At 45.0% G+C, this 66858-nt stretch overlaps 4 protein-coding genes and 2 long non-coding RNA genes across 10 annotated transcripts in view; 2 read left to right on the top strand and 4 right to left on the bottom strand.

Moving 5' to 3' along the window:
- Positions 1–11289, bottom strand: part of LOC117753971 — a 22345-nt gene extending 11056 nt beyond the window's left edge. Inside the window, exons 1-2 of the long non-coding RNA XR_004612335.1 lie at positions 11266–11289; positions 8538–8544 (exon numbers count right to left, since the gene is read on the bottom strand). This is a non-coding gene — a long non-coding RNA (uncharacterized LOC117753971). The remainder of the gene's footprint in view (positions 1–8537; positions 8545–11265) is intronic.
- A 6545-nt stretch (positions 11290–17834) lies between these two features.
- On the bottom strand, positions 17835–19390 carry LOC117754129 (protein phosphatase 1 regulatory subunit 3G-like). Of its 3 annotated transcripts, none has more exons than XM_034572841.1 (2): positions 19230–19390; positions 17835–19196 (listed from the first exon to the last, which is right to left on the bottom strand). In XM_034572841.1, exons 1-2 carry the CDS (start codon positions 19306–19308, stop codon positions 18430–18432), a joined length of 846 nt encoding a protein of 281 aa, XP_034428732.1. In that variant the 5' UTR covers positions 19309–19390; the 3' UTR covers positions 17835–18429. The 3 variants fall into 3 exon arrangements, with proteins under 3 accessions (XP_034428732.1, XP_034428733.1, XP_034428734.1); XM_034572842.1 differs by having other exon boundaries at positions 17835–19173; positions 19219–19389; XM_034572843.1 differs by having other exon boundaries at positions 17835–19173; positions 19240–19387.
- A 1417-nt stretch (positions 19391–20807) lies between these two features.
- LOC117753589 (cytochrome b5) lies at positions 20808–27666 on the bottom strand. 2 transcript variants are annotated; one of them, XR_004612260.1, is made up of 6 exons: positions 27409–27666; positions 23059–23187; positions 22890–22919; positions 22753–22787; positions 21180–21505; positions 20808–21146 (listed from the first exon to the last, which is right to left on the bottom strand). XR_004612260.1 is itself a non-coding variant. In XM_034571771.1 (5 exons), exons 1-5 carry the CDS (start codon positions 27544–27546, stop codon positions 21427–21429), a joined length of 411 nt encoding a protein of 136 aa, XP_034427662.1. In that variant the 5' UTR covers positions 27547–27666; the 3' UTR covers positions 20808–21426. The 2 variants fall into 2 exon arrangements, 1 of the variants encoding a protein (XP_034427662.1); XM_034571771.1 differs by having other exon boundaries at positions 20808–21505.
- A 1840-nt stretch (positions 27667–29506) lies between these two features.
- On the top strand, positions 29507–41907 carry LOC117754272. Its single transcript, XM_034573100.1, has 15 exons — positions 29507–29719; positions 30126–30247; positions 31432–31510; positions 32059–32115; positions 32236–32347; positions 33138–33179; positions 33749–33825; positions 34014–34126; positions 34502–34598; positions 34944–35029; positions 35270–35456; positions 37469–37834; positions 38264–38989; positions 39938–40021; positions 41748–41907. Exons 2-15 carry the CDS (start codon positions 30129–30131, stop codon positions 41868–41870), a joined length of 2268 nt encoding a protein of 755 aa, XP_034428991.1. The 5' UTR covers positions 29507–29719; positions 30126–30128; the 3' UTR covers positions 41871–41907.
- Positions 32744–33102, top strand: LOC117753603. Its single transcript, XR_004612276.1, has 3 exons — positions 32744–32864; positions 32900–32980; positions 33018–33102. It is a non-coding gene; the product is annotated as an uncharacterized LOC117753603 (long non-coding RNA).
- Positions 41908–55427: 13520 nt separating the features above from the next.
- Positions 55428–66858, bottom strand: part of dipk1c (divergent protein kinase domain 1C) — a 21137-nt gene continuing 9706 nt past the window's right edge. For both annotated transcript variants that reach the window (XM_034571743.1, XM_034571742.1), the window contains 7 exons: positions 60268–60471; positions 60132–60185; positions 59869–60047; positions 58960–59263; positions 58040–58204; positions 56581–56655; positions 55428–56498 (listed from right to left, as the gene is read on the bottom strand). In XM_034571743.1, coding sequence (XP_034427634.1) covers positions 56286–56498; positions 56581–56655; positions 58040–58204; positions 58960–59263; positions 59869–60047; positions 60132–60185; positions 60268–60435 — 1158 coding nt within the window. In that variant the 5' untranslated portion in view covers positions 60436–60471 and the 3' untranslated portion in view covers positions 55428–56285. The remainder of the gene's footprint in view (positions 56499–56580; positions 56656–58039; positions 58205–58959; positions 59264–59868; positions 60048–60131; positions 60186–60267; positions 60472–66858) is intronic.

Genomic DNA, 66858 nt, shown 5'->3' with positions numbered 1-66858 from the left:
TAGGTCATCGCTCCGCACAGGAAACGACAACAAGACACAAACAAACTGATTCAGGGTTTTCTTTTGTCTTCGTGTGAGTCTAATTCTGTCTCCGTCCTCTTTATGTCTCTTTCTTGTTCTCCACTTAAAATAACTCTGTGTGTGTGTGTGTGTGTGTGTGGTGTGTGTGTGTGTGTGTGTGTGTGTGTGTGTGTGTGTGTGTGTGTGTGTGTGTGTGTGTGTGTGTGTGTGTGTGTGTGTGTGTGTGTGTGTGTGTGTGTGTGTGTGTGTGTGAGAGAGCTGTCATCTCATCAGGACATGACAAAAGCTTCTGATGAATAAGTAAATGTGGAAATCTCCTCTCTCTCTTCCTTCTCCTCCTTCTCTCGTCTCCTTCTTCTCTTCTTCCAAAGATCATACGAGAGAATTCCCTCTGAAGTGTCAGCGACGCACTCGCGCACAATGGAAGAAAATAAATAATAAATCAATTTAGAAGAAGCAGGAGAACCTCTCCTTTTTTTATAGTATACATTTAAATGAGCTGAAGAAGCACAGCTTTGTTTGCCAGAATAAATAATGAACAGTGGGATTATAATCTGCTGACTGACATGTTCCTCTTCAGACAGGTTGATAATGAAATCGACTGCAGGGTGTTGATTTCCTTTCAGATGATTTAACTTGGTTTATCTTGGTGAACTCCTGTGTCCACAGTACTGACACCAAACAAGTTGAGAGCACGACCCCTTTATCAGTTCATGAGTCTTTCACAGACATAGTTTCTGTTTGTCAATATTAATGGTTATTCTAATGAATAAATGGGCTTTAATTTGTATTTAGATCTCACTCTTAGTCTTGTTCTTTCCTCAGCTCCATCCATCCAATCCTCACCAGTGTCCCTGGCGCTCCTCGTGACGACCATCGTATTTAACACAGCATGTAAATCTGATGCATCACAGTTTTACTGCTTCCGTCTTCAATCTTAAACGAGCTCAGAAGACGGTCAGAGAAGACGAATGTCTTGGCCGTGATGCGGCTTGACTTCCCAAGGTCGGCGTTGTAGTTCGCTCACATCGGAGGAGCTGCCAGCTGTAACGAGGCCCAAGTCCATCAAGAGGAAGAGCTGAACCATTAAACCAATCATCTTTTTCACTTCAGCTGCTCCTGCCAGAAAATATTTGAGCGCTTCCAATTTGTCTGTTCTTGATCTGCTCCCTCATCTGTAGTTCATTATTCAGATTGTGTCAATCGAGGCTGCAACACACACAACAGAAACGCTGTGTGTGTGTCTGAGGTTACTGAGGTGCGGTTTGGCAGATTTCTAACGCCCACGTTTAGATTTCACACCAGCTGCTCGGTGCTGGTGCAGAACAAGAGAATAACTCTCATATATCTGCACAAAAATACAAGTGTGTCCACGAGGGAATAACTCCGGCTCTTTTCTACATTTAAGCCAAAGTTAAACATGCTTCAAACTTATTTCTTTTATTACAAGTAGGACTTTAATTGACCTTCTACACAATTTACCTAGAAGGAATTTTAGCTGTTTTCTGACCCAGTGAAGTCCAGACATGTTCCTGAATCATGTCCCCTGTGTTGTGTCTGACAGAAGAGTCCAAAGGGACTTTTATCCAGATTGAATTCACTTTTTTATGACACACTTGTTAGATTTTGGGCGTCTGGATCTGAAATAATCACAGATCCACACTCGGCTCTTTAACGTCTCTGAATCGAGTTTGATTCATTAGTGACTTGTTTCAGATTCTCTCACTTGTTGCTGTTTGTTTCACAGATCTACCTCGAGGCTTATTTCTCTCTGCTCTCACTTGTCTTGTCCTGTGTTGATGAGGATTGTGTTGGTTTTTTTTGTGTAAACTTGTGTTTGGTCGTTTGTTTGCTTTGTTTTCTCCACTGCACATATTTGTCTTTGTCATCTCCTGTCTGATTTTTCTTTAGTATAAATGGACTGAATGAAACCAAAGTGTTTGTGTGTTTGTGTGTTACAGGACCTATGCACTGCGGCGGGTGCGTGATGCCTTCAGGGCCAACAGGAAAGTAGAGGATCCAAAAGCTGTGGCTCGACTGATGGAGGAGGGACAGCGGACAGCGGCACTGATACAGAGACAGGTCTCACACACACACACACACACACACACACACCACACACACACACACACACACACACACACACACACACACACACACACACACACACACACATTCTCTGTAGACTCGGGTTAACCAGGTTGACTAGAATGCAGACTGACCACCTGTTGTGTACACACACACACACACACACACACCTCTGGTCTAATCACCTCACTGTCGGTCACTTTGTTCCTATAATGCGTCAGCAGCCTCTCAGCCAATCCCACCAGAGGATTGTCAGTCTGCCTCTTGCTTACTGCCTTTCATCTCGAACACACACTGATTATGTACACACAGCTAAACGTGTGTGTGTGCATGTGTGTAATAACAGTGAGGATTTATGAGTCACGTAGGTTTGTTAATGCAACACACACACTCGTATATTTTTCCATGTTAGCAGAACACTGTCAGTCGACTGTTGAGTTTAGTGGAGTCAATTTAATGATGAAATTTACATACTGACACTGTAATGAAAAATAACAGATGGAAGAGTCGTCGTGTTTATGCAGCACTTTTCTGGAAGAAAAGAAAAAATAAACCCAGATCAAAACGAAGGAGAAGATGAAATACAACCGAACAATAATCAGATAAAGTAACTGAATTAATGTTTCTGTCATCAAAGGGACGATATGATGATATTTTAAAGATTAAGAACAGACTGTTGAGAATGTGTTGAAGACGTTACTGACCAGCTAGCTGTGTCCAGTCTTGTAATACCACTTCAAGCCTCAAGAGGCAACAGTGACTCAGAGTCCAGTCTGAAGTTTGATTTGTGAAGAAGTAACAGTTTAGTTTATAAACCTGTGTTGCGTCTTATGATGCTGCTGCCTCCCTCGCCTTCCTCATCCTCGCTCTCCTCTTCCTCATCCCCACGTTGTTCAGCCCTCGTCTGTCTGAATCAGCCTCGGGGTCATTTCCTCCCGTGGTGCGGTTGTTTTGAACTCTGGTTGTTCCCGGGTGCAGAACAGAAAAGACAGAATTCTGCAGTGGTTTGTTGGTGTTGTGAACGTGGCCCGACCTCGATCTGACCCATGGGGAGCGGCGAGGTCGGCGCAGTTTAAGAAGGAAACAGTCGACACGACATCAGTGTGGTTCAGATGAGCTGCGGAGGCTCTGTTCACGACTCCGCATCTCGCCCACACTCACGGATTCATGCATCAGAGAATCAACATGGACCGTGTTACATAGCAGCTGCAGTACTACAGGAGGCGCACACACACACACACACACACACACACACACACACACACACACACACACAGCCCTATAACATAATGTGACCACCACAGAATACTGCGACTAAAAGAGCGATGAAGAACCTTTGCACTCAAAGCTGAAAAGAGTCTAGAGCTTTGTCCCAGTTCTGAAAAAGCCAAACCGAAGTGCGACTGTCCGGTGGAGGGAGGATTTCCATGATTTGCGTCTCTAGCTTGTTTCGCACTCACTGCTGTTGCCTAGCAACAGGGCTGTGGTTGGACAGGCCGAGAAAGTTTGAGTCCTTGTCCACACTGCTGCAGATATATTTTTAAGTAAATCTTTGTTGGTTGGCCTGAGAAAGATTCACCCATTGGAGACGTCTTTGCTGGGATGAAAGGACACATCTTTCCTTCACATTTGAAGGGGCCTTGGTAATGAGACGGTCCGGTCGCACTCAGGCTGCAAATGTGGCCCCTGAAAGATGAAACCTCTGATTGAGACACAGCTCGTGTGTGTGTGTGTGTGTGTGTGTGTGTGTGTGCGTGTGCGCCGCACGCTGAGTGTGCTCGTGTCTCTGCATCATTGACTGTGTGAGCTGAAAAAGTTTAGTTTATTCTTAATTGTGTCTCTATGCCTGCATGTAACTTTGAGTGTGTGTATGTGTGTCTTTGTAAGTTAGTTAGGGAGTAAACATGATGGATTGCAACTGCAGAGCTGCCTCCATTGGTGCAGGAGAAAGTGTGTGTGTGTGTGTGTGAATGTGAGAAATGTGAATGAAAGAAGGGAAGTAGAGCACAGAGGAGGACGAGACAGAGTTGTAGTGAAAGGTGGACGCAGACTTAGTAGACATGATGGACAGATGCTCTCTGTACAAACAAACACTCAGGAACAGAAATACTTTATTTGTAGGACGTGTTAATGTTGTGGCTTCATTTTATCATTGTGTGTGAGCGAGTGTGAGCGTGAGCACCAGCCTCTGAAGAGCCATTTCTCAGCCATTACTGCTGCTTAATGTCACCGCAATGTCACACAGCCTTCGGCCATCTTGGCTCAATTGAGATTAAATGCCACATCGGGCGCTGAGTTATACCTGTCATGTCAGGGGGGAAACTGGCCCAGCGATGGCTCTCGGGGTTTGAACAGAGTTCCAATCAGTGCGAGTGAGCACACGGACGATCTCCACGTTGAGGTGAAACAACTCCAAGGTCTGTGGGATTCACCTGTTCACCCCATGTGCAGGTACTCATAGACTGAAAACCAAGATGGACGACACGTCTCCACTTCCTCCCACTATCCAGAAGCGAAGCCTCAATATCTTGTGCTGATAACATCATCTGGATCCACAGTCTGCTGAGGTGATGGGGTGTGGAGCCACCATGTCCCACCGGCCACCAGGGGGAGATCAACACACTGCTTCCCTTTTTGGAGCCGTGATGTCGTCCATCTTTATTTACAATCTGTGCAAATAACTGTGTTGGCCACAGACACCGGGGTATAAATAACATCTGCTGTTTGGTTAAGGCTGTAACTTTGCCTCTTAATCATTCTGCAGCTCTATCCAGAAGAAACATGAATAAATGTTTCTACTTTATTCTCCCGACAGGTTGGATGTTTAACTTGTTTTCGCCTTGTAAAGATTTTTTTTTGTTTCCATCTATCGGTAGATTTATGGATTCTGCAAACTCATACTTAGTTTGCAATTAGTTGGTATTGGGTTATATGAGTTATGACGCCATAAATCTACAATAACTAATTCCCTTTTCCTCTGTTCCCCTCGGTGAGTCCGGCTTCCGACAACAAACCCACTGTGGGACAGTATGAACATATCATTTGCAGTTCTCGTGTGACTGTTGAGTTTCAGAGAGAGTTATTAGGTTTTCTGAACTATCAGGGTAAATGATGACCGGTTGCTGTTTTCTACTCAACTATTACTGAGACCTCAAAATGGTCTCTCCATTTCATTCCACATGAAATAACTGCAACTACGACCAGACAACAACCCAACGAAGAGCTCGCCGGCAGAGGATCGACCCCTTTTCTTTTCTGACTGAGGTTCAGCTCTGCTCCTGCTCCCTTTGGGGAAACCAGCGATTTAAGGAAAGCCTGAAGCCGACAGGAGCTGAACTGAGAAATGGGATGACACCATGCGTGAAAGCCTGCGTCACCTGCTCCTCTCCTCGCTGTTATCATTCCCTTTTTTTTTCTCCTGCTCTTCCTCCATCTTTCAAACTGCGGAAAACCCCCCAGCCCTCCTCCCTCCGTCTCTCAGAAATCCCATGCCCTCATTCCAGCTTCTACACCTGACTGCCTCACAAGTGCTGGTAGCTTTACCAAGCTGTAGACAGTCACACACAGCTACTGTATGTGACTCCATACTGTAAAACAGGCTATTAAAGAGGGGAGAGAGCTGCTCAGGTGGATGAAAGCGTGAAAGGTTCCTGTCCTCCTCCTTCTCTGACTCATAAAATATTCTACTGAGGCAGCAGAAGGAGCACGGGTCCAAGTGAAAGTCAGCTGAAACAAAGACAGTGCTGGGTTGGTAAAAGGTGATCCAAGCACCCGGTGAACCTCAAAGTGAAACAGGTGTTTCAAGCGTTTGTTTGAATGCCTGAAAAAGATTTCAGACGTGTTAACCTTTAGACGAGACCAGGATCATCGCTGTAGTCTGAGTGTTCTAGCACCTTGTGTTGTAGGTCTGTTGGTTTGGCTCCGTGCTCAGAAATGGGGGTTTGCTTTGCTCAGACATGAGTTAATTTCTTCAACCTGAACAAGTGTTGAAAGGAATCATAAAAGTAAAACCCCAAATATCTCTTCTGCAGCAGGAGTCCAAGAGAAGTGTACTGTGTAACATCAGATCTCTTTCTCCTCTCATCTCTCCTGGTCTCCCTTGGCCTTCCCATCATCACCATCCCCACAAACATCTGAGTACTGAAGTCTGAAGTATTGATTTCTGACTACTGAAGCCCTCAAAGATTCAACCCACCATCCCCTGCCTCCCTCAGAAGCTGCAGAGCTGCTCAGTCCGACTTTGAAAATAGCCGGCGTTAGACAACACCATTATTACAGTAACATGTCGTGGAGCCCTTTGCTCCAGTAGGTTTTTCGCTTTTTTTTTTTTAGTTTGATATAATCTCACTATGTTACATTACAACCATGAATCATTTACAGCTTTAGAAACCACACTCCGTCTCTTCTGCTTGGAGGAGAGCACAGCGTGAGGTGGGCTGTGTGGTGTCAGCAGTGATACAGGCGTTGTACCAGTCTGTTGTGGTGAAGAGGGAACTGAGCCGCGAGGAGGAGCTTTAAATTTACCAGGCGATCAACCCTCACCTGTGGTCATGAACTCTGGGTAGAAACAGACGGAGATGGCTAATATATATTGGGATCCTCTTGGAAGTCTTTCATTGGAGGTTTACCAGGCACAGAGTAGATCCAGGACCAATCCCATCTGGCCTGGAAATACCAACCTTTATTTTGTCAAATCATAAGGAAACATTATTAGAGACAATTTGCTCTCAGTCTAATTAAGAAACTCGATTTAAAGTAATTCAACAGCGTATCCCATTAGTGCTGACCGTTGGCAGGCCCTTCAGTCCTTCTGGGTGCTGTACGTGACTGCTCACTGGATGAATCACTGTGTCGGGGGGGGGGATAGATTTCACATAAACACTGATTGCTCTTTGAGAGGAAAAGAGATGTAAAGTCTCAAAAACATCTCTGTGGAGTGTGTCATTCTGTTGCTACAGGATTTCAGCAAATGTTTGCACTTTGACAGTAATTCAGAATAATTGTTTATTATGTGTCCTGCTGATGTAACCGTGGGAGCGGTGGAAACCATGTTTTCACCAGATTGCTCTGCTGATACGAGTGTTTGGTTTTACCTTTAACACCTAAACTCTGCAGCGGCCATGGGTCACAAGCTACAGTATACAGTGAGCGTCATTTGTCGGTTTTTCTTCTATTCTTAGAAATCTAGGTCTGATGCAATAATGATTCTCAGTCCACACACACACACACACACACACACACACACACACACACACAGCTACTGCATGATGAAATTCATTGACTGGAGAAGGCAATGTGACGCAAGGACAAAAGTTAGAAACTGGGGAGGAGGAGGAGGAGGAGGGCATGAGTGAGAGGGGAGGAGGAGGAGGAGGGCATGAGTGAGAGGGGATGAGGAGGAGGAGGAGGAGGAGGAGGGCATGAGTGAGAGGGGATGAGGAGGTGAAAGGAAAAGATCCAAATGAGTGTTTTCTGATCTGAAGAGGTTTCACAGACGCTCGTCATCTCAGAGTCTGTAGCTGCGAAGTTTAGGTCAACTTGTCCAAATCCCACAAGAGGAAGGACGGCAGAGACGATCTGCTGCAGCTCTCAGGAGTTCAGCAGTTTAACTGAATCGCTGCTTGAGTTTTACTCCTACGTTCTTTGGTTACATCTAATGACGATGTTGGTGTTTGTTTGATTGCGTTGTGGTGCCGTGGTACCAGTCTCTCCTCATAAAGTTCTGCCACTGTAGAAATCTCTTCGGATATACTGCAGCCATCCACCAGGGCCCGATAGAGACGATTTGGTTTTAGCATTTGACTCACGTACGGGAAAAATCATGGAAATTGTCTTTGGCCACAGGAGAGAAGACGTGAGCCACAGTCTCCAGTGTCAGACACTTTGTTTGTGCATCCATCACCTCCGCCCTAAGGCTGCGTTCAGACCTACAGCAGCTCTGCCCCAGGAGATGACAGGAGCATCGTTCTGTAAATAAACTATAAGTTGAGCCTGCCCAGTGACGTCCCACTGCTTCAGCCTGCAGTCATTATTCAGTGTCATTTTTAGTCGTTATTATTGACTGTTGGTAAAAACGAGCAGTGAATGGATTCAGACTGAGGAGAGAAGCGTCTGCAGCCTCAGCAGTGGAGCTGGTCCTCAGCCACATGTGGATCAGTGTCTTCCATTAGTCTGAAGTGCAGGACTGTCGTTTCATAACTGACTGAAGGACTCTCCGCTCTTTATGAGTCACTCGCTCGGTTTCTTTCACTCTGTTTCTCTTCTTGTTCTCCTCTTCAGCAGATTGCCAGCCAGTCAATCGATTCACTTCGCTCAAAACCACTGCTTCTCATTTTCCTCAGCTCGGCCGTATTGATGTGTGTGTGCGAGGACGAGTGTCCTCGTCTCTGTCCTTCCTCTCCTTCTGTGCGGCGCTGTGATACTGAGACGAGGAGGCTGAACCTGCAGCTCAAACCTCAAACAAACGTTATTGGAAAAGGTCCGGGTGTCCGCTGGTACCCGAGCAGCCCGCGGCGGCTTGAGCTGCAGTATTCAGGATCTAACTGGACAACAGTGATGGTTTTGTCTTAATGAGGAGTGGACTGAGATCTGAGGCTTTTGTTCTGAGCTCAGAGACAAGAAATCGGGTTCGACCTAAATCTATCGAATCTGAATCCAGTATCAAATCCTTTATGGTGTCTCATTAAGTTTAGTCATTTCCAAGTAACTGAAGATACAAGTAACAACAAGTCCAGGTTTAGGTTCAGATCTTTGATCAGCTGTTGCAGATCACTCACCTTCACTCACCAACAATCTTTGACACATTAACCCTCTGAACATTCTTATGAACTCTGGCTCAATTTTCAATATAAATAATCCTTTAAAACGTTGAAACAAATATTAAAGTATTTTACAAACTGGGAACCAGAACAGAAACTGGTGTCAGGCCTGATCTCCATCTGTGAGACTTCGCTCATGTGGACAGACTTGATGTTTCCTGTCGTCTGTATCCTCCTGATGTAAGAGAGGAAAATCAGGAATTAAATGGTGTCTGTGGGGCAAGAAGGAGAAATTGCAGAAAGAGGAAACGGAACAATGGAAGCGTAACAGCTCTTGCAATTTAAAACCAGCTGTCCTCTGTGTTTCCTCCTCTTTTCCCCTCCTTCCTTTCATCCTCTCTGCCTCCTCTCGCCGTCTCTTGGTGCGACGGACTGAAACGGGAGATCACAGCAGAGTCTGGCTGCCAGGGAGGGAACTCCCCACACACACACACACACACACACACACACACACACACACACACACACACACACACACACACACACACACACTCACTCACTCACTGCAGGATTTCTCTGATATGTGAGAACAGTCTTCCTTCGCTCCCTAATTAGTCTTCGCTCCGAGTGAAAAGATTTAACGTTAAGAAACGGAAGCTGCTCGTCTGTTTTACTGTTTTCTGTTTATTTGCATGTGGGCGTCACCATGACTCCACCATCGCTTACTCGCATTTTAATTACTCTTTGACTGCACCGTGATTGGGCGGTGCCAGGTCTTGAGTGCCGCCATCTAATTGGCCGCGAGCCTGTGAAGCAGGTGGGGCCTTTTTTCTTTTTGAGCCATTGTAGCCAATTAACAAGACGAGAGGCGGTCAAACGAGCTCGTTAAAGCAGATGGGTGGGGCCTAAGTGAAGGGGATTTCCAAGGTCACACACACACACTCGGTAACAGTAAGAGGGATGTGTAAATGAAGACGTCCCATTGGTCCCTTTTTTAAGACGTCTGGCGCTCATACACACTCACGCAAAAGGGAGAGCAGAGGGAGGCTCCTCTTGCAGTGCTGTAGAGTGTGTGTGTGTGTGTGTGTGTGTGTGTGTGTGTGCGTGTGCGTGCAGCAGTAAAACGCCTGTAGTATCAGATTCAGATTGAAGTGAACCCTCCTGTCGGTGCTGATCTTGTCTCGTGGTTTTCAGAAGGATCAGTTGTCAGTGGCGGTTGAGTGGAACCAGTACAAACCCACTCCAGACATCTGGGTGGAGGCTGGTGGTGTCTCTGCAGCAGGATGTTCACTGACTGCTCAGACTGAATCAGGTCTCCTCTCGTGGTTTTTATATCTCTGCGTCATTTTCCAGAAAACATTAAATGGTGTCATGAAAATGGTTTATTAGATAAATAAATTATACTTTATTCCACTGTGATAAAAGAACTTTGTCAAATTACCTTTGTAATGTATTTATTTTCTCATGGACACAGACTTCAAGCAGTGTTAAGTTTAAGTATAACGCGTCACCAGGGAGTTTTCTCTATGTGGCTGTTTGGTGCGACACAGATTTGGAATTTAAATTGACTCTGAGCTGAGAGATGTGAACAGATGAGGAGGATGGATCAATATTCTCTACTGTTCTCATATTAATAGACTTGTACATTGCTTTGGCAGCAATGACTTTTGACAGCGATGCCAATAAAGATTCTTAAATCTCCGAACTAGAACAATAAGGAGAGAGGGAGAGAAAATAAGAGCAGTGAAGTGAAGTATCAGCAGCTGGAGAAAAATTTAAAATGCAGAATTGATCAGTTAGAGGTTAAAAACTTTGGTCAATGTAAGAAATAAAATCACGTCTCAACTTAATTGTTTCGTGTCACCTAAAGGGAAGATGTCAGGACATTTTCCAGAGTTAGTGTCTGAAAAGGCTGAATTGTCACGGAAATCCGTTCAGTACTTTCTGTGTAATCCTGCTGACAACAGACAAGATTCCTGAATCACTGACAACGTACATGTTGTTGTTCATGAGTCTCTATGAGAAGAAATGAAGAGAAGAAGGAGGTGGAAGATGTGATGACTGCAGTGATGCACAGAAAGACAGTGTTGAAAACGTCCCGTAGTGTTCCTGAACACAACACGCATGAATAATTAATTAGGAGTCGAAGCCAGAGGAGACTCTGGCACTTTGGAAAACACACACAGGACGTTTCACAGGGACGTACAAATACTCCAGCAAGAGACACACACACACACACACACACACACACACACACACACACACACACACACACACACACACACACACACACACACACACACACACACACACAGGAACAAGCTGGAGGACGAGGTAGAAAAGATTGAAAGAGAGTTTGACAGCGGAGGCCGCCACCGAGGCTCCTTCACACACAAACACTCAGCAGGAAAGCAGAGGACAAATTAAGGGAGGCAGGGAGGGACAAACGAGGGACATACGGGAGGTTAAGGGGAAGAATGAGAACGGAGAGATGTAATTGCTGGATTAGCATGAATCAAAGCAGCGGGATGCTTGAGATGCAGAGACACCGACCTTCATAACGCCACCCCAACCCTGCTGAAGTGTCCTTGAGCAAGACGCAGAATCCCTGTGGTGATCAGGGACATATCAGCAGATCAGCTGTTCGTGTGTACGAATTTGAAGAAGCCATGACGGCAACATGAAAACATTAGAGAGAGAAAAACCCTTCAGTCCACAATGACGCAGACGTTCTCTTCCTGATTGGTTCTAATCAGTCACGTGACTCGACGACCAGCGGTGGACGTAGATCTGACTCCAAACGTCGGCTTCCTTTTGTCTGAATGTGTCAAGGCCCTAAACTGTAACTGTCAGAAAGTGGAGCTTCGTCTGACGTCTGTGGAGAAACACGAGGTTTAAAAAGAGAAGAGCTGAACTGAGTAAAACCGTCTGTTTCTTGTTTGGAGCTTCAGGCAACAGAGTTTGTGATAAAACACCTGAAAGGTCCCAGCGAGAGACGAGAGAGACGAGAGTGTGAAGTTTATATTTCTACAGAAGCTTCACCTCCATTCAACAGACCACAGTTGATTCAGTCTGTCTGGTTTGTCTCTCGCTCTGCGGTCTTCCTGTCGTCCTCTGCAGCCTCATCACTGCAGTGACACTTTGCCTCTTCGCCGCCGCTCAACTTTGCATCAACTTTTCACACATTAATGAACTCCAGTTGTTTTTTTTCTTCTCACTTTTCATCTTCACTTTTATTTTTGGTCGATGCTGTTGGCACAGAGACATTTACCTCGTGTGTGTATAAATCAGATTAAATGCTTTTATTTCTTCATCTCTTCTGACATTTGAAAGTCTCAGTGAACAAACTGTCTCAGTCTCTCAGGATGTAAACGCTTCTTACCTAATGTCAGCGGTGACATTTCACACACCTTCATTTCATAGGTTTCCACCTCAGCGCTCGTCCTGTCCTCCGTTTAATCTCTTAGATGTATCGTCCTTTGCCAAATGTCTCGAAGGATCATGATTTATAGGAACAACCTGGAGGACGAGTGTAGAAACTAAATACTACACAACATGACAGACGACGCTGATTAAAACATCAGATCAAGCTGTTCTGGGAGATTGTGGCTGAACGACACCAGAGTCGAACGTCGTTTATGTGAATGAAACGTTATGAGGATTCTTCATCTTGTTTTCCGTCTCGCTGCTAAACACTCAGCGCTGGAGTCAGTCGTCAGACAGTTGAATGTGTTTCCTCTGCCGACCGCTCGCCTCTCATCTCCTGACAAATGGAAAGTCTGTAATGGTGCGGAGCGCTCCTTATGCTCAGTTTATGATCTACCTGAGCACCTCTCATCCTCCTGCTTCCCTGGCTCTTCATCCCGGCCTCCTCCTCCTCGCTCATGCACTCAAAGGCCTCCGTGAGTTTCAGCTTGACAACAGCCGGAGGTCCGAGCCCCGCCGTTCTCACGGGAGAAACCTCCTTTTCTTTGTCTGTGCCGCTCTGCCGGCCTCCTCCAGGTCTCCCTGCGTCGCTTCATCTCTTTCCTCCCACTTTCAACGGCTCTTTAGCTTCGATTGTTACTGTCTCCTGCTGCTCAGCACGGCGTCTCTTTTTAACTGCACGCTGCTGTGGAGGGTTTTCACCAGAATTAGCAGCTACTTTCGCTGGTTTATCGTCCGCCCACAGTGGAAGAAGTTGGTACAACATCCAAAATACGTGTGTTGATGCAGACACTACCGGCCCACTTGGTGTTAAAATACCAACCTGTGTTTTTACAGGAGAAATAGACATTAGATACTTCAGCTTTCTGCAAGATACAGTATAATTACACACTTTTACTAAAGCAAAGGGATCAGCAAACAATTATCAAGAAACGATTTCAGGTAGAAATGAGACTGTTGTTGGAATGAAAAGCCTGATTGGTGCAAATTTCATCCAGTTTGCTGGATCCTCTTCCTGTAGTTTGACCTTAAAGCTGTATGAACTTATATAAATGAGTTTTATACCTGGAAAATTACCAGAAAACTCTCTTTTCTGTTAAATCTTGATCTGAAAAGTGACGTCATCAGATCAATGAGCTGTAGTAGTGTCAAGTACAAGTATTTCCACATGTATCTGAGTACATGTACTTAGTTACTTTCCAGCACTGCTGTGATGAAGGTAGAGAGATAGAGGTAGAGAGAGAGAGAACGAGGTATACTATATGAGAAAGAGAGACTTTTAAGGGAGGTAAAGTGGTAGAGAGAGGGAGACTGAGAGAGAACGAGGGAGACTGACTGCATGAGAGAGAGAGAGAGTGAGGTAAAGTGGGCCGGACAATAAGAGAGAGAGAGATGGACTGTATGAAAGAGAGTGGTAGAGGGAGGTAGACTGTATATGAGAGAGAGAGAGAGAGAGAGAGGCCATCCCTTTGTTATCAGCCACCGCCGCAGCAATTTACATGAGGACCAAGCCTCCTCACAGCTGATTGGTCCAGAGCCACCCGCCTCCCTCCAACGCCACACTCCAACCAATCAGGACGTCACACACACACAGAGGTGAGAGAGGGTCTTCTCTGATGGAGGGATGAGGGAGGGAGGGAGGGAGGGAGAGGTGGAGGAGTACCAGTTGTTTGTGAGCAGATTGTGCCCCCTGGTGGTGAAGCAGTGACATGACCCTATCTAAAAACATAACAGCACCAGTTTACTGCAGGAGCCTGAGTCAGCTGATCAGCTGAATAACAGACACACTAACAACACACAGTCACTGTGTGTGTGTGTGTGTGTGTGTGTGTGTGTGTGTCCCGAACACACAGCTTGAACATACAGTACAGCTACATCTCACTTGTAATTGGTTCTTTCATTTGACAGAGCAAATATTGACTTAACACAGTGACACGGGTCTCTGGACATATAACACACACACCATCCTGTAGCGCCACCCTCAGGACGACTGTGTGTGTCTCTGCAGGTCTCTGTGGGGAAGATGTACGAGTCCCAGAAGATGGTGTTGGAGTAAATGGATGGAGAAGAGGAGGAGGACTGTGACAGCAGAGACGGGAGCCAATCACTGCTCGGACGTCACCAACCTACTTCCTCCATCTTTAATTTGACACATCGGCGACTGGTGGAGGTGTGAAATGCATTGTGGGAGATGTAGGACTGAAGAACATAGTTAAATTTTCCGGGCTGCACTGATCACAGGATCTTTACATCAGTGTGACGGCGTTTTATCTGTAGATGTGTGATCTTATTGTTTCAGTCATACGTGATCGTTAATGTTTCCTCATCACGTGGATTCAAGTGAATCCAGTTTGAACGTAAACATCTTTTCTACGAGACAGAACCTTGTTTTCTGAATCAGCGTTTAAATCTCATTAATTACAAGCTGAGACAACTTGTGGTCAAACAGCTTCACTGAGTTGAAGCAGAAGTCTGAACCTTTAAATACGTGAAAACAAGAACAGAAATAACATGAAGATTGAATTTGATCTCGATCATTGATCAGTGCAGCCATCCTGTGTTTTTGTTTAATTTTTTTAGTGTTATTTTTGTACTATAACGCACAATTAGTCGATCCAATTTGAGATTATCTTCTTGTTGTATAAGAGCTAACAACTGAGGAGGACGGAGAGACGACTCAAACCAAACTTACATATAAATAAACTTCTAAATGTATTTAAATGTTTTAACTCCTGTTTGTTTTCCTGTGTTCAGAAGTCTACTTTGTGAGGTGACCCCCAACCTGAATAAATCAGAGCATCAGAGACGCGATGGCCTGAGCTCTCGTCTGTATATCGTTATATGTGTTATATTTATTATATATTATAATATATTATTATATTATACATGTCGAACACTAAACACGTGGTGGCTGTGGCTCAGGGCACAGTGATCAGTATTTAGAAGGTTGTTGGTTCGATCCCCAGCTTCTCCAGTCTGAAGTGTCCGTGTGTGAGATTATGATCAGTGCCGACAGTGTGAACATGTAGAAGCATTGTGTGACTCGTACTTTAAATCACTTTGTCTTTGCATCAACGTCCCCACACACCTGTCCCTGCCTACTTCCTGCCCCTGCGTTTACGACCAGGAAACCCTATAGTACGGTTTATTAGACCAACAACTCACGTTAGAGTTGCACTGAATTTGAGTTTCCAGGGTTTGTGTCCCATCGTCCACCAAGTTCCAATCTGTTGAAAAACAAACTCACACACCAACGGACAGAGGTGAAAATATAACCTCCTTGTCTGTGTGTGTGTGTGTCTGTGTGTCTGTGTGTGTGTCAGTCATTGTGTTGAGCAGATGAGGTGAGCTCGGGTGCGTTTGGTTTCGGAGGTGAAGGTGACTGACCAACAAGGTTCCAGCAGCTGCTATAAATAGACTCATCTGTTTGCATAAAGACGACACCGTGGCCCACTTACACACAAAGACACACACACACACACACACACACTGGACAATCATGTTGCTCAATCAGTGATCAGTGTTTCATCAGACTGACACACACTCACAGGACGTGTTTGGTTCAAGTCCGAGGACTCGACCCACGACTGACACACTTCGAACTACTGAAACTGACTTTTTCACTTTTCAATTTGTGTGTGCGTTCGTTTGTTCGTGTGTGTGTGTGTGTGTGTGTGTGTGTGTGTGTGTGTGTGTGTGTGTGTGTGTGTGTGTGTGTGTGTGTGTGTGTGTGTGTGTGTGTGTGTGTGTGTGTGTGTGTGTGTGTGTGTGTGTGTGTGTGTGTGAGAGAGTGTGAGAGAGTGTGAGAGAGAGTTTTCACCAAACTTGTGGATATTTCTCTGGGAATGTAACTTTGGAAGCTGATTGGTCGATTGTCTCCACCAACCAGCACAGTTTCAGTCTACATCTTTTCCAGGCTCATATGAAGTCAGTTTGACCTTTGACCTCTTATCAGTTTATCTTTTACAGAAATTCTTCACAATGTTCCTGAGATATCGAGGTCATAAGAATGAGACTTTTTACACTATTAGCCTCAGTGGCGTCCATGTTGCTGTTGCCTAGCAGCGATGTGCTCACAGCCGAACGCAAAGTTCACCGTGAACTCTCCATGTCGCAGCGTCTGAGTTCTAAATCCTGACTCTGCAGCTAAAGGCCGATTTTTCACTGAACTGTGGTGGCAGCAGCAGCGACTCCTGAATAAACACAACACTTCATGTGGCGTTCTGGTGTCTGTCCGAGAATGTGAGGTCATGATTGTTGAACTATTACAGGAGAAGCTCCAGTGCAGCGCTCTGAGATTTATTTGAAATATTGAACCTGGTCCGTGTTGACAGACCAAACAGACGAGCTGAGGTTTGTCAACAGGACTATTTCCAGAGGCGTCGGACTCCTGCACTTTGGCCTCGATGTAAAGACGGCAGACGGACACAGGAGGACGGACTGTCGGCTGCTCGCGTACAGAAAAACAAATAAACACGTCCTCTCTGCGTAGAGAGAAAAATGTGCAATGTGAGTCTGGACCAGAATCGACCTCAGGGTCCACAGCGACAACGTGTTGGTGACGTCAGGCTTTTATCTTCTTAACGTGACTACATCAGTTTTACTGGTGAAAAATTCATCGGCATTAAACTCGTAGAACGTAACTTTCTGCCACTCAGGGTCAGTTTGACGATGCAGGAAGCAGGGAGAAGGGAGCAGGAAGCAGGGAGAAGGGAGAAGGAAGCAGGAAGCAGGGAGAAGGAAGCAGGGAGAAGGAAGCAGGAAGAAGGGAGCAGGGAGAATGGAGAAGGAAGCAGGAAGCAGGGAGAAGGAAGAAGGGAGCAGGGAGAAGGAAGCAGGGAGAATGGAGAAGGAAGAAGGAAGCAGGGAGAATGGAGAAGGAAGCAGGGAGAATGGAGAAGGAAGAAGGAAGAAGGAAGCAGGGAGAAGGAAGCAGGGAGAATGGAGAAGGAAGCAGGGAGAAGGGAGCAGGGGAGTTGTTGGTGTCAGGTTCTCCTGGTTTGGATTCTTCACAAACTGACTTGATGTCACAAGATGATAAAATAACAAAACGTCTTTATCCTCATCAGATTTGTGTTTGGTTGTCGAGGCAAAGCTTTATGTCGTCAGCGGTGCGTAAAATATACAACTTAAAAAAACAATGAAAAGAATTTAAGAAGTTTAACTTCATATTTATTTCAGTTTCACAAAAACAAGCAGCGACAGTTTGATCTCACCTCCTCCATCTGCTCCACGATGTTTGGATCAAATCACTGAATTGTTTTCTAATGAGTCGACAGAAACTTTGTGATTCACCCATAAATTACTTTATTATTAAATCTGATAAAGATGCATCGTTTTACTCAAGGACCACTTAGTATCTTCATCCACAGGTTTCAATCACATCACAAACATGAAAAATACACCTGAGAATCATGACATCACACCTGAGCCACTGGTGAAAGACAGCTGGTTGTTTTGAATCATGAACAATCACCTGTAAATGAGTTTAGTCAGAAGGTAAAAGTGGAGTCAGCAGTTTAGATTGAATCAGACTGAGTCTCTGCAGGTTCAGAACAAACACAATCAGATTCTTCTTGATGAAGATGATGAAGACGGTCTCCAGCTGTGACTCTCTCCTGTACCTTGCTGAAAAGAACGAGACATTTTCTACGACTGGGCCCAACTTCTTGTAAATTATCTTTTATCATAAAACTTTTACAAACGAATCCTTCTCAGCAGAGACACTGTGTCGTTGAGTGAGTCCGTGTCCACTGACGCTCAGGACATCCACCAGGTCGTTGACACGGACGTGTCCTGATTGTGGTCGCACACAATTCAGAGGCAGCAAAGACTCTGTTGTTTGTGTCCAGAAAGTCTGAGTTGTGTTGTTGCTCTTCAGAGCTTTGGTTCAGAGGTTTGTGGAGAAAGTTGAGGTTTAGAAAAGACACAGGTGATGATCACTGGATCTTCTCACTGTGACACACTGATGACAAAAGACTCACAACACAACACAGAACTTCACATGTGATGTGGAAACAGCAGCTGCACATCAACGAGTTTCTTTCCGCACTTGGGGTGGATGGAGAGGTTTTACGCACGGATGGAGAGGTTTTACGCACGGATGGAGAGGTTTTACGCACGGCGCACACACCGCTCAGATAGCGTGAAAAGCGGCGCTGACAAAGGCCGTGGTTCCGGGCAGGCAGCGGTACCGGAGGCTGTAGTTCTGCCCCTGGTTGTTGTCCCAGAACTCCCCGTCCTCGCTCTTCAGGTACAGGGCGAAGTGCACGGCCGAGCTGGGGTCCATGAAGGGCGGCGTGTACACGGTGAAGGAGAAGCGCTCTCCCACAATGCCCGGCTCTTCCGCGGCCACAGCCAGAGCCTGCGCGTCCACGCAGGACAGCCAGTCGTTGAAGGTGTACCGGACCCCGACCTCTCTGCCGGAGCAGCCGCTGAAGACCCGGATCTGCCCACGCACGTCGAACTGAGTGATGGTGATTTTCTCCAGACAGACGCGGAGCCGCTGGACTCTGCGCTCCGGGTCCCGCGGCTCCGGGAAGCAGGCGACCAGTCGGTCCGAGACCAGGCTGGACTTGAAGCTTTGGCACAGGTCGCTGAGCAGCTCCTGCTGCGGCGGGGGGAAGCTCCGGTACCGGGACAGGACTTTACTGGGGACCTGCGGCTCCTCCAGCGAGCTGAAGTGCTTCACACTGGCCAGGTTCAGACCCATGGAGTCGGCGAACTTCACCCGCTTCCTCCCGTTGCTCCCGGAGACCTCCTCCAGGAGCGCGGCCGGGTACGCGGGCAGGGACTTGGCTCTCCTCCGGTCCCTCATGAACCTCTCGAGCTGAGAAGCGTCCAGCTCGTCGTCCAGATCTTCCTCCTCTTCCTCCTCCTCCTCCTCCTCCTCCTCCTCCTGCTGCTCCTGCTCCTTCTCCTGCTCCTGCTCCTTCTCCTGCTCCTCCAGGCCGTTCTCCCTGGTCTCCCCCGGGGAGGGAGACTCTCCCCCGGTGAGGGGCGGTGAGCGGGACATGTGTGCCCGGCAGCCCAGACTCCAGACCGGTCAGGAGGAGCCGAGTAACCTGGGGTCCCGCTGCAGGGCCGCTTCTATAGGGGCACACCCACCCACCCCCCCCCCCGTCCCAGGACAGCGTGGGGCTGACGCGCACTGTCACCAGACACAATCACGCGCACTGTCACGTAGGAAACATCAACCTTCAGCTGTTCGTGCGTAACAGCACGGACACGGTTTATTATGATAACAACAATACTAATAAACAATAACTACTGTTATCGTTTAGATTTGTTTATAAAACCTCCGTGATGTGTTTCACAGACACACACACATCACGTGTTAAAACTGATTTTTATGTCACGAGTATTATAATAAAAATAAACATTCAAATAGAATAAAGCCAAATAAAACCTAATGAAATCCAATCTGTATTTAAGTGTCGATCTGTCAGTCATCGTGTTGTGTAACAGCAGGGTCCACGTGGGTCCAACAAAGTGCGTCACACAGCGTCAAGTAAACAAGCACGCGACGTCATCGCCACCGCTGACGTCACGCCGAAGTTTCCTGTCGTGCGGTGAAAATCTAACTTTAATGTGCACGTGAATCCTCCCGGTTCACCAGCAGGTGGCAGCGTTGGTTCTTTATCACTGACTCCTCCAGTTTATTCATGTGGTGGAAAGTAAACCCGAGTTTATACTTCACTGCAAGTACTCAGGTACTTTTACTCAGGTACCCGAGTACACGGAAGTGCTTATGTAGGACAGAAGTAATCAGGTAAAAAGTAATCAAGTAGGACAAAAGTTCTTTGACATTGAGCAGAAACTTCAAAGAAACGTCAACAATTCGTTTTTTGCTGTAATAAGTTTTATTTTCTTTTATAAACTTTTACATCAGATGCACTTTTGTTTCCTCATTGACTCTGGATCCGTTTAAACAGTTGAAACAGTTTCTGATCCTGAGTCTGTGAATGTCCAGTGGATCATTGACTTAAAGCTCATCAGCATACACGTCCCAGCATGCACTGCACCAAGGCTCAAGCACCCACACGCTGGAGACGAGCAGGGATTTAAATTACTTTACTTCTGATTGTGTAAATCAAAACGTGAAAATGAAAGTGAAACTTTTCTGAATCATCAATGTTCGATTTTTCTGTTTCAATGATTAAACTCAGATGAAACTGTGTGAATCAAACTCTGACATTAAAGTTCTGCCTCATGTTTTACTGTATTTCTCCACTTCTCGTATTGATTATAAATTAATATAAATGAACAATCAGCTTCAGTCTGAAGTCAAACCACCGAATGCGTCTGCAGAGGAAATTACGTTACGATCGAAGATACCAAGATAATTTGAAACATGATTCTAAAGTTGTTTCTGTTTTGATGCAGAAACGTTTGAAATAAATCAAAGTTTCAGCTGAAATTTAAAAAGCAGGAACAAGCGGATGAAACAAAGAACTTTAGCTGATGTTCTTAAATTAAACTATAACTTTTCTGGAGTTTAAAATTCTTATTTAACTTCAATATATTCATGTAAAGGGACTCAGTGGCTCCCCCTGCTGGCAAACTCCGTGTCCCTTTAGAAGAAGCGTGTGTGGGCAGGGCCTCGATTCCAACTGGACAAAACGGTGGCGTTTGTATCAGAGATCTTTTGGCTTCATTTCTGGACAATGGGCAGTTGAAACGTGTCGGCCATCTTTATTAACAGTCACCGATTATTTTCTTTCTGCGAGACGCCTGAAGATGAAAAGTTATTTTAAACCTGAGTCAGTGAATCGTGGCTTTGGTCCGATTCCAGTTACCAGGGCAGAGACGTCAGAGTGGATTACTTCAGTCACATGACTGCTGCGTGATGACCTCATGATGACCTCATGATGACCTCATGATGACCTCATGATGCTCTGATTCATACACTCGTTTACATTCAGCTACAAAGATTCAAAAATATACAACTTCTCATACATCCGCTGCATTTCTACAAGATTTTATAAAACATCCATATTTCACAGTGTGACGGTAAATTCAACAACGTGCATGACTTCATTAGCATAATGCCGCATGATTGGTTGGTTAAATAGCATGGAAATGAATTGTGGGTAGTGTAGGACGGACAGGCACAGCTGCATCTCTGATGATGTCACTCGCTGGTTAAGATGCGGTACATCAGCGTGACAATGGCCGCCACCAGACACGGAATCAACCAGCTAGACCACCAGCTGCAAGACAGACAACTAGTTAAACATGTGACTGATTAAACCAGCTGCAAGACAGACAACTAGTTAAACATGTGACTGATTAAACCAGCTGTGAGACAGACAACTAGTTAAACATGTGACTGATTAAACCAGCTGCAAGACAGACAACTAGTTAAACATGTGACTGATTAAACCAGCTGTGAGACAGACAACTAGTTAAACATGTGACTGATTAAACCAGCTGCAAGACAGACAACTAGTTAAACATGTGACTGATAAACCAGCTGTGAGACAGACAACTAGTTAAACATGTGACTGATAAACCAGCTGTGAGACAGACAACTAGTTAAACATGTGACTGATTAAACCAGCTGTGAGACAAACAACTAGTTAAACATGTGACTGATAAACCAGCTGTGAGACAGACAACTAGTTAAACATGTGACTGATTAAACCAGCTGTGAGACAAACAACTAGTTAAACATGTGACTGATAAACCAGCTGTGAGACAGACAACTAGTTAAACATGTGACTGATTAAACCAGCTGTGAGACAGACAACTAGTTAAACATGTGACTGATAAACCAGCTGTGAGACAGACAACTAGTTAAACATGTAACTGATTAAACCAGCTGTGAGACAGACAACTAGTTAAACATGTGACTGATTAAACCAGCTGCAAGATAGACAACTAGTTAAACATGTGACTGATAAACCAGCTGCAAGACAGACAACTAGTTAAACATGTGACTGATAAACCAGCTGCAAGACAGACAACTAGCTAAACATGTGACTGATTAAACCAGCTGCGAGACAAACAACTAGTTAAACATGTGACTGATAAACCAGCTGTGAGACAAACAACTAGTTAAACATGTGACTGATTAAACCAGCTGTGAGACAAACAACTAGCTAAACATGTGACTGATTAAACCAGCTGCGAGACAAACAACTAGTTAAACATGTGACTGATAAACCAGCTGCAAGACAGACAACTAGTTAAACATGTAACTGATAAACCAGCTGTGAGACAGACAACTAGTTAAACATGTAACTGATAAACCAGCTGTGAGACAGACAACTAGTTAAACATGTGACTGATAATAATGTAGATTTCACGTAAATAGCACCAATCTGAAGACCCTTACATGTGTGTGTGTGTGTGTGTGTGTGTGTGTGTGTGTGTGTGTGTGTGTGTGTGTGTGTGTGTCTGTGTGTGTGTGTGTGTGTGTGTGTGTGTGTCTGTGTCTGTGTGTGTGTGTGTGTACCTGGTCTGGTCCTTCACAGTGGTCACCAGTGTTTCCTGTAACACACACATCATCAGACTCGGGGGTCAGAGGTCACATCATGTAACATCTGTATTGAACAGAGATGAGGTCGTTTTAAAGTCGTTCACGTTACTCACCTCCGGTTGGACGAGCTTCTCTCTGTCGTCCTGCAGACAAACACATGGAGACAATTATTTTACATCATCATCATCATCATCACACACACACACACACACACACACACACACACACACACACACACACACACACACACACACACACACACACACACACACACACACTGACCGGGTGCAGCTCTCCTATCACCATGCTGCTCGCCATCTCTCGGGCGTCGCTGGAGTGTCCGATGTCCTCGAAGCTCTCGGTGGCGTCTCCTCCCGCCTGCTCCCTCAGCACCTCCTCTCCCCCGGGGTGCTGAGGAGAAAAACTGGTTTTAAAACTCTGATGGAGATGGTGGCTGATTCAATCATAAAGTTAAAGAGAAGTTAAATGAATTAAGCTGAAGTTTAAGATACATTTTAAGAATTGAGGTGAAGTTAAAGTTAAAGTAAAGTTAAAGTTAAAGTGAAGTTAAAGTAAAGTAAAGTTAAAGTAAAGTTAAAGTGAAGTTAAAGTGAAGTTAAAGTAAAGTTAAAGTAAAGTTAAAGTGAAGTTAAAGTAAAGTTAAAGTGAAGTTAAAGTAAAGTTAAAGTAAAGTTAAAGTGAAGTTAAAGTAAAGTTTAAAGTAAAGTTAAAGTGAAGTTAAAGTGAAGTTAAAGTAAAGTTAAAGTGAAGTTAAAGTAAAGTTAAAGTAAAGTTAAAGTGAAGTTAAAGTAAAGTTAAAGTAAAGTTAAAGTGAAGTTAAAGTAAAGTTAAAGTGAAGTTAAAGTAAAGTTAAAGTAAAGTTAAAGTAAAGTTAAAGTAAAGTTAAAGTGAAGTTAAAGTAAAGTTAAAGTTAAGTTTAAGATAAAGTTAAAGTAAAGTTAACGTGAAGTTAAAGTAAAGTTAAAGTGAAGTTAAAGTAAAGTTAAAGTAAAGTTAAAGTGAAGTTAAAGTAAAGTTAAAGTTAAGTTAACGTGAAGTTAAAGTGAAGTTAAAGTAAAGTTAAAGTTAAGTTAACGTGAAGTTAAAGTGAAGTTAAAGTGAAGTTAAAGTAAAGTTAACGTGAAGTTAAAGTGAAGTTAAAGTGAAGTTAAAGTGAAGTTAACGTGAAGTTAAAGTAAAGTTAAAGTGAAGTTAAAGTAAAGTTTAAAGTGAAGTTAAAGTAAAGTTAAAGTAAAGTTAAAGTGAAGTTAAAGTGAAGTTAAAGTAAAGTTAAAGTGAAGTTAAAGTAAAGTTAAAGTAAAGTTAAAGTGAAGTTAAAGTGAAGTTAAAGTAAAGTTAAAGTAAAGTTAAAGTAAAGTTAAAGTGAAGTTAAAGTGAAGTTAAAGTAAAGTTAAAGTGAAGTTAAAGTAAAGTTTAAAGTGAAGTTAAAGTAAAGTTAAAGTAAAGTTAAAGTGAAGTTAAAGTGAAGTTAAAGTAAAGTTAAAGTGAAGTTAAAGTAAAGTTAAAGTTAAGTTAAAGTTAAGTTTAAGATAAAGTTAAAGTGAAGTTAAAGTAAAGTTTAAAGTGAAGTTAAAGTAAAGTTAAAGTAAAGTTAAAGTGAAGTTAAAGTAAAGTTAAAGTTAAGTTAAAGTTAAGTTTAAGATAAAGTTAAAGTGAAGTTAAAGTAAAGTTTAAAGTGAAGTTAAAGTAAAGTTAAAGTAAAGTTAACGTGAAGTTAAAGTGAAGTTAAAGTGAAGTTAAAGTAAAGTTAAAGTTAAGTTAAAGTTAAGTTTAAGATAAAGTTAAAGTGAAGTTAAAGTGAAGTTAAAGTAAAGTTAACGTGAAGTTAAAGTGAAGTTAAAGTAAAGTTAACGTGAAGTTAAAGTGAAGTTAAAGTGAAGTTAAAGTAAAGTTAACGTGAAGTTAAAGTGAAGTTAAAGTAAAGTTAAAGTAAAGTTAACGTGAAGTTAAAGTGAAGTTAAAGTTAAAGTTAAAGTGAAGTTAAAGTGAAGTTAAAGTAAAGTTAACGTGAAGTTAAAGTGAAGTTAAAGTTAAAGTTAAAGTGAAGTTAAAGTAAAGTTAAGTTAAAGTAAAGTTAAAGTTAAGTTAAAGTAAAGTTAAAGTGAAGTTAAAGTGAAGTTAAAGTAAAGTTAACGTGAAGTTAAAGTGAAGTTAAAGTTAAGTTAAAGTAAAGTTAACGTGAAGTTAAAGTGAAGTTAAAGTGAAGTTAAAGTAAAGTTAAAGTGAAGTTAAAGTGAAGTTAAAGTAAAGTTAACGTGAAGTTAAAGTGAAGTTAAAGTTAAAGTTAACGTGAAGTTAAAGTAAAGTTAAAGTGAAGTTAAAGTAAAGTTAACGTGAAGTTAAAGTGAAGTTAAAGTAAAGTTAACGTGAAGTTAAAGTGAAGTTAAAGTTAAAGTTAACGTGAAGTTAAAGTGAAGTTAAAGTGAAGTTAAAGTAAAGTTAACGTGAAGTTAAAGTGAAGTTAAAGTAAAGTTAACGTGAAGTTAAAGTGAAGTTAAAGTAAAGTTAAGTTAAAGTAAAGTTAAAGTTAAGTTAAAGTAAAGTTAAAGTGAAGTTAAAGTGAAGTTAAAGTAAAGTTAACGTGAAGTTAAAGTGAAGTTAAAGTGAAGTTAAAGTAAAGTTAAAGTGAAGTTAAAGTGAAGTTAAAGTAAAGTTAACGTGAAGTTAAAGTGAAGTTAAAGTTAAAGTTAAAGTGAAGTTAAAGTAAAGTTAAGTTAAAGTAAAGTTAAAGTTAAGTTAAAGTAAAGTTAAAGTGAAGTTAAAGTGAAGTTAAAGTAAAGTTAACGTGAAGTTAAAGTGAAGTTAAAGTTAAGTTAAAGTAAAGTTAAAGTGAAGTTAAAGTTAAGTTAAAGTAAAGTTAAAGTGAAGTTAAAGTGAAGTTAAAGTGAAGTTAAAGTAAAGTTAAAGTAAAGTTAAAGTGAAGTTAAAGTAAAGTTAAAGTTAAGTTAAAGTAAAGTTAAAGTGAAGTTAAAGTGAAGTTAAAGTGAAGTTAAAGTAAAGTTTAAAGTGAAGTTAAAGTGAAGTTAAAGTTAAAGTTAAAGTTAAAGTAAAGTTAAAGTAAAGTTTAAAGTGAAGTTAAAGTGAAGTTAAAGTTAAAGTGAAGTTAAAGTGAAGTTAAAGTGAAGTTAAAGTTAAAGTGAAGTTAAAGTGAAGTTAAAGTAAAGTTAAAGTGAAGTTAAAGTAAAGTTAAAGTGCAGAATCCTGCTTCACGTCTCTGAGTAAATAAGAATTCATCAGTTCAAACAGTTTGATGAGTTTTCATGAATATGGGTGTTTGCTCATTAACTGAAGGTTAATGACTCTTCGAACTCTTCCACAGGCTAAAGAGTTAAAAACATGAAGTTTCCTCAGTTCACCTCAAACCTCCAGTGACACGTGACTCAGAGATCCACGGGATCTCCGGAGTCTCGTTCTGATTAAGAGCACGAGGCCGAAGCGTCCGGCTCGTCTGTCCTCGAGTGAAAACACACGGACGCTCGACAACCCGCGGCCACAGCTTCTCCGGCACTGACCTCAGACACACAGGTAACTATTGGACAAGTCGCCCGCACCGTGAACCATGAGCAGCATAACACCGGCGGCAATAAAAGGCCCCGATCATCTGGACTGGTCAAAGGTCAAAGGTCAGGCGGCTAAAAGAAAACAGCGCTGAAAAGAAAAAGTTTCCTCCGGAGAAACGTGACGTTTGTGGACAGGAAAGAAAACGTGTTTCTTCTAATGATTGAAGGAATATGAATCTGAGTCTGAAGACGAGTTTCTCTTTAATAAGCATCAAACGATCTTTTCAGGAACGTTTCTGAAGTGACGACGTCGTGAAACCTTCAACTCATCAATACAAAGTATTAATCACGAAGATGTTTGAGAAAAGACAGAAACCTTGAGGGACTCAATCGTACTTTTCAGTTTTTTTCTTTTACCCATGAAATAGATTTTATTAATAATCTCAACAGGAACTGATGATTTATGTGTTTTTATCATATTCACTAAATTATTACAAGTGAATAACAATTAATAAAATAAAAGCTTATTTTTCCTGAGATGATTCAGTGAATAAATATAATAATACAAATATAAAACTGATTCTGTCGTATTAATAGAAAATGCTGCAGATCATCATATCATATTATTGTTATTGATCATTTATAAATAATAAAAAATATTTTAAATTAATCTGATATATGTTGTGAAGTAAAGGTGACAAGTATCTGTGTGTGTGGGTGTGTAGTGTGTAGTGTGTAGTGTGTCTCTGTATGTGAGTGTATGTGTGTAAGTGTATCTCTGTGTTGTGTCTCAGTGTGTGTCGTGTAGTTTAGTGTGTCTCTCTGTATTGTCTCATTGTGTGTTGTGTTGTGTAGTGTGTCTCTGTGTGTTGTGTAGTGTATGTGTGTAGTGTGTCTCTGTGAGTTGTGTTGTGTAGTGTGCGTCTCTCAACTCCTCCAGGAACTTGGTGACATCTTAGACTTTGTGGTGAATAGTTCTGCTGCTGGATCTCTGTGTGTTGTGTTGTGTTGTGTAGTGTGTGTGTGTCTCTGTGTGTTGTGTTGTGTTGTGTAGTGTGTCTCTGTGTGTTGTGTATTGTTGTGTAGTGTGTGTCTGTGTGTAGTGTGTCACCTCCTCCAGGAACTTGGTGACATCGTAGACTTTGTGGTGAATGATGATCCATGTGGATTTGAAGGAGTTCTGCTCCTGGATCTCCGACAGCCGGAAGAGCCGCTCTCCCCCCGGACTCCGCTGCTGCTGCTCCCCCATGAGTGAGGCCTCTCGGTCGGACAGGTCGGGCTCTTCTCCTCGGTGCTTCTGGGATCCAGACCGCGGACTAACACTCCGGCATTGAACCCAGTTCCTCCGACAAGGCGTCACATCACTACTGTCAACCACCCGCTGAGCACACAGCACTTCCGCCCTCTGCTTTCACAATAAACCCCCGCTCATCTGCTCCATACAGAAAGGAGCAGAGACTCTTCAGCCGAGGGGAAAACTCCAAACTCTTTATTTGAGTCTCGTGAAAGTTCCATCTTCTGGTTCTGTATTATCTGGTGTCGTCATCGTGGGCTTGTTGTACAGTAAGTCGGTATTCTGCACGTTCAAGAAAAACAACACTTTATTTTGAAAGGCTACCGTCTGATTTCCGGTTAGACCGTGTTATTTCCGACGCTTTTCAAATATTTCGATTTCTCATATCCTGGCACATTAACAAACCCCGCCCCTAAAGCCCTTCCAGTGCTGCCATTGGTGGTCCTCTATCCTACCTTTAGCACAGAAACTCTCTGATTGGCTCCTTGCCCTGTCAATCATCAGTGAGCAGTGGGCAAGGACAAGGCTAAAGTTAATTTAAGTTCAACAGCCGCAGGAAACACGTTCTCTCCAGTGTTCTTCTGTATGTGTTCTTCTGTATGTGTTCTTCTGTATGTGTTCTTCTCTCCAGTGTTCTTCTCTCCAGTGGTCTTCTCTCCAGTGGTCTTCTGTATGTGTTCTTCTGTATGTGTTCTTCTCTCCAGTGTTCTTCTCTCCAGTGGTCTTCTGTATGTGTTCTTCTCTCCAGTGGTCTTCTCTCCAGTGGTCTTCTGTATGTGTTCTTCTCTCCAGTGGTCTTCTCCATGTGTTCTTCTCTCTGTGTTCTTCTCCATGTGTTCTTCTCCATGTGTTCTTCTCTCTGTGTTCTTCTCTCTATGTTCTTCTCTCCAGTGTTCTTCTCCATGTGTTCTTCTCTCTGTGTTCTTCTCCATGTGTTCTTCTCTCCAGTGTTCTTCTCTCTATGTTCTTCTCTCCAGTGTTCTTCTCTCCATGTGTTCTTCTCTCTGTGTTCTTCTCTCCAGTGTTCTTCTCCATGTGTTCTTCTCTCCATGTGTTCTTCTCTCCAGTGTTCTTCTCCATGTGTTCTTCTCCATGTGTTCTTCTCCATGTGTTCTTCTCTCTGTGTTCTTCTCTCTATGTTCTTCTCTCCAGTGTTCTTCTCCATGTGTTCTTCTCCATGTGTTCTTCTCCATGTGTTCTTCTCTCTGTGTTCTTCTCTCTGTGTTCTTCTCTCCAGTGTTCTTCTCCATGTGTTCTTCTCCATGTGTTCTTCTCCATGTGTTCTTCTCTCTGTGTTCTTCTCTCTGTGTTCTTCTCCATGTGTTCTTCTCTCCAGTGTTCTTCTCCATGTGTTCTTCTCCATGTGTTCTTCTCCATGTGTTCTTCTCTCCAGTGTTCTTCTCTCCCTTTAAAGGGTAAATACAACGTGATAAACTGTGAAACAGTTCAGATAAACTTCCTGATTTTACTTCCTGGACGCTTTCCCGCTCACTACAAGCCAAAGATTGTCTCTGGATAGATGTGTCACTCTAACATAGAAATAATAATAATAAAGAAATGATTAATCACACAAATGTTTAATTAGGAAATATTAACATGATTAATTATTGTTATTATAGTTATTATTATTATTATTATCATTATTATTATTATTAATAACAACAACAGGTAAACAGTAGAAAGTCAACAATAACTGTGAAGTTTATTCTTCTCTTTGACATTCTAATATATATATATGTGTATATATATATATAATATCCACAGTGTAGTGTTATACAGTAAAACAAATGTATAATCCATGAAACTGTTCTGTTATATAACCTTTATTTTCTATTCTAAACCTCATGTTCTGACCTAATGACCCAAACAGATTTTTGTTTTTATAAATGTCATCAGAGTGAGACCTCTCCCCTCACTCTCTGATCTTTAGCTAACACCAGCATTAGCTCTCGTTTTGAAGGCTCAGTTTGTTCACTCGACTCTTTACTCAGATAATTCTCATAAAACTATAACTTTCTTTACTTAATAACAACTTTTAGAGTCTAGTGTGAATGTGAATATAATCTTAGTGACTGGATAGAAAGTTAAATCTGATAAAAGCTAACTGGGTTTGGTTTGCACAGGAAACAAGAGGTGAGTACGGAGTTAGCAGTTTAGCTAACGATTCATTTTATGACTATTAGGTTTATCATTGATTCACGTTTTAGCCCTAAAGCTCTATTAATGTTTCTAATATTCACAACACGATAACACAGCTCAAAGAGTTTTATTCAAATGAAACTGTTAATATCAAAGACGTGGCAGCGGCTAACAGGAGAATCCTGATGTTTCCCACTGAGCCGCTACACGAGAAGCTAACAGTTGATATTTGTACAGTTTTAACCACAAACTGTGAAGATGTCTCCACTTCTCCCACAATCCACACAGCTTTAACGTCACGAATATACATGCTGCCGTCAAGTAACTGATTCAACTAGTGTGTGTGTGTGTGTGTGTGTGCGTGCGTGCGTGCGTGTGTGTGTGTGTGTGTGTGTAGGATGAGTGGAGTCCAGCAGTCCCTGTTTTTCCTCGGTCTTCCAGACTTGAAGAATCTGGTCTGTGTCACTCTGACACTATTTGACGAGGAGCCCAGGAGCAAACAGATCAAGACCTGCAGGTGAGAATCTCATGACAGTGACAGTGAAGCTGTTTTCAGACGTGAACTGAAGTCCAGACGTGTTCCTGAAATGTACGAGTCGTACACGTAGAAGACGAAGACGTCAACTTGGAAACACGAGGAGGTTCCAGATCTTCTGGTGGTTTATACGTCATGTCCGGCCTCCTGCTGCTCCACAGGCTCCGCCCCTCGCCTGGATGTTCCCACATGTTCGTGTTTGAACGAGTCGGAACCGACAACCTGCTGCTGCTTCACAAACACCAACTACACAACATGACCAGAAACAAGCTGCTGCTGCTGCTTCACAAACACCAACTACACAACATGACCAGAAACAACCTGCTGCTGCTGCTTCACAAACACTAACTACACAACATGTACACACACAACCTGCTGCTGCTTCACAGGACAAACTGTAATAGTAGTAACATGGATTCAATAATAGTGGATATTTGTAAAATTCCTCTCTCATAGTGTTCATATGAAATATTTGATATTTGTTGGAGCCCGAATGAGTCGATATTAGTAAAACATTTCTGATGCAAATATATCTGCTAATATTTGTATTTTAAAACATTTTCAATATTAAAAAAATAGGAACATAAGAGATTTTACATTTTAATCGTATCATTTATTATAAATAACTATAAATATAGAGACAACACAAATCAAACCCAAATAAGACAGAACCAGTCTATTTACAACACCAAAATTAACATTCACCAGTCCATGACTTCCACCATTGGTGAAATATCCTCGTTAAAACACAATGGACATAATGTGGTGACGTTGGTGACTCCGACACCGTGGAAGTATTTGTTAGAGACACAGGCTGTAGCAGGACGTGGGTTTATAATTAACATGTGCATCAGTGATCCAAACAGATCAGCTGAGAAAACACAACTGTTGTGTTCAGTGTGGTCGGTTGATATGATCACAACATGAAGCAGTTGGGGGGGGGGGGGGGTTGAAGGAAGAAGAGATGTGCAGACGTTTGTCAGGTGACGATGAAGCTTTCAAAGAGTTTTGACCCCGGACAGAACTCAGGTTTATTATCCTGCTCAGTGTGAACGACAACATCAGCTTTTACTGTTTCACCTGAATGCAACAGTCCTGTGGACGTGTCCTTGAGTGAACTGTGTGTGTGTGTGTGTGTCTGTGTGTGCGTGTGTGTGTGTCCACAGAGAGCTGGTGCTGCTGTACTCTGATATCCTGGCCTCTCCTGCTCTTGACTCCTTCACTGATATCACTGTGGTCATGGCAGTAAGAAACACGTCGTTTTGTTAGTTTTGTCTGTTTTTATGCTGCAGCACCAGAATGTTAGTTTCCTTAAAGGTTTGTCTTTTCTTCATGTATAAAATATAATATAAATAACATAATTGGTAGTATGGCCCCAGGGTTAGTATAGTTCTTACACATACACACAAACCTAACCAAACATTTTAATTTTAAATATTTTCAAAGCTCCTTATCATTATCTGTGTTATATTCAATAATTGGAGCATTAGGAATCAAACAAATGCACTTGTGTGTAATAACACAACATCTAACGATAGAGAGACAGATAGATGATAGGTGTTGAAATTCATCTGCTGATATTAAAAGTTCAACATGTTTCCTGTAACTGTCGACGATGAAGCTCCATTAAAATATTTACAAATTCCTCACATTGAATCTTTTGAAAACAAAGAGAGAAATGGGCTTAATGAAAGGATGCAGCATTTAAACGTTAATTTATTTAATTCTTCCTGCTAAAATACTAAAATGCTCCAGTTGAGTTGTCGATGTTTAACTCTCGTCTCTTTCTACAGATCGCGTTTTTCCAGAAAGGCGTCCTCCAGGCGTTTGGGCAGAGACGTGGTCTGCAGGTGTGAGGACTCAAAAGTGTCTCAGTTCAAAACTATAAATTTGAACGTCTACTTTTATTTGATGGATTGTGTGTGTGTGTGTGTGTGTGTGTGTGTGTGTGTGTGTGTGTGTGTGTGTAGCTGGGCTCTCCTCAGGGTGTCTTTCCAGGTGACCTCCAGTGCTGTCTGTCCTACTCTCTGATCACCAGACTGTCTCCCAGCTGGAACAAAGCAGGACTCTACCTCGTCTCAGGTACCGTCCCCTGTGCACGTTCCTCCACAGGGACTCGTCGTCACCTTCACAGCAGACGTGGGCGCAGGTGGTGGCGAGAAGTCCTCTGCCACAGAGATGTGATGCTCCATGTTGAGCTGATGACTCGAAAACAGCGCCACCATGTGTCCCTTTAGGGAAAGACACCTGATCAACAACTTCATAAGAAGAAAAAATAGCAAACTTGTCAGCCCAGCCCACTGTGATTATCAGTATATAGATTATATATCTATTTAGACATAAAGATTATAGATTCTGATTCGAGTCAGGTTCAGAATCGAGTGTTAGATTGAGTTTGCTTCACAGCAAAGTCCAACCTGTAATCACTGCTCTCATACAAAATCTTTATTTACTTTATCAAGGCCAGGGTGTGTGTGTGTGTGTGTGTTTGATCAAAGTGACAGTTGAGTGTTGCAACATGTGGCCAAGCTTTAACCTCGCACAAAGTGTGTCATAAACCAGTCTGTGTGCGTGTGAACGTCGTGGGGACCGAAGCTTGGTTCTTATGAAACTAAACGTCTTTCTGACATCCAGGTTAATGTGAGAGGTCAGATGTGAGTTGTGGTTAGTTGAAGGTAAAGTGAAGGTTACGAACTGGTTCTTGTTAGGGAGTTGGTTTTATCTGAGAAAAAAGAGTTCATATAAAAACAAGTTATCGATACATCAGAGCTAAATTACTCATAACTATTGATTTCCATGTGCTGTTGTGTTAGACCTGTATTCAGCTGCTTTATATCAAACAATGTGACGTTTGTTTTGTGTCTGTTCTCAGGAAAGGACTTTCTGAGAGAGAGAGGGACACAGAGCGCTGTCAGTGAGTGTCACCACCTCTTTTACTACCGACTGGGTTTGAGTTCTGCACATTGTAGATTACAACCAGATCATATTTGTAAATATAAGGGAATTAACCACTTCATTCTTTTTACCAATTATTCTTTCAGTTCCACCTCATTTAGATCAGCAACTAAAACAGGTTCAATCTGTAGTTTTAATCAAGGTGCGTTTCAGTCGGTCGCCTGTTGGTGGCGTCATATCCTCTTTGTGCATGCGTCAGTGTTTGTCTGAAGAATCAAAAGAGCAAACGTTAGCGGCAGCTCGACTCACAGCCAATCAGAGACGAGTCAGAGAAACACTGAGTTCTAACAACACGTCCCGTCGTCCCTCGCTGCTTCACCACAAAACTCTGTTACATAGACTGACACGCCCCCTAGTGCATACAGACCTTGTTTGATCGTTATTTAGTTTACTGTGTAAATATGTTTGTGTGTGTGTGTGTGTGTGTCTGTGTCTGTGTCTGTGTCTGTGTGTGTGTGTGTGTGTGTGTGTCTGTGTCTGTGTCTGTGTCTGTGTGTGTGTGTCTGTGTCTGTGTCTGTGTGTGTCAGGCATGGAGCTGAGCACCACTGAGGGCCAACTGTGCATCAGCATCAACACACACAGCGTCAGACTGTCCCCAACCACAGTGAGAAAACCAAACACTGAAGACACATTATTAATCTGTTTACTCATTTTTAAGTGTTTGAATTAGGTTTTATAACAGAAGAATATCTGCATCGGAGTAAAGTCACTTTTATTCTGGAACAGGATCCAAAACCACAGGAGCTGAACCGAGGTTCTGTAGATAAATGAATAAATGTGTGTGTGTTTCAGCTGGAGGACTTCGACCTCCCTCCTTTGGTGCTGCGGAGGTTCTGCAGTGATCCCGACTCCATCCTCGACCCGTCCTCCACTGGGGGAACCGTCTGGTGTCATGTCCTGCCCAGGTAAGACAGCGCCACCTGCTGGACACAGTGCAGAGGCTTCACAGATTCACTTCTCTGTGATATAGATATGCCACAGATCTGTGGTGGCAAGTCATTGCTATAATAATTAAAATGTTTTATATATAGATTTTTTTATTTTAAACATTAAATAAACAATGTAAAATAAATGATGAAATGATTGAAATATGAAGATTAATATTTATAATATTTTAAGATACATATGTTTCCTCAGTTCTTATCACAGAACAGTTTACTGCCCAGACCACTGTTACATCGACTGTGACCAGCAGGTGGAGCTGCAGGTCTTATTCAGGTGTGTGTGTGTGTGTGTGTGTGTGTGTGTGTGTGTGTGTGTGTGTGTGTGTGTGTGTTCAGCATGAAGAAAGGTCAGATTATCACCATCAGCCATCAGCTGCCCAGAGACGGACCCTTCAGGACCTACACAGACCTGCAGAACCACTGGAACAGCCTGGTACACACACACACACACACACACACACACACACACACACACACACACACACTTAAACAAAATCTGTAGATATGACAGCAAAAAAATGCAGAGATCAAAATGGAACTTAATAAATGTGTTTCTCTATTTTCAGCAGGGACAGTTTTCCAAACCTCAGTTATTTAAAGCAGAAACAGCAAGAATCATGAAATACTTAGAGTCAGATTTATATTTATTTAGTCTTTAATTAGATGACCTGATTGATATGATCACTTCTTTGAGTGTTATGATCCTTGTCAAAGTGTTAATGACAGTGAATAGAAGTTGTTTCAAGGATGTTCAATGACAGCTGGTGTGTGTTTGCAGTACGGCTACCGACTCCCTGAGCTCACAGAGGCAGAGGTGGTTTACTGCAGCGTTTACTTCAGGCTGCTGGGAGAGACACTCTTCACGTATCCTCACACGGACGATTATAGATCATAGATTCAGTATCAGCGAGAGCAAATGTACAGAATCTGATGAATATTTAGTGTAAATCTCACACGCGTTCTAAATACTGATGTAGAATCATTTAGAACAGTCGAATAATAATGAAGCAAGAAGAATTAAACAATAAAAAAGTTAGCTGTTAATAAAGTCTGAGTTGATCCGTAGAATCTGCAGAATGTTCCTTTAACTCTCATCGTGAGCAGTTACCCTCTGAGCTGCATCCGCCTGCAGCCAGCACAGTGCTGCCCCCGGGGCGACCTGCAGGGGGCGCTGGGCTCCTTCCTGTCTGACGTTAGGGACCGAGTGCAGAGGGTGTGTGGCTTCCCTGCACGCCTGACCAGGAAACCCTGTTACCACACGACCAGTCTGAACAGTGCTGCATCTGCACAGGTACACACACACACACTCACACACTCTCACACACACACGTACACACACGTAAACACTCATATATCCTTATCATCTTGATCGCCCCCTGGTGGCTGGCTGCAGTATAGGTCATAAACCTCCTCAATGTTAGCAGATGGGACATGAACCAAACTAAAGTATAAAGCAGAACTAAATTATTCTTAAAGTTTCCTTCTTCTCGTTCTTTCTGTTTCATTTCCTCACTACGTGCAGGTTATTTAATACAAGTGTGTCGAGGCCTGAGTTCGGGGGGGGGGGGGGGTGCAATTATCAGACCACTTCCCCCCCTGTGAAATCTTAATGGACAGTTTTCAGAGGTAATTGTTCTCAGAGGTAATTGTTAATAAAGAACTGTAGAGAAAACACATCCGACTCGTCGTCCTGGGAAAGAAAAGCAAGTGAAGAAAATAGATTTTAATAACAACAATGAATTGTTTGTCTGTAAATACAAAATCCATTATTGATATTCATTTTTAACTCTAATGAATCCTGAATTCTCACCACGTCGTAAAAGTTCTGTTATTGCCTGTGATAATAATAAATCAGTTTGTGGATAGTGGCGGCTGGAAGGCTGTAATGAAGCAGGTTGAAATTAAAGTTATCTCTCATCTTGAGATGTAGGAGAGAAAAGTGCTGCAGCTGGAGAAACCTCAGGTGAGCTCGATTCAGCGCTCAGTGAGGAACTCAAATATTTATCGTGTTCAGCAGGACCCGTCGACAGGAGCTGGAAGTTGTTGTCTGAAAAGAAGCAGCTGAATTGAAGGCTCCTGTCTGTTGAGCACTTAGTGAACTGTTTGTTCCACATTATTTCAGACAGGCTTTCCTTCAGACGGACGTTAAGCTCACACTCTGTTGTTTAAATCTGCGTTTACGAGCTGCACTCTTCTCTTCTCTGTCTCGGTGCTTTACGGCCTCACCTAGAAACCAGTGTTAGGAACGTGTCCGTGTGTGTGCGAGAGATTCTGCAGCGCATGATTTACGTCCAATGTCAGATTTAAGTGCTGGTGAGTGTGTCCTGTGTGTAATGTGTGTCAGGCTCTCATGCAAGAGTCTCAACAAAGAGATAAAGAGATAAAAGATAAAAGAAGGATATAGTGGTCCTCCTTAAGCTGTTTACAGACATGAACTCTGGACAATGTCCGGACCAGGAGGTCAGAGTTCCTCTGTCACATATGAAGAACGCAGCAGGACGTGTTCACAGCAACAGGAAGGTCTCCAGAGCGTTGAAGCCAGAGTTGGTGCATCACATCGATTCTGCTGCAGAGATCACGTGTGTTTCTTTACAGCACCTCATCACCAGCGGCTCCTACTTACATGGCTCCATGTGATTGACAGCTACTACTGTCCAATGGGTGCAGGTGGGAGGTGTAGGTGGGCGTATATAGTCTGCAAGCTCTAAGTCAGGCTCCACCCCCTGCTCTTCCAAATATGGTTACTTCTAGTTTTAGAAGACCAAGATGGCGCAGGACAAAATGTCAAACTGAGGTAGTGTGTGGTGACGGTGGGTCGATGCCACACACCAGTGAGTGATGTGACGGTGGGTCGATGCCACACACCAGTGAGTGATGTGACGGTGGGTCGATGCCACACACCAGTGAGTGATGTGACGGTGGGTCGATGCCACACACCAGTAAGTGATGTGACGGTGGGTCGATGCCACACACCAGTAAGTGATGTGACGGTGGGTCGATGCCACACACCAGTGAGTGATGTGACGGTGGGTCGATGCCACACACCAGTGAGTGATGTGACGGTGGGTCGATGCCACACACCAGTGAGTGATGTGACGGTGGGTCGATGCCACACACCAGTAAGTGATGTGACGGCGGGTCGATGCCACACACCAGTGAGTGATGTGACGGTGGGTCGATGCCACACACCAGTGAGTGATGTGACGGTGGGTCGATGCCACACACCAGTGAGTGGTGGGTCGACACTGTGGTCGATACGGCTTCACTTTGATAAATCTTTGACAGGCTTCTCCTCTTCCTCAGGTGCAGAGTAGTGAACAGGTCAACCTGACCACTTCCTCCTCCGTCAGGCCCGTCCTCACCCAGCTCCCTGCTCCTCCTCCCAGACCTGTGAGACCCTCCTTCAGGTCGCAGCCAGCAGCCTGGCCCCCCCGCTCCCAGCAGGACAGAGCTCTGGGGCTTCTGGGTAATGGGCGTGGATTCGGGAGCAGTTTGAGTCAAGGTCAAGGGTGTAGAGGAGATGGAGACTGGCTTTCATCTCTGTTTTCCTTTTCTGATGTAGCTCCTCCCCTCTCCTCCACCTCCTCTTCCTCCTCTATCCAACTCTTTCAGCCAGCTCCTCCCCTCTCCTCCACCTCCTCTTCCTCCTCTATCCAACTCTTTCAGCCAGCTCCTCCCCTCTCCTCCACCTCCTTTTCCTCTTCTCTTCCACTCTTTCAGCCAGGTCCTCCCCTCTCCTCCACCTCCTTTTCCTCTTCTCTTCCACTCTTTCAGCCAGCTCCTCCCCTCTCCTCCACCTCCTTTTCCTCTTCTCTTCCACTCTTTCAGCCAGCTCCTCCCCTCTCCTCCACCTCCTTTTCCTCTTCTCTTCCACTCTTTCAGCCAGCTCCTCCCCTCTCCTCCACCTCCTCTTCCTCTTCTCTTCCACTCTTTCAGCCAGCTCCTCCCCTCTCCTCCACCTCCTCTTCCTCTTCTCTTCCACTCTTTCAGCCAGCTCCTCCCCTCTCCTCCACCTCCTTTTCCTCTTCTCTTCCACTCTTTCAGCCAGCTCCTCCCCTCTCCTCCACCTCCTTTTCCTCTTCTCTTCCACTCTTTCAGCCAGCTCCTCCCCTCTCCTCCACCTCCTCTTCCTCTTCTCTTCCACTCTTTCAGCCAGCTTCATCCCTCACCTCTTCCTCCACCTCTTCTTCCTCCTCTATCCAACTCTTTCAGCCAGCTTCATCCCTCTCCTCTTCCTCCTCTTGCTCCACCTCCTCCTCAGTTCTCCCCCCTCTTCCTCCCTTGATGAGCCCTGCTCCTAAACTGGTTCCCATCTTCAAGAACAAGCACCCATCGCGTCACATCAATGTTGCCCTGCTGTGGGCCCAGAAGCAGACGGAGCAGCTGGGTGGAGGAGGGGAGGAGAGGAGGAGGCTGACGCTACCTGCCTTCAGGAAGAACTCACCTGCCTCTGCTCCACCTTCTTCCTCTTTTCCATCCCTTCCAGTTCCTCCTCCGATAATCATTCCTCGCTTCAACTGTCGCCCCAAACCTACCAGCAGCACCGCCCCTCAGTCGTCAGCTACGCCCAGAGTCAGGCACTTATCCAGCCTCAGTCCTGGGCCAAAGTCCAGACCCGGGCTCGTCCTCGCTCCAAACACAGAGACGAAGCACAAATCCAAGTCCAGCTCTGAAACCCACCTGAAGGCCGGCTCTGAAAACAGCCCTGCTGCTCAGAACCGCCGCCAACTGCAGGAAGAAGCAACTACACCCCCATCGGCTGCAGAGGCTCCTCCCTCTCTGACCACCTCTGATATGTCTGATAAGGACAAGAACAGCAGAGCGGTGAGTTCACACACGTTGAGATTATCTGTCCAGTATTTTGTGTGTAACGCTGCTAACTAACATAGTCGTAGAGATCTTTATGATTTTTATTCATGTTCCTTTCTACTAAATCAGAGAAGGGATGTTTTGCCTGCGTGTTTGCAGTTTGGAGAAAGTTTCTGTGTCCATGGTTTATGTATCTGATCTCAATACATATGGATTCGTTATGGTGATAAAGTGGCCAATCCGCCCTGCGGACGTACGGGCTCTCAGATTACCCTTCTGCTTCTAAACAAGACGATGGCTGTGTGAATGAGCCTGAGCCCTGACCGCTCAGTACCACAAACAAGTGCTCGTTCATAGTTTCATTTCATCTCTTAGTTTTGATTTCACATTGTAATTGAGGGGCTAAAGAATTTTGTCTGACAAACATGTTTGCTCTTGTGTTCATGAATGACATAATCATACCCCCCCCCATCAACCTGAGCAGTTTCATGTGAAGCCACTGTGACATTAGACCTGCACCTCAATCTAATCAGTTCCGCTCTGAGTCCAAGTGAACGTTTGTAAAATCTGAAGAAATTCTTTTAAGGCGTTCCTGAGAATCCAAAGCTCACGAGGAGTTGTAACTGATGACTTTTCTGTTTTACATTAATCTCTCTGTACACATTTACTAAATGATTAGCCCGAGACAGCAGTTATGAACTGTTCATGTTGTCTTTGTCTTTTAAAGCTTTTGTTTTAACAGCTTTTACTGGTCTGATTCATTCAGTTTGGAAAAACTCTGCTTTCTATGAAAACACTTCACAATCCCACCGGAAAAATCCTAATGGAACCCAGGCTGTAGCCATTAGCTGCAGGATGACGTGGACATTTGCATCCAGGTCACTGAGACCGGGGGGGTTTTCAGGAAGTATGAACGCTGCACTTATCAGCTGCTTCCTGATCATCCTGTTGTTTCTGTTTCAGAGAGTTCGGTGTGAAGCAAAGCCAAAGAAATCCAGAGCCGCGATTCGAGACGTTGATGTGGAGAAACTGGCCCGAAGCAACCAGGTCAGGACACGTGATGAACTTCACTTTATCTGTTTCCCTCCTCTTTCTCAAAAAGACACTTGAACAAACATCACCTACCTAAAACGACAGAAACCATCTTTGAGAAACATTTATTTAACGTCTACTTTGATTTCTTTAGTCCCATCTGCTAACATGGAGCAGGTGGATGTATGACTCATACAGCTGCCAGTCAGCAGAGTCACATCTGTAGCTGTGCTTTGATTCCTTTATTCCTGCTGAGGCTGAAGGCTCCAACGTGTGGATCCTTCTCGCTGCCCTTCAGTTCTGAACCGTGTTGTCGAAGTAGCAATGGCTCTGTCGTCTGATGCTTTAATATCAAACTCAACTGAACAGCTCACGTCAAATCAAGGGGCATTGAAGTTTTCCTGTCATGTCCACGCTCAGCTCTGTTGCTAGGAGACAGCAGTGAGGGCTGGACAAGCTGGTGACACAGATCAAGGAAGTCCTTTGTAGACCAGAGTCTGAAGGAGGCGGCCTCTCAGCTAATAACACAACAGCATTAATGGAAGTTAACAAACTCCCCGCTGGCTGGCGCTGACGCAACCATCTCTCCGGCGCCGCCCTCAGGACAGACTTGACGAAGCTAGTGAGGACAGTGAGGACAGAGCGGGTCCCTCGTCGCTCTGCGCTCACGTCAGCCACAGGTTTGGTGCTGTGTGATGAACCTCGCCGCCCGGTGCAGGTGCTCTGAGGCCGTAGAGGAAACTGAAGTGTGGTCCTTTGTTTCAGGAGAGTGGAGACTTGACGGGTGATGAATGTCCAGCCCGTCCAGCCGCAGCGTCCTCTTAAACATCCTTTAGGCGGACAACAGACATTAACGTGACGTGTTAAAGTGTGCTGTGTGATGAATAGCGGCACACACAGTCCTGTCAGCCTCGGTTTCCCACAAACATCCTTTCCAGAGGGCTGTTAAAGTGATGAATGGTCGGGAGGAGCCGGGAGCCCACAGGCAGCCGAGCAGATTACTGACCACATCCATCAGTTTTACAGCCTCAACCTGAACGCTTTCACCAAACAATACATCAGTTACATTTTCTGCTTTACTGCTGTTTACACACCGACATCACTGCACACGGCCACAACCACAATTACACAATTACCTTCCCTGTTTCTCTTGTATCAAGGAAAACCAGTTCAACCAGTCAAACCCATATCAGATCAGCTGCAGTTCAGCGAGAGGAGAAAGTCAAACATGGGTCTCGTGATGTGAGACACTCGAAACCTTTCTGATTGATTCATCTGTTTGCTGATGGGAATCTGATGAGATCCCTTCACAGACGTATCGGTATCGAATATCAACACTTTCATTTTACAGAATAAACAACACAGAATAGATTTTATGTTCCTAAAAGTGAATAATATCTGGATCAGTGTTTTAGTTTGGTCCGTCCCAAATACAAGTTTATCGAAGACGGTTTCTTAAAACCTATGTTTGTTCACGTGTTCATGTTTCTGATCAGTTTGGTTTTTATGAGTTATTTAATATGATATATAAATGGGCTGAGACGTGATGATTGACAGCTGAGACTGAAGACATGAGAACCGACTCTGATTGCAAATGACGTCATCGGCACAAGATGGCAGAGTTCGTATCTGGCTTCATTTCCGGAGGAGGTGGAGACGCGTCCTTGTTTAGTGTCTCTGTTGTCTCCCCCTTGTTTCTCTCTCTGTATTTATTTCTTTGTTTACGTTCTTTTCGCTCCAGTTGTCCAAACTGAACTCTGCGACGCTGCTGTCCTGGCTGAAGGGACGAGGAGTGCTCGCCAGCGCCAGACTCAAGAAGGAGGAGCTGATGCTGAAGGTCATGGGCTGTCTGGCTGAGGCCTGAGAGAGACACACACACACACACACGCACACACACGCACACACACACACACACACACACACACACACGCACACACACACACACACACGTCAGATTCTTCCTGTTTCTCACAGAAAGTGTTGTCACGCATCTTTAACCGTCTGTTGTTTACTCAATGAAACTTTAAGCTGTTCTTTTTTTCTACAGGCGATATGACATGTTTTCTTTTATCGCTTTCCAGGATTTCAAATGAGTTTTCCACTTCTCAGTAGTTCAACCTTTCAGATGTTGTTTAAAAACCTGTTGTGAATTTATTGAAAATATTTTGTCATTTGTTTTTTATGACTGTTTATGTGGTGTTTATTCAGAAGTTGTTTGCTTGCTATTGTGTTAGTAATGTTTATAGCTATTTATTGAAACTGTTAAAATTAATATAAAAAATCTGCGTCTCTGAGTTTTCCAGTTGTGCCAAGAAGCTGTTTTACTGACACACACACGCACACACACACACACTCACACACACACACACACACACACACACACACACAAACAAACACACACATGTAACTTGATAACTTGATCTGTATATTAGTTTAAATATGCTGCTGCAGGAGTTTTCCTCGTGGTGCGTTTGTGTGTTTTGTGTCTGCAGGGTTTCATTTCCATCAGGCGAGCGGAGTCTTGTTCTGACAGAAGAGTTTGTGTGTGTGTGTGTGTGTGTGTGTGTGTGTGTGTGTGTGTGTGTGTAAGAAGTCGACTTGTTCTTGAAAGTCTGTTATTTCATCACTAACACGTAAAAGGGCCCTGATAGACACGTACATGTGCTTCTGTCTCTGTGTGTTGCTGAGGTTCGATGTCGTCTTGTTGATGTTCACCAGTCACAGACGTTTCCCTGGTTTGACTTGTGTTAAACCGTTATAAATCAAGAGACTCATTTCTCATAGACGTCTATACAAACAACCAGTGGAGTCGCCCCCTGCTGGTCAGCACACAGAATACAGGTTTCAGGCACTTGTGCACTGGCTTCACTTTTCAACCCGAAGTCTTCGTCTGTGGTAGAAACAGAAATGTGATGAGAACTGACTGAACTGTGCGTGAACACTGACCTGCTGCATGGTCTTCTATATTTAGAGATTATAACGATGTCTCTAAATAACAATGTAATGATTAATGAGGTGTGTGTCTGTGTGTGTGTGTCTGTGTGTGTGTGTGTGTGTCTGTGTGTGTGTGTGTGTGTGTGTGTGTGTGTGTCCATGGGAACAAGGCCAAGAATCTGGACTGTGAAAACAACGAGAGCTGTATTTGGTGATTATGACTGAGGGGAAATATTTGCTCAGTGTAAACATCTTTAAGTTATTCTATAATCATAAAACCAGATGCAGGAATGACTGAGCCAGCCACCAGGGGGCGATTGAGAGTATTAGGCTTCACTGTTGGGAGCCGTCATGTCGTCCATCTTTTACAGTTTAAAACAGCAGAGAATGGATTCATAGACTACATTTGTTTTTTTTATGTTCTGTATCCCAGCAGCCACTGGTTGGGCCTCTCGCTGTGTGTGTGTGTGTGTGTGTGTGTGTGTGTGTGTGTGTGTGTGCACGTGTGTGTGTGTCCCTCCAACACTCTGTGAAGTCTTATGTTCCCCACAATGCATTTTGATCGCTTCCCTGCCAGGAAACTCTATCCTGAGCAATGGGACGCTGTAAAATTCCATTAGTTGAGATGTGTGTGTGTGTGTGTGTCTGTGTGTGTGTCTGTGTGTCTGTGTGTGTGTGTGTGTGTGTGTGTGTTCACTGTAGGTTATGGGGCGTTTCATCGTATTCACTTTCTGGATATCAACAGTGTTTAGGCATCTGGCTCCATCCCCTGATACACGTCTGACCTTTGGACACACACACACACACACACACACACACAGACACACACACACACAGACACACACACACACACACACAGACACACACTCACAGTTTGGAGCAGAATGTGTGTGACAGAAACCTCTCTTGTGTAAAGAGGCTCTTAATGTGGAGAGGCTTTAAATCTAAAACCGTTGGTGGGAAAGTAACTAAGTACATTTACTTACCAACTTGTGTATTTATAGATAATTACTTGAGTTGTTATTATATTTATATGATTAGAATCCACTACTTTTATCAAAAACAAACTTTTCTTTAAAGAAACTTCACAATCATGTTAATCAGGTCGTAATAAATCGGCCCAGACAACAGAACCAGACCTGAAACCCTTAGAGATGTAAACTGGATCGGTCCTGACGGGCTCGGGTCGGGGTTCCACACCAAGCATCCAGAAGAGAAGCCTCTGATGGTGGAGACCAGAACCAACCAGAGAGGTTTTCTGGATTCAGACCAGTTGATGAAAGTCCAAACCACAAAGAATACAAGCAGTGTTTTTCCAAAGTGGCAACGGGACATCTCCTCGAACGGCAGCGTGACGAAGCTGTGAGGAAACCGCAGCCTAAACAACACATTACACATCACACTCAATCCTATTTCAGTTTAGTTTGTTCGTCATATTCTGAAAAGAATTGTGTGAGAGAATCTTCATCTCAATTCTAAGAAAGAAAATCCTGATTCTGTTCTTGAGACGGGGCCAAGTCCCTTCAGGGTTTCAGTGTTCAGAGTCTTCAGTCTGGAGCTGGACACAACAACTACACACTTCACTTCACTTCGAGTCACTGCAGCGTCGGAGTCTTCAGGAGATTTGCAGTGCCATGTTTACCTTTGTGGCTTTGGGGGCGAGAAACGAGGATTTATCTGAACTGCCTCATTATTCTGTTCTTTCATTGCCTGATTCCTAAATGGTTGTGTGGAGAAGTTGGCTGCCGAGGAGAGACCCGACACAAAGACTCTTTTGTGTGTGTGGGACAGAAACCAGGAGGAAGTGGCTGTGCACCAGCTCGTTGTGACCAGGTTTGAACTCTTTGCTGAGAGTTAGAGCTCAGAGACAATGTCCTGTGTCCCAAAGGCCGGAAACATGAAACCATGAATATGTGTAAAGATAAATGATGAGTTCAGGTACATTCATATTTCCACGGAGAAAGTAAGAATCTCCAGTAGTTTTTAATTTACTGTAACCATGGTAACTCAGGTTTTTGCATTGAAGCTCTAGCAACACGTCATGTTAGAGAAGCAGTGAGGAGGAAGAGGATGAAGAGGACCTTCGTCTTTCATCTCTCTTCTGCCCTCCATCCTGACACACTTCACCACATATCTGTTGCTTTGGTCTGTTTGCTCACCTGAAAGATTTTGGTGAAACGAGACGTGTGGATTTCACACATCATTGACTATGAACAGGAATAAAGACAAAGACAGAGCTGAATAATAACAATGAGTTTGGTGCAGAAGAAGCTTCAGTGATTCTGTTCCCAGTGAAAACAGTCATGAGACCACAGAAGGTCGGTCGGACCCAGAGACTCTGGACTGAGCAGCTGCTCCTCTCTGGTCTCCAGGTTCTCGCTCTGCCGTCTTTTGTCTGTTGACATTTCACTCCGAGACGTTTCCGTCCGTCCTCCGGGCGTCGACTTTGCTCTTTTATCCACGCAGCGGTTTTTCTTTAAGCCTCGACAATCGAGTTGTCCCCACGGGTCTGAGATGGATTCCCCCTCTTCCTTTATTCCTCTCTGTCCTCGTCCATCTGTTTATGCAGACGTATAAAAGGCAAACAAGGGGACAAAAGAGTCTCTGACACTCGAGGACAAAGGGACGAATCTGTGTGTGTTGCTTATAAAACTTGTGCTTTCCCACTCGCTGAGATCCGGACTCCACCTCTGTGTGAGACTGAAGCTGGAATCTGGCCTTTCCTCCATCAAACATCAACGTGGACGCCATCGCCTGAAAGAGACACGTCCTTTCATATCAATGCTTTACAGGGAGAGCTCTTAGCTATAACGTATATGCAATGTTTTAATCATATTTAATTCTTTTCGCCTCAGTCGCTGAAGTTCCCTTCATATAACTGGAGCTGAACAAGTTACTGGTGTTGGTTTTATCTCAGAACACGACATGTGGCACAGTTCGAACCCTGACAGTTCGAACCACTGCTCCACCGTGCTGCTCTTTCCTGACTTTCTCCGGGGCCCCAAGTTTAGAGCGAATCCGTCCCGTGGTTTTTGTGTCATGCTACCAACTAACTAACTGTCCCCTCCTGGGTGGAGAACTTTTTAAACAGATGTATTGAGAGTAACTGAGGTTTGGTTTTAGATCCACAGAATGAAAGTCTTCAGCCTTTCACAGCAGAACAAAGCAGGGAAACGTCTCTAATGAGCTCTCAGCTCTTCATTATTCATGCGACTCCTTGTATCGATTTCCCCTCAGCGTTCGTTTCCCTTTGTCTTTGTCTTTGTCCTGCGGAGGTTTTTCACGTCTACAATTAAAATGTGTAAATTCTGTAATTCGGACTTTTCTTTTTTAATTTAAACTCAGATGCAGGAGACCAGAAAACAAACGTTGTCAGTTTGAGTCATTTCCATCTGCAGCAGGACTCGGCTCCTGAGAACATCTGGAAACGTTAAGAGCTTCAGTTCACCAGTGGATTCACACATGAACGTCATCAGGTGCATGACTGAAGCTTTCAGGAAGTTACAATCACGAGAGCAGGCAAAACACAAATAGTGTTTAACATGAAGCTCTGACATCAACTATGATGAAACGAGTGCAGCTCGTTCTGTCTCTGGTTTTATTCTTCCTCCTCTTATATTTTCCTCCTGTTCTCTTCATAGTCGATTATTGTTTTTCAAAATGAACTTTAACTGAACGGCCTGAAACATCAGCAGAGATGAAACAAGCACAAATACAAAATCAGCAACAGACGACAATTATATTGAAAAATGAACCAAGGAGTCATGTATCTTAGTTTTTGCTCCTGCAGACTTTTCAAAGTGACAAAAACCAGAAGTAATATTTGGAGGAGCTGTATCGAAGAAGACTTGAAACTAGAGATTGAGACATAAACTCCTTAGGAAAATGTTTACTGACGTTATAAAGTGAGGAGTGGAGTCATGTTCTCATCTCGTGGTTCCTGTGGAAACAGGAACAGATCAGAACGCTGCTCAGACTCTGTCCCAGTGGTTGATGAAGCAGGCGTCATGTTCCCAGTGGTTGATGAAGCAGGCGTCATGTTCCCAGTGGTTGATGAAGCAGGCGTCATGTTCCCAGTGGTTGATGAAACAGGCGTCATGTTCCCAGTGGTTGATGAAGCAGGCGTCATGTTCCCAGTGGTTGATGAAGCAGGCGTCATGTTCCCAGTGGTTGATGAAGCAGGCGTCATGTTCCCAGTGGTTGATGAAGCAGGCGTCATGTTCCCAGTGGTTGATGAAGCAGGCGTCATGTTCCCAGTGGTTGATGAAGCAGGCGTCATGTTCCCAGTGGCTCTGATCTGCTGTTTAATGTCCCCTCTGCTCTCAGCCTCCTCCTCTGATCTTCGCTTTTTAAAAGAGGGTCCTTTCATCAGACTTCTCCTTCATCTCAGCGAGCGCCTCAGAAAACGGGCTGATTAGGGAGGAAGCTTTCCACCGTCAGAGTCAGATGGGAACCGACTCTCTGCTCTGTAACTGGAGGACGACGCGGGGGAGAGTTTCTCTGTGAGAACATCGGCTTCGTGTTTACAAGCTGCCAATAATTCCCCCGACGACTCACGTGGATTCAGGTGAGACGTCCACCTTTCCACCTATGACGGCCTCAGTGTTCAGTGAGCTGTATGTCGTGGTCACCTCAAAGTAAATGATACACACAAAGAAATAGTAAAGATGACGACCATCTTTATTTACAGTCCATTTAGAAAGCAAAGGCTTGATTTCAATAAATGTTCCTCAAACGTCATCGCTCCATCTCCTTCTGCACCGTTACATGAGTTAAACATTTCACAGCTGAACTTCAGGATTCAAAGATTCTCAGGACTCGTCTGGATCAGAAAATCTCTTTATCTCTTTATCTCCCTCTGCCTCGGTCATGTTCTAGCAGATGATTCATTTGCTCCCGGCGCTGTAATCCATCATGAAAAGAGTCATTTCCCATGAAGCCTTTCTGTTTCTCTTACTGAAGAAACGTTTGTCTTTATCGTCCTTCATCAGCAGACGAGGCCTGAAGCACAAATAATCCAAGGACCAATCAGATTTCAGTCAGTGCCCCTGGTCCCACCCCTGGATCCGCCCCTGGATCCGCCCCTGGATCCGCCCCTGCATATAGCATGCAGTTTAATATCTTTAATATAAATAATCTGGAACATACAAACTACACATTGTACATTTAACACTGTGCTTTTTGTTCAGATTAAACAATGTTAAATATTTAATTTAAAGAAAGAGTAGCAAATGAAATAATTAGTCAGGAATGTGACGCTGATTTAATTCAGATTAAATCTCTTTCGGAGCTGAAGACACACTGAAGACACACTGAAGACACACTGAAGACACACTGAAGACACACTGAAGACACACTGACGCTCTGAGAAGACAAACCAGTTCCTCCAGTGGGAGTGGGAGCAGTTTGTTGTGGTTTCATCTGATCTGACGTCTGTCCGGCCTCCATCGGTCTGGAATGTGAAGACTGCTGCCGGCCAATTAGAGCATCAGATCCTGCTGCATGGAAGGACACACACACACACACACACACACACACACACACACACACACACACACACACACACACACACACACACACACACACACAGACACACACACACACACACACACACACACACACACAGACACACACACACCCACAGGCTGCGTTGTTTTCTTTGGCAGTGACATCTGGACTGAAGCTGGATTCCAAACTGAATCTGAGTGTGACTGACGTTCCACAGAGCTGGTTTCTGCTTTGTGAAACTGTGAAACTATTTTTTCTTAATCTTAAATTGATCTGTACTTTTGGCAGCATTTTTCATTACGTTCCAATTCTGGTTTGGAAACGTAGGCCGTTAATAAAGATGGACAGTCTGTGACGATCACGGTACGAAGCCACGGGATCAAACGTGCTCCACCAATCGTCTCAGCACGTTTTTATTTCACTAAATAACTTTAGAACCAAACCAAACAGAAACCTTCTTTTTAGTTTGCGCCATGTCCCATCTGCTAACATGGAGGAGGCTGGGGGGAGCTGGAGGAAGCTGGAGGAAGCTGGGGGAAGTTGGAGGAAGCTGGAGGAAGCTGGAGGAAGCTGGAGGGAAGCTGGAGGACGATGGAGGGAGCTGAGGGAAGCTGGAGGAAGCTGGAGGGAGCTGGAGGAAGCTGGAGGAAGCTGGAGGAAGCTGGAGGAAGCTGGAGGACGCTGGAGGAAGCTGGGGGAAGCTGGAGGGAGCTGGAGGAAGCTGGAGGAAGCTGGAGGAAGCTGGAGGGAGCTGGAGGACGCTGGACGAAGCTGGAGGAAGCTGGAGGACGCTGGAGGAAGCTGGGGGAAGCTGGAGGGAGCTGGAGGAAGCTGGATGAAGCTGGATGAAGCTGGAGGAAGCTGGAGGACGCTGGAGGGAGCTGGATGAAGCTGGAGGGAGCTGGAGGAAGCTGGAGGAAGCTGGGGGAAGTTGGAGGAAGCTGGAGGAAGCTGGAGGAAGCTGGAGGGAAGCTGGAGGACGATGGAGGGAGCTGAGGGAAGCTGGAGGAAGCTGGAGGGAGCTGGAGGAAGCTGGGGGAAGTTGGAGGAAGCTGGAGGAAGCTGGAGGAAGCTGGAGGGAAGCTGGAGGACGATGGAGGGAGCTGAGGGAAGCTGGAGGAAGCTGGAGGGAGCTGGAGGAAGCTGGAGGAAGCTGGAGGAAGCTGGGGGAAGCTGGAGGGAGCTGGAGGAAGCTGGATGAAGCTGGATGAAGCTGGAGGAAGCTGGAGGACGCTGGAGGGAGCTGGATGAAGCTGGAGGGAGCTGGAGGACGCTGGAGGAAGCTGGAGGACGCTGGAGGAAGCTGGAGGAAGCTGGAGGAAGCTGGAGGAAGCTGGAGGACGCTGGAGGGAGCTGGATGAAGCTGGAGGAAGCTGGAGGACGCTGGAGGAAGCTGGAGGACGCTGGAGGAAGCTGGGGGAAGCTGGAGGGAGCTGGAGGAAGCTGGAGGAAGCTGGAGGAAGCTGGATGAAGCTGGGGGAAGCTGGAGGAAGCTGGATGAAGCTGGAGGAAGCTGGAGGGAGCTGGAGGAAGCTGGATGAAGCTGGGGGAAGCTGGAGGAAGCTGGAGGAAGCTGGAGGAAGCTGGATGAAGCTGGAGGAAGCTGGAGGAAGCTGGATGAAGCTGGAGGAAGCTGGAGGAAGCTGGAGGAAGCTGGGGGAAGCTGGGGGAAGCTGGAGGAAGCTGGAGGAAGCTGGAGGAAGCTGGGGGAAGCTGGGGGAAGCTGGAGGAAGCTGGGGGAAGCTGGGGGAAGCTGGAGGAAGCTGGATGAAGCTGGATGAAGCTGGAGGAAGCTGGAGGACGCTGGAGGAAGCTGGAGGAAGCTGGGGGAAGCTGGGGGAAGCTGGGGGAAGCTGGAGGAAGCTGAAGGAAGCTGGAGGAAGCTGGAGGAAGCTGGGGGAAGCTGGGGGAAGCTGGAGGAAGCTGGGGGAAGCTGGGGGAAGCTGGAGGAAGCTGGATGAAGCTGGAGGAAGCTGGAGGAAGCTGGAGGACGCTGGAGGAAGCTGGAGGAAGCTGGGGGAAGCTGGGGGAAGCTGGAGGAAGCTGGAGGAAGCTGGAGGAAGCTGGAGGAAGCTGGAGGACGCTGGAGGAAGCTGGAGGAAGCTGGGGGAAGCTGGGGGAAGCTGGAGGAAGCTGGAGGAAGCTGGGGGAAGCTGGGGGAAGCTGGAGGAAGCTGGATGAAGCTGGATGAAGCTGGAGGAAGCTGGATGAAGCTGGATGAAGCTGGGGGAAGCTGGAGGAAGCTGGAGGAAGCTGGATGAAGCTGGATGAAGCTGGAGGAAGCTGGAGGAAGCTGGATGAAGCTGGATGAAGCTGGGGGAAGCTGGAGGAAGCTGGAGGAAGCTGGATGAAGCTGGAGGACGCTGGATGAAGCTGGATGAAGCTGGAGGAAGCTGGAGGAAGCTGGATGAAGCTGGGGGAAGCTGGGGGAAGCTGGAGGAAGCTGGATGAAGCTGGAGGAAGCTGGAGGAAGCTGGAGGAAGCTGAACTCTGCAGCTGGATGATTCAGGGGAGCAGCAGATGAAAGTCTCAGCCTGAAGTGTGTGAGGATCAGAGGAGATCAGATTCTCCTCTGATCCTCACACACTTTATTTTCCTGCAGAGTTCAAACTGTTCAGTTTCTGATGCATGATGGGATTTATTTATTAATTTTATATTTTTGTGTTTCTGCTGATAACTGTTCACAGCACGTTTGGATAAATCGCTGCTTCTACGTTTCACTTCTAATGAATCACTGGTTTCGAGAACAACGTGTGTAAACATCTCGTTTTACTTTGAAACTCTGGGTTGTGTTTTATTCTGGTTTTATTCTGGAGACTCCTTTATATTCCGTTGTGCTTTTCGATGACGTCGTCTCTCCTGAGTGACATCACTCTGTGTTGTTGTTGTTCATGTATTTGTCACCAGAGGTCACTGTTTACAGTCGGACTCTTGTCAGGTGTATCGAGCCTGACAGAGGTCACAGCACCTGCTGACCTCTCAGGGTCAGGGGTCAGGAGGAGTAATCTCCTCTCTGCACGTCTCTGGTTCTCAAAGGAGACGAGAACTTTGAGCTCCTGTAGACTTCAAGGATTTAAAGAGCTACTTTGAGCAGAAGTAATAAAAAGGTGAAGTGCAGGAGATGTAACACTCTCTCCTGCTGCTTCACAGCTGGAAACAGCAAACATCTGTGAAGTCGTCGAGATCCATCAACCTGAGAACTGTCTTTATTCAGCAGGAAGCTTTTATCAGCGCCAGGATCCTCCCATGATGTCTGTTCCTCGTCTGAATCCAGAGCAGAAACATCTGGACTCAACATGGAGCTGAATGAAATAAAACACATTGTAGCGTTTTATTATGTTTTCAATTTATTCCAATAATCTCATCAGGAGGTGTCATAATTCTTAATTTATATTTAGTTCAAATTTAGTCCAGTGCAAATGTTTCCAGGGGACCCGAAAAAGTGCTGAACCTGCTGTAGTTCAATGCTGCGAGAAGTTCCATCGTCGCAGGTGTGAGTCTCAGTTATCTACGGAACATTTCGAACTCAAGAAGCAGCAGCAGCAGGTTGTTGGGTCCGAACTCGTTCACACCAACAGGAACATGTGGGAACATCCAGGCGAGGGGCGGAGCCTGGGTAGAGGGGCGGAGCCTGGATAGAGGGGCGGAGCCTGTAGAGCAGCAGGAGGCGGGACATGAGGTATAAACTCTGCTGTGGAAAGATCAGCGTGTGTATGTTCTCACATACAGAACCTCTAGAACATGTGAGGAACATGTCAGGAACATGTGAGGAACATATTTTCATGCGTTATTTGTCAGTGTTCGACTTGACGTCTGTCCCCCCCCCCCCCCCCCCCCCCCCCGCTGTCATCTCCAGATCACGTCGACGTATCGAATCAGAAAACATCCATCTCTACGTTCTGCACACGTGTGATTCTGTATTAATAATAATTTGGATTATTTCCTTGTGATGAGTGTGGAGAGCCTGTGTTTGACCTCTTTCTTTAACCTTCCTCTCTCCTCTTCATCACAGCTCAGATTAATTCTCCCGGTTCAGAACCAACACAGTGTGAAATTAGTTTTTAGACACCGTGCAGTTTTCCCACCTTTTTATCTCGTGCTCTTTAATTGCAGCAGAGCTTGAACTGGTCGCTGTGATCATTTCATTATAAAGTCAGATTTTAAAACAGCAGCGTAATAAAACGTCACCGGAGCAGAGAAACAAAGTCACAGAGTTCCGTGTGTTTCTGTTGGATTATGTTTGAATTTCACAAACGTCCTTTATTGTGAAGAGGAGACGAATCTGGACTCATGAAACCAAGCGTGTCTGCAGGGGGACGGAGGGACGCCATGTCTGACCCTTTAACTAGCGGAGTTAAAGGGATGTTCACACTCGGCAGAGACACGTCTGTCCTCAGCAGCACGGTTTAAAGGAGTTGGGCCCAGACAACATCTGCAGCATGTTGTTCAGGTGGAATCATCAGTTGAGCTGAAAGACAAAAAGCTTCTGTGCAGAAAGTTTCCTCGTGTTGCTCTCTCACCTTCTCTCTCTATCTTCGATCCACTTTCAGTTTCCTCTCTTTCCTGCCAGGGATCTAATGTTTGTTTCAGAGGAGGCGTTCGTCCCCTCGGACTTCTCCTCTCTGAGTTAATGAATCAGCTTCACTTGGCTCCTCCGAAAACAGGACGCCACCGATTTCCAATCCGGGAAACAACTGGAGCTGCAGTTCGACGATGTGAGAGGAGAGACTTTTATTACTATAGAGTGAGACAGAAACAAACAGCCTCGAACACAAGAGCACAACCAGTCATTTGTTTTTTAAATGTTTTTATTAACAGTGATTCCTTCCGTTTCAAACCCGATCGAAAACATTAAAACATTATGGTTCATCAGATTTTCTGGCTGCAGCAGCTGGAATGATCTGAGCCTTCAGAGGCGTTCATCATTCTGACTGTCCTTTGGCAAACGTGAAGGATTCCAGCAGCGGCGACGGAACTTGTCTCCTCCTGCATGAAGGGGAGCAAGTTCGGACTGGAAAGAGAATCTGGAAGTGTTGCAGCATGACACAGATTTCACAGAAAGCTGTCCTGAAACGTGATGCAAAAGGCCGATGTTGAGTTCTGGGTGAATGGTTCAGTGCGGTTGAACAGAAACTCTAACAGACACTTTAACCTTCAGTGGAAGAAGTTTGAAAACCCTGTTCAGATCCCACCTGAGGACATCCTCCAGTCTGCTGCCTCGGTCCGAGCAGAGGAGGAGACCAAAGAACACAGGACTGTCCTGCAGGAAGAGTCCATGACGTCGAGGTTCTGCTGCATCACAAAGTTCACACGCTAGTTAAGTGATGGCTTTTCAATGTGACGTCAAGTGACCATTACAAGACGATGGCTAAAGGCTCTTTTATTCTGCCTTCACGTACAAAGAGAGATTCATCTGTTTCAGACGATGTGACCGTCACTGCCCTCATACGTCCGTGTGTCCTCTACGTGGAAATGGTTGTTAAGAGATTCATCCTCTAGAGGGCAGCACAGAGGTGAGAGATTCTGACAAACTGAATCTAAAAGCCTGTTGTTTCTTTACGAACTCGCAAAGTCTCTCGTAAGAAAGTTCAGCCTCGGTAGAAATGTCTTCCTCATGTTCTGTATTCATATCCGTGAGCTTTTAGAGGACGTGTACGAATACGAGCAAATGAGCGCAGAGCACAGAGAAAAGTCTCTCGCGCTGAAACGCAGAAGCAGAAGCAGAAGTACACAACACTTACACAAAAGTCCTTTCTTATCGTCTTCTCTCAGTTCACCCAGTTTACTGGCGGATCGTACCAACTGTGCTTCCAGCTTTTCTCCTGGAAGTCTCGAGGTTTTCCAGTCGAAGAGTCCAGAGCAGAGCTGGAACGTCAGGTTCAAACTTTACTTCTGACTGAAGTGGTCGAGGAGCAGCGGCTCTGGGTTTCATCATCAGTCTGCTCAAAATGAATATTAGGCTTCATCGTGATCATGGAGACGGAGGATGAGACTTTAAGTGGATTCTAGAAGGAGCTCGAGACAACGAGCACCAAACCAGCACCGACACTGGAACAAAACTGTCCCAGTCCGAAAGTCCCACTGGATCTCAGCCTGAACGGAGCTGGAAAACCTTTATGTTATTGACATTTCAGAAATAACCTGAAACAAGAATTAATCTCATGGCAGAAGAAAAGTAAGAATTCCAAGCAGCACGAAGTTGGCAGCAGTTATGAGTTTTTTAAACTCGACCCAGAAATCCAGTTGAAGGTTTTTTCTGTAAAAGGCACCGAGCACGAGATTCTGCTTTCCAGTAAGATCTCACGGCTTCAGTTTGTTCTACTCTGTCGTCATGGAGATGAAACCAGTGGAATGATGTCAGACTTCACACAGGCCAACAGAGAGCTGGAGGATTTCCATGTTCCTCCGTGTCAGGGAACATCAGCGCCTCACGCTGCTCTGGACCTGAGCTCAGCTCAGATGAAGCCTGGATCTTTGTTGTTTGTCTTCCTGTTGCTCATCTGGTCGTCCGGCTACTGGACGGCTTCTCATTTTCACACATCTCAGGAAACCTTGTGTCAGGAAGTGTGAGCAGTTATTTACAGTAGGTGGCGCTGTGATTATAGCAGGTCCCCAGTTCGACTGGCCAGACCTTTTACTTCATGTCTCTTCTCTCTCACCTACATGTCCAGTCTCTCTCCACTTCTGCTGTTATAATAAACACACAAAAAGCAGGAAACTAAAGAGGAAGGAAGGAAGTGGGAGGAAATAAGAAGACAAAAGAATGGAGATGAGCAGCTGATCTCCGTTGTCTCACCGTCTCACAGAGAGAGCAGGAACGTGTCAGTGAGGAAAGGGGAAATATGAAACTTTATCTTTTAAGAAGGAAACTCAATAAAACTCCAAACATGGTTTTAGATTTTATTATTTTGATGTAAACAAACCTTCTCATCTCCACGTCTGTAACACAAAGATTCTGATCAATTCAGTACAGAAAACTGATCTTGTGGTTCAGTCACTGCACTTCTGATGCAGGCTAACTGCCCCCCCTGTTTCCAGTCTTTATGCTCAGCTAAGCTAACGACCACTGGCTGTAGCTTCATATTCACCATTAATGAGGAGGATCTTGTTAAGTCACTAAAATCAATATATTGTATTTAATGAGATGAAATTCTGTTAGAAACAAAGAATCTTCATAACTTTTAAAGGAGCTGTATGCGTATTGTTTTTAATAAAATTAGTCTCAAAATAAGTTACCTGCCTTCAAACACATCAGATTATTACACACCAACAAAATAATGAGTAAAGAACAGAGAACAAGTCAGTAGAGTTAAATCGTAGAGGAGTCGTGTGTCGTGAATACGTTTTACTTTATATGTACAAAGATGTTTTTCAGTTTCTCTTCAAACGAGAGAGTTTATTGAATCTCACTGAGACTAACTGGTTTAGAAGGAAACATCCAGGATCCATGATATGTTCCTGGTCCCAGTATCCAGGCCTCGTGCACAGTTCCAGATGGAATCTGCAGTGTTTGTCTCCTGGATGGACACAAAGTATGAGGACATCCAGAACCTGCAGCTTTAAGTCTGTGAACCTGCAGCAGGAAGTTCCTCCAGTTTAGACACAAGAGCATGTGTGAGATGTCCTGACGGGTCCAGAGCCAGTCACCGGCTCTGGACCTGAACCTCAGATTGTGTCTCAGCGATGGTCCACATCTGTAGAGACTCCATCTCGTTGGCTTCTGATTCTTTCCTGAGAACAAGAGTCTCAAAGCCCTCAAAGAAGAGTCAAGTGTCCAAAAGCCACAGGAACACAATGGCTTGAAGAGTCCAGGTCCCTCCTCCTTCCTTTCACCTCCTCAGAAGTTCAGTGCCCCGTGATCTTTCTCTTCCTGTGCTCCTCCTCGCTCACTTGAAGCCCCTCCATCCTGGAGGAGGCGGGTCAGGATGTTGAGGAGACGCTGATGGACGTCTCTGCCGCCTCCTGCTGCTCCTCCTGCTGCATCCTCTTCTTTTTCCTCCACACCTCCGTCTGTTTCCGAACACTCCTGCACCGCTCGCTGCAGCTCCACCTGTTGGGGAGAAACACCGACATCTGTAAATCACTGACGGAAACTGACGGAAGCGTTAAAAACACTGGGAGAAGCACCTCACCTGCAGAGGGAGCCCTGCTTTGGCCCCGAGCAGAGTCGGAGAAAACCAGGGTCGGAAAATCTTCTCACAAATCACCTGAAGACGAGGGGGAAAAGACAAGTTTAGTACGATGGACGAAGAGGAACAGAGGGATGAGGAAGTGTCCTCACTCCTCTTCTCCTTTGTTCTTCTCCTCTGTTGTTCATTCGTTTCTTCTTCTACCGGTTTTTATTTTCTTCTCTATCTTTTCTCTTCGTTCTTTTAAAGTTTGTTTGTTGATCTTTGTTGTTTTTCGTTTTTGTACTTTAATTTTGTATTTTTCCTCCTTGTTCACGACTCGTCCAGTGTTTGACGTGTTTGTGAATCACTTCCACACGACTCTCCTCCTGGAGGCTGGGACCTCGTATCAGATGTCATGTGACACAGGAGCCGGGTGATGAGAGTCTGTCCGGCGTCGTCATGGTGATGACGGTGATGTCCAGCTCGGCTTTGTCCCGGGGATTCCCCTGGAGTCTGACGGGCCCAAAGCTAATTCAGGTTTTTCTTTCATGAATTAAATTAAATGAAAATGAAATCAGACAAACGAAGAAGTTAAAATCCTGAAAACCCATGAGTGAAATGTTATTTTCAATAAATATCGTTTTTTTCAGATTTGAAGTAAATATGAATTAATACCATTAATCTATTTTTTAATGAATGAAAAGAAGCGTTTCAATCAGTTGTTTTTAATATAGAATAAATTTAAATGAATATTCACTATCGTCTATTATTTATTTATAGATGCAGATTTTTCTTTTACCATTTCAAATGAGGATTTTCTACATTAAAAAGAATTTGTGCCACAGTGTGAAATGTTTATTTGCATTTGGAGACAAACATGATAAAGAACATAAAGTGTCACCAAACAAAAACTATGAGATGAAATAACCTTTTAATTTATGGCAGATTGACGACAACTGTCTCCTGATTTATTTATTCTCCATCTTTCCTCCGGACATGAAACCTGCAGTTTGATTTTAAAAATAAATGAATAAATCTATTTAATAATATGAAATAAATAAATACTGATAAATTAAAGCGTATCCATCCTCGACGCTCGACTGAACACATTCGTATAATTAAATGTTGTGAAAGATGGATCACTGAGTCTGGAACCGACGACCTTCTCATTTCCTCAGGAGGAGGAGGAGAGAGGAGGAGGAGAGAGGAGAGAGGAGGAGGAGAGAGGAGGAGGAGGAGGAGGAGGAGCGAGGAGGAGAGATGAGGAGGAGGAGGAGGAGGAGGAGGAGAGAGGAGGAGGAGGAGGAGAGATGAGGAGGAGGAGGAGGAGGCTGGAGCTTCGAATTTCATTTTGTCGTCGACACAGCTCCTTGAAGATCCGATCTTTTGTTTCCACAAACTGATCAAACCTGTTCCGACCTCGGACGCTGCGTCGGAGATCTTTGTGTGAAACAGCATTAACGTACAAGGCTCCTCTCACCTGCAGGTTGCTGTTGCGGCGCCGGGGGCTGCACTTGCGTTTGCTCAGGATGCATCTGGACGAGCAGTCGAAGAAGTTGCAGTCGTCGTCGCTGCTGCAGTTCTGGTCCAGGATGTCCCTCATTTTGGGCTCAAAGAACGCCATGTCCACATCTATCGCCACAACCTTACAAATGTGAAAGGAAATCTAGAATTAACACAGTTTCCGTCCTGAGACGTTGCGTTCACAATAACACGAGGTCACCGTGATGTCATCAGTTCATGGCTGAGTCCGACTGAACATTTGAACCATGTTTGACGAGATTCCCTCCGAGAGTTCTTCAGATATCAGCTTCACAACGATGTGACGGACGGACACTCTGAAGATATGACGCCTTTTAATACTGAGACTAAGACCAGAAGCTGTTTTCTACTTTTAGAGAAGACACAAATCTTTATATCTCTTCAAACCACACGAGGAACAAACTTCTTCTTTTTGCTTCTCTCTGTTTTCATGTTAAACATCTCAGGACTTTGTGTTGGCCTCTGAAACAGTGACTTGTTCAATCTGATCCATGTCATCACACTAATCCTGCCAAACCACGACAGCTGAACTGGTTCACTTCCTCCACACCTTTGTGTTTTTTAACTTTGTAACTTTAATCATTTGATCTCTGTGGTTCCCAGTCGAACGTTTTTAGAATTCTTCAGTTTGAGCGAGGAGCCTGAAAGGAGCCTGGAACCCTCGTCAGCCTCATTCGTCTCTTTGGTTCTGAGAGCGAGCGATGACGAGTTATTATCTGAACGACAGAAGTTACAGTTTGAAGGAAGTGAAACGCTCTGATCTCCACCTCCTTCCAGAGGTCGTGATGTGGCTTCACTTTTGGGAGCTGTCACGTCGGCCATCTTTATTCACAGCCTATGATCTGGACGTGGACTCACCGTCAGGTCCGTCCTGATGGCGAAGTTCTCCGGTTTGATGTCACACAGGTGCAGTTTGTGGGTGAAGTCGTTGTCAAAGTGCCAAACCATGTCCAGAAAACTCAGCGCGATGCGATGCACCATCTCCCGGGCCGTCCACCTCCCGCGGGCTCCGCCTTGGTCCTGACCCCGCAGCCCAGAGACGTCCTCCAGGGAGAAGATGTTCTGGTCCCAGGCGTGTCCGGCAGACAGGAACTCCACGGCGTAGAAGTGACCGCAGGAGCCCAAAACCTTCGCCACGTGGACGCTGAGGTCCTGCAGGACTCTGAGGGACGGAGGGGGGAGGACGATAGAGTCAGAGAAACAATATATACAGACAAGGTTTTCATTTTCTAGTGGAGACGGCTGAAGGAAAACTTTTTACTGACACACACACAGAGACACACACGCACACACACACACACACACACACGCACACACACACACACACACACACACACACACACACACAGACACACACACAGAGACACACACACACACACACACACACACACAGACACACACACACACAGACACACACACACAGAGACACACACACACACACACACACACACACACACACACAGAGACACACACACACACACACACACACGTCCTGCTCTCCACTTGTCACAGCAGTTCTGTCTCCAGGCCTCCAGATAAGCAGCCGGTCACCTTCTCCTCACCAGGTTTATTTTTGGACTCGGCCTCTTTTTACTCTTTGTCCTCCAGATGTCACACAAACGACTCAAACGGATTTATGGAATCATGAAAACACCGTTTGTCAAAACTACGACCCTGGTCTCACATCTCGTGGACATTTGAAAGTCGGGACTGATCTTTTTGCTCAGACTCACTGGGTCTCTGTGGAGGAGGGGATGTGTGGCTCACCTGAGGAAGGTGTACTCCTCCTGCTGCAGCAGGGACCACAGGGACGCCAGCTCTGCTCTGGAGAAACTCTTGTCTTGGTTTTTCAGCTTCTTCCCCCAAAGTTTGGCCAGAGAGCTGTTACTTCCTCCTCCTCCTTCCTCATCCTCGTCTTCCTCAGCCAGCCCCAGCGAGTTCCGTACCTGACATCAGAGGAAATATTAATATTGGTCTGTGAGATCAGCAGATGTATTTGAACCAAATGCCGAGGATTGGATGTGACTTACTTCGAGAGTGGCGTAGAAAACCACATCGAGAGGGGAGAGCTCCTCGGCTGTGTCCTGTCGAACAGAGGGACAGATTGATGGGATCATTATTTCTCCTGATCTGATTGAGCGACTGGAAACGAAGCTCAGGCGTCACCTGGTAGTCCAGTATTCCCAGAGGCTCGTACGAGGAGAAGTTCTCCAGCTTGGACTTCAGGATGATGGGTTTTCCTCTCCATCGAGCCTCGATCACCTTCTTCCCGTTCTCGTAGTAGAGGCAGCGCTTGTACTCGACCAAGCCGAGCACGCACAGGTCCTCGCACATGTCCCCCGTCACCGAGCCGTCGCCAAACTCCAGACACTGAAGGACAGAGCAGAGGTCACAGGACAGACTGAAGGTGTCCACATTTACCTTTTTACTCAGGTGATGGAAAATGACATTCACATGTCAAATAACATTTTAAATGCTTCGATACAAACGTCTCCAAACTCACGTGTTACTCACGCCCTGTCCACACTAACGCTGATATTTACAGTTTACACGCAAACTGCATTCAAAGTCACTAAAACTGAGATTTTTACAAACGTATGAATCCTGTGCCGGTGGAATAAGCTCCAGGGAGCAGCTGGTACGATGGACATGAAAGTCGACATGTTGGTAAAGAGTCAAAGTTTTAACAAGGAAACAAAGTTGAGCTGAAACTTCTCGTTCTTTCACCGATGCTTCTTCACATCAAGTGACTTTTTCCGAACAGGTTCGATTTTCATCTCCTCTCGAGCTTTGTAGTTTCCTTCCTGTCGGCTCAATGTGACGTGAAACCACCTCTGCATGTGTTTTACTTTCTCTTCAGCCGAAGCAGATGATTCTACTTCTGAGCAAACGCAGTCACGAGCACACAAAGCGACACGGAGACGTGCACACGCAGCCTGTGTAGTGTCGGAGCAGCTCAGCGTCCAGGAGGTGCGAGGGACGAGGTCGGGGATTAGCCCCGTTCTGGTCCGGATTACCTGGCTAATCCTCCCACTGGGCCGCCAATCCAACACAAACATCAGGCAGTAAGAAGGTCAGAGACCTCGACACACACCTGCTTCACTAACTCCTCTTCTCATGCTGTGTTGGGAACATAACTACTGTGTGAATACAGAATAAAACACCTCACCTCATTTGTAATGAAAACTACACTCGTGGTTCGTGGGTTCGTTCGAAATGAGGGAAAAGTCAAGAAATGGGATCGAGATGGAGTGGAAGTGTCGGTGGAGACCTGGTCCCTCACTGCTGGAAGAGAAACACCTTTCAGATGCACAGCTCCGGAAGGTTTTCAACTCTGACGTCAGAAAACGATCTAAAGATATGACGCAGATTTAACTGATCCAGATCAATGTAATAAGAGTCGTGGGAATGGAGGAATGTGACAGACGTTAGAGGACAGAAGGAAAAGAAGAAGAGATGGTGGAGGACAGACGTGAGACCGATGAGAGATCATCTTTCACCTTCACACACTTCATACGTTGCAGGGGACTCTTTAGATAATGTGGACATTTAGCTCTTGGTCTGTTTCCTGACTCGTGAACATCTGCAGATGGTCCGTGAATCCAGACGTGAGTGGATGTTAACATTTCCCAGTGACACGCTCGGCCAGCTGGAGCCGCTCTGCTCACAGGAGCCACAAGAACAGAGTTTCCTCTGGTTTCACTGTTTCACCTGAGACCCTCAGGACGTGAGGAGCTGATCTGAAACATCTGTAATGAGAACTGGAACATCTGCAGAGAGAAGTGGCAGCTGCACCCGTCCTCTGTGTGTGTGTGTGTGTGTGTGTGTGTGTGTGTGTGTGTGTGTGTGTGTGTGTGTGTGTGTGTGTGTGTTGATGCACTCAACAGGAGAGGGAGGGGAGGTGTTGACAGTCAAAGGAGACTCTGCAATTATTACTATCCCCTCCCCAATCTTTTGAATAATACTTCCTGCTGCCTCACATCTCAGTGAAAGATCGCCATTGTTCAGTGTGTGTGTGTGTGTGTGTGTGTGTGTGTGTGTGTGTGTGTGTGTGTGTGTGTGTGTGTGTGTGTAGTTAGTGTTTGTGAAGCAGCAGCAGCAGGTTGTTGGGTCCGACTCGTTCACACCAACAGGAACATGTGGGGAACATCCAGGCGAGGGGCGGAGCCTGTAGAGCAGCAGGAGGCGGAGCCTGTAGAGCAGCAGGAGGCCGGACATGACGTATAAACTCTGCTGTGGAAAGATCAGTGTTGTTGTTTACAGCTCATCCACACCGGCGTCGGCCCTCAGCACCAAAAGATCTGGAACCTCCTTGTGTTTCCAAGTGGACATCTTCATCTTCGTCTTCGTCTTCTATGACCTCCTCCAGTTCAGCCGTCGTCTTCCTTTGTGCAGTTTGCATGTTCTCCTCGTGTCTGCTTGGTTTTTCTCCTCCCACAGTCCAACACGTGCCGATTGGCCGTCAGGTGAACCGGAGACTCTACAGGTGTCCATGTGATGTGAATGGTTTGTCTCTGAATGTCTGCCCTGTGATTGGCCGACCCGTCCAGGATGTACTCGGCCTCTTGCCCAGTGACGCTGGGATTGGATCCAGCTTCATAGATAATGAGTGGGGGATTTTTTGGGTGGTTTTCGCGTCTGAATTTCAGCTCAGGGCTCCAAACAGAATCCAACTGATCTTTCACGAGCTACAACTTTGAACTGGGTTTCCTTAACCTCATCTCCCAGCTCCTCGTCTGATGGGACCTCCTGTCAGACGAGCGGAGGAGTTCTCCCGGCGGTCTGGGACATCTGCACACATCTGCAGCTCGGCAGCTTTCACATATCCGCTCTAAGTCCCTGGATTTTCTCCACCTTGCATCACATCCCACTCTCCAGCTGCTTCCTCCTCGTCAGCCCCGCAGCCTGTGCACGGTCCCAGCAGGAGAGGATCATCTTTCTGTGAGTGTGTCTTTGTGTGAAACATCTGCATGTATTTGTGTGTGTTTGCATGAGGTTAAGCTGCGTATCTACTGAGCAGCCTCTGTGTTGGTAAGAGGGGGAAACATTGTCTTTGCCCGGTGGTTTAAACACGTTCATTTAAGATGGAACAGACAGAATTCAGATTCAAATCATCATCCAGGGGTTTTTCATCCTGAAGTCTTTTCATCATTTCATCATTTCATGACCTGTTGACGGCACCGATGAAGTAAAAGTTCAGTTTTCACTTGACCTTTCCTGAACAGAGTTAGAAAGCACGAGTTGACTTTGACGCTTTGACCTGACGTTGGTTTAGTTTTTATTTTAGTTCGACCTCGGAAGACTTTTTCAACCTCAAACATTTGGATTCAGAAGAAAACAACAAAGTTCTTTGAGCTTTGATTTCATGGCTGTTGGTTCTTTTCGTGTGTTCACTTCATCCATCACTTCTTCAGAGCCTCTCCCAGTACGGGGAATCGGACTGGTGCTGCTTGGAGTTGTTGGTCTGTTGTGTTGTGTCGATCCAGCTGCTGATGGGAGACGCACCAGATGTGTGTCTCCACGTGGACAGATGTTCACATTCCAACCAGTGGCTGCAGAGGAGGCGTCCAGCTCTGACACATCGTCTCGGCGTGGACGTCATGAGCAGCGGCGTCCGGATGAACAACGTGGATTCGATTAAGACGCTAAATCGTCTGAACCTGAAGTTCTCGGAGCAGCCGATTCACCGAGTGTTTATTGGACCGACTCCCCTCCAGAGGACGACAGAGACAAATGGGCACAGGAAGCAAATGAGCTCCAGACGGAAACATTAAGATCTGTAGATGAACTCGGGTCCTGAACGAATCTGGTTTTAAATGTCACCGAGTAGCAACAAACAGCTGGAGCTCATTTATACACATGTGTATTTTCACCCGTCACAATCAACGAGAGCGGAACGGCTCCTGTCAACAAGATGATTCTCTTCTGAGTCTTTTCTTCCTTCCACAGATTCTTCTTTCCTACAAATGTCTTCTATCTTCCTTCTTTATTCTCTCATCCTTTCAACCTGACCCTTTATTCTCTTTTATCTCCTCTGTTCATTTATTTTTCTCTTGGTTCCTCCCACTCTTTTGTTCTTCCGTCCTTCTCTCCTTCATTCTTCTCCCCTTTCTGTCATTTCGTCCTATTTCTCTTTTCTCTCTCCTTCTCGTCTTCCTATACTTTCCTTCCTTTCCCTCTTCACGCCATCTGAAACCCCGACCGGAGACTCCTGTATATTCACAGTTGATACCTGGTTTCATTTTCCTGTGAGTCCTTCTCCTTCCTTCTCCTCGGAGCTCTTCCTCGGAGCAGTCAGAGAAAGACGAGACGTGTCCGACGTCTCGTCCGCAGTGAAAGAAGTTCTTTGTTGTCCCGCTCTCACCATTACATTCCACGATGGTAAAACCCGAACACACGAGGAACATTAAAAGGCCTTAATGACATTCCTGTGTGTGCTGAGCCTGAAGGCCTCGGCCGACTGAGCGAGCAGCGACGCAAACACAGGTCGAACGGTTTGTGGACAAAACTACTGAAAAGTTTTTGTCTGAACTTGCCGAAGTCGTTAAGGTTTTTCAGGGATCATGAGCCTGAAGCATGTTTCTCTGGAAGTGCAGTGATGTGTTTAACTTTCTGTGAATCTAAAGCTTTTTAAAGTGCAGTGCTGGAGGGACTTTAAAGCTCCGGTGTGTAAGAGTCAGGTGAAAGGATCTGTAGTTAGAAGCTGAATAGAGATGTTGTTGTCTTTACTTTAGAATGGGCCATTTATATTTACATACTTTATTATAAATACTTTATATTTACATACTTTAATATATAAATACTTAATATTTACATACTTTATATTTGCATACTTTATATTTAAATACTGGAGGCTTCAAAATGTCGGCTCACAAACCAGTGGGTGGAGAATCTCAGGGTCGACAGTTGGTTAAAAGCAGAAGTGAAATTCAGAAACGTCTGGAACAGGCCTTGTGGTTCTCCAGATGTTGAATGACCATGTGCAGCACACGCTGCCTCGGCCGTGTCTGTATGCGGATGGTGATGGATCTACTGTGGGCCTACCCCAGACCACAGCGGCTTCACCATCATTCTTTCCAGACGTTTCATCACCACAGACGTCAGAGCGAGGGAATCTTTTCTTTCGGGTTTCAGGCCAGATGACTTCCTTTTCCCTCACTGCTGCTCCATGTTGCGTCCACAGATCTCTGCACGATGTGGCACCAGGCTGGTGTTAAGCTGCACTACTGCTTGTTGAGGCTGAGGCACTAAACCCTTCATCGAGCGCTCTCCCTCTAATGCCAGCAAATGGAAATACATGTTCACAGTGTGAACAACAAATCACGTCATTAATTGCAAGCTGATCAGGTTGATTTGACTCGTTCTCGCCCTGGAAGACGACCACAGACAGTAGCTGGTGCATCGTCCTACACAGTGCCCCCTACAGGCCAAAGACTCCAGAGACGCTTGAGCCAAACGAGTCTTTGAGAAAAACACTGGACCCAAACATCTGTTCTGTTCTGTGGCCGGACGAGGGGAAAGGAAGTTTCCTGTGTGGGTTGATGAAGAGCGATTTGAGTGAAAAAGCATCACTGTCACCGTCAGCTCTGAAACAAGTGATGAATCAGCGGTGGCAGGAGGTCAGAGGTCATGTCCAGTCATGTACAGTATCCCCACAAGTCTGCAGTGAATCCACACCTCATAAATGCTCCTGTTGTTCTGAGCAGGACGAGAACAATAGTGAGACTTTTACAGCCTGTGAAATGTTGGAGGTGTGGGCTGAATGGCTCGTATTCACTGCTGCACGTACACAATGTGCACACACACACACACACACACACACACACACACACACACACACACACACACAGCGTGGGTGGACCAGTTGAACTCTGGTTTAGTTCAGTGGAAGTGTAGGCTGATCTCACAGCTAGTGACTCCACAGCTACAGGCCACAACTCAGTCTGCACCAGTGTTCCTCTGCTAATGAACACACACACACACACACACACACACACACACACACACACACACACACACACACACACACACACACACACACACACACACACACATGTTTTCCATTAAACGCACACACACATCTTGCACTGAGCGTTCTGGCAGCAGCGAGCCTCCATAATGAGCCGACGAGCAGGTGACTGGTTTTTACAGCTGTTGCACTCCACACTCAACCGTCCGATGATAAACAGCAGCACAGAGAGAAGCATCGTACACTGCTGCAGTGACTTGACAGCCGGCCACCAGGGGGCGATCAAAAGAATCGGCTTCACTTATGAGGAGCATCTTTATTTACGGTTTAGGATTGAGACTCAGAGGCTGAAAGTCACAAACCACATCGAATTTAAATAAATCCAGTAAAACTGTTTGCTGCCAAAAGGCCTGAAGTGAAGAAGAAAGCTGTTAGACACACACACACACACACACACACACACACACACACACACACAACATAATTCAGCCAAAGTGCTCATCAGCTGCCATCTCTCTCCGCAGGCGTCACTTTACATATGAACTCGGGGGGGAAATACATAATAACAGTGGTTAAAGAAACACGTCTGCTGGCTGCGCCTCTGCAGTAAAAACAGAAACAAAGAGTTGGTTCAGTTCAGAAATGTTGAGTCAGAGGTTTTTCTGCCAAGATAAGAAGGAGAAATATTTGCGGACGATAAGAACGGACCTATATCGGTTTTAAAAAGTCTGTGAACGTTTTCTCAGTGATTAACGGAGCATTACGCTCGATTTGCCTCTTTCGCCTTT

The sequence above is a fragment of the Hippoglossus hippoglossus genome, chromosome 20 (genome assembly GCF_009819705.1).
Source record: "Hippoglossus hippoglossus isolate fHipHip1 chromosome 20, fHipHip1.pri, whole genome shotgun sequence".
NCBI classification, from domain to species: domain Eukaryota; kingdom Metazoa; phylum Chordata; class Actinopteri; order Pleuronectiformes; family Pleuronectidae; genus Hippoglossus; species Hippoglossus hippoglossus.
The sequence above is the reverse complement of the archived record's forward strand: the minus strand, read 5'-3'. Positions and strand labels throughout refer to the sequence as shown.

Excerpts from the sequence above, each read along its gene's own strand:
- LOC117753589 (XM_034571771.1), bottom strand. The coding sequence starts at position 27,546 with ATGGGGGAGCAGCAGCAGCGGAGTCCGGGGGGAGAGCGGCTCTTCCGG. Across the intron at positions 22,788-22,889 it reads AGAAGCTCGTCCAACCGGAG|GAAACACTGGTGACCACTGT; the intron begins GTGAGTAACGTG and ends TGTGTGTTACAG. Across the intron at positions 21,506-22,752 it reads ACTGTGAAGGACCAGACCAG|CTGGTGGTCTAGCTGGTTGA; the intron begins GTACACACACAC and ends TCTGTCTTGCAG.
- LOC117754129 (XM_034572841.1), bottom strand. The coding sequence starts at position 19,308 with ATGTCCCGCTCACCGCCCCTCACCGGGGGAGAGTCTCCCTCCCCGGGG. Across the intron at positions 19,197-19,229 it reads GAACGGCCTGGAGGAGCAGG|AGCAGGAGGAGGAGGAGGAG; the intron begins AGAAGGAGCAGG and ends AGGAGCAGGAGC.
- LOC117754272 (XM_034573100.1), top strand. The coding sequence starts at position 30,129 with ATGAGTGGAGTCCAGCAGTCCCTGTTTTTCCTCGGTCTTCCAGACTTG. Across the intron at positions 33,826-34,013 it reads TCAGACTGTCCCCAACCACA|CTGGAGGACTTCGACCTCCC; the intron begins GTGAGAAAACCA and ends TGTGTGTTTCAG. Across the intron at positions 35,457-37,468 it reads ACAGTGCTGCATCTGCACAG|GTGCAGAGTAGTGAACAGGT; the intron begins GTACACACACAC and ends CCTCTTCCTCAG.